The sequence below is a fragment of the Phoenix dactylifera genome, chromosome 4, assembly GCF_009389715.1.
Source record: "Phoenix dactylifera cultivar Barhee BC4 chromosome 4, palm_55x_up_171113_PBpolish2nd_filt_p, whole genome shotgun sequence".
NCBI lineage: Eukaryota > Viridiplantae > Streptophyta > Magnoliopsida > Arecales > Arecaceae > Phoenix > Phoenix dactylifera.
The window spans coordinates 26,028,501-26,099,218 of record NC_052395.1 but is presented as its reverse complement, the minus strand read 5'-3'; the positions used below and the strand labels follow the sequence as shown (position 1 = coordinate 26,099,218).

The 70,718-nt window shown below is 43.7% G+C and overlaps 5 protein-coding genes across 5 annotated transcripts; 3 read left to right on the top strand and 2 right to left on the bottom strand.

Moving 5' to 3' along the window:
• Positions 1–13,954: 13,954 nt before the first annotated feature.
• On the top strand, positions 13,955–15,299 carry LOC103717621 (46 kDa FK506-binding nuclear protein). The gene is made up of 2 exons (XM_039126012.1): positions 13,955–14,868; positions 15,082–15,299. Exons 1-2 carry the CDS (start codon positions 14,401–14,403, stop codon positions 15,094–15,096), a joined length of 483 nt encoding a protein of 160 aa, XP_038981940.1. The 5' UTR covers positions 13,955–14,400; the 3' UTR covers positions 15,097–15,299.
• A 2,681-nt stretch (positions 15,300–17,980) lies between these two features.
• On the bottom strand, positions 17,981–20,290 carry LOC103717634 (probable protein S-acyltransferase 7). Its single transcript, XM_026808650.2, has 4 exons — positions 20,279–20,290; positions 19,922–20,182; positions 19,598–19,831; positions 17,981–19,105 (listed from the first exon to the last, which is right to left on the bottom strand). The coding sequence occupies exons 1-4, from the start codon at positions 20,288–20,290 to the stop codon at positions 18,818–18,820; spliced, it is 795 nt and encodes a 264-aa protein (XP_026664451.2). The 3' UTR covers positions 17,981–18,817.
• A 4,593-nt stretch (positions 20,291–24,883) lies between these two features.
• Positions 24,884–30,926, top strand: LOC103717635 (subtilisin-like protease SBT3.5). The gene is made up of 9 exons (XM_039126268.1): positions 24,884–24,910; positions 26,587–26,678; positions 26,813–26,907; positions 28,006–28,628; positions 28,756–28,829; positions 28,908–29,159; positions 29,246–29,363; positions 29,568–29,739; positions 29,829–30,926. The coding sequence occupies exons 1-9, from the start codon at positions 24,884–24,886 to the stop codon at positions 30,368–30,370; spliced, it is 1,995 nt and encodes a 664-aa protein (XP_038982196.1). The 3' UTR covers positions 30,371–30,926.
• Positions 30,927–34,063: 3,137 nt separating this feature from the next.
• LOC103717636 (subtilisin-like protease SBT3.5) lies at positions 34,064–40,449 on the top strand. Its single transcript, XM_039126011.1, has 10 exons — positions 34,064–34,203; positions 34,273–34,364; positions 34,488–34,585; positions 34,678–34,833; positions 37,916–38,538; positions 38,729–38,799; positions 38,875–39,129; positions 39,225–39,342; positions 39,537–39,708; positions 39,793–40,449. The coding sequence occupies exons 1-10, from the start codon at positions 34,108–34,110 to the stop codon at positions 40,335–40,337; spliced, it is 2,226 nt and encodes a 741-aa protein (XP_038981939.1). The 5' UTR covers positions 34,064–34,107; the 3' UTR covers positions 40,338–40,449.
• Positions 40,450–50,190: 9,741 nt separating this feature from the next.
• LOC103717638 (subtilisin-like protease SBT3.9) lies at positions 50,191–54,254 on the bottom strand. The gene is made up of 10 exons (XM_017845306.3): positions 54,159–54,254; positions 53,987–54,078; positions 53,505–53,602; positions 53,262–53,417; positions 52,571–53,187; positions 51,997–52,061; positions 51,649–51,900; positions 51,452–51,569; positions 50,994–51,165; positions 50,191–50,894 (listed from the first exon to the last, which is right to left on the bottom strand). The coding sequence occupies exons 1-10, from the start codon at positions 54,252–54,254 to the stop codon at positions 50,350–50,352; spliced, it is 2,211 nt and encodes a 736-aa protein (XP_017700795.2). The 3' UTR covers positions 50,191–50,349.
• Positions 54,255–70,718: the final 16,464 nt, after the last annotated feature.

Below are 70,718 nucleotides of genomic sequence, written 5' to 3'. Positions count from 1 at the left end.
GCCTGGATGGATTCTCCTCCAGCGCCATATAGCTCGAAGTCACCTTTCTTCAGTCTTCTAATTTTCTGCAGTCCATGCAAAGATTTGCATATGTGAGAACCACAACCGGTATCCAATACCCATGAATTAGAATCAGAAGAACTTAATGTCATATTGGCATGTAATAAAAACATACCTTTTGATGCAACACTTGCATCAGGCTTCACACTTGCAAGAAAGCTCTTGCAGTTTCTTTTCCAATGCCCCGTCTTGCCACAGTGGAAACAGGTACCGGGTCCAGAGATTTTCTTTCCCTTCTTCTTTTTGATGCGACTCTTAGGGTTTAGTTTTTTCTTTGAACCCTTGTTGCCCGACTTCTTCTTTGAGCTCTCACCAACAAGAAGGATCGGACCCTTGTCCTTCTTGATGTGAGACTCTGCTGTTTTCAGCATATTTAGAAGCTCAGGCAGGGAGGAATTCAGTTTGTTCATGTGATAATTCACGACAAACTGCGAGAATGAGTCGGGTAGTGATTGCAGGATCAAATCCTGACTGAGCTCACTGTCCATAGCAAAACCAAGTTGACTTAATCGAGTGATTAAGTCTATAACCTTTAAACAGTGGTCTTGCACAGACGATCCCTCGATCATTCTAGCACGGAACAACTGTTTAGATATCTCATATCTAGCAGTTCTGCTCTGCTCACCATATAGCTCCTTTAAGTTAAGGAGTATGGAGTGAGTATCCATGCTATCATGCTGCCTCTGCAATTCATTATTCATAGAAGCAAGCATGATACATTTGACAGTCAAACTGTCATTTTTCCACATACGATATGTGGCCAATTCCTCCTCAGTTGCATCTTCCCCTGCTGACCCTAGGTCAGGGGTTTCAAGAATGTAGGAAAGTTTTTCTTGTGTGAGAACAATCTTTAAATTCCTCAACCAATCCACATAGTTGGGACCAGTCAATTTGTTTGTATCTAAGATACCTCTAAGTGAGAGTGAAGATGCCATTTTTGCAGAATTAATCTATAATTACAAAGAACACTAATATAAGCAGACCAATCATGATGACATGTATTCAATCAGACAAGGACTTTTATCTAATTGTTACTCCCACTATTTTTATCGAATATCATAACCCTCAAGTATGATGAACGAGAAAATACTAATTTTCTTAGTGGGGTTGAGATCCAAATTTCTTATAAAAGACCTTGTGGGAATCACAACAAGCCCTTATAAGTTCAAAGGTAGGAAACTCTTTCCAATTGCATCCCATGCAATTCCCAACTTTATTCTGTCCTCTAGCACACATATAGTCTTGTGGGAATCACAACAAACTATTGTGTCTAGTTAAGTCAAACCCTTCATTTTTATACAGTCATATTTGAATAATGCTGCCCTTGTGGGAATCACAACAAGGCAACATATTAAAATATGCCATATGCATCATATGCACCAAGATATTACAATATCAATCCCTAATACTAGCCTTGTGGGAATCACAACAAGCTAGCGTAGATATTGACATAATAATATCTAAGCATGAAGGAAGGACCTTTATAGTGTTATATCAGCAATTAGCTTTTCCATGGAGGTCAATCAAATAGTTGGCCAGGTAAGCAGATGGGAGGCTCTCCTTACTTAGTAAGGTCCTAATTAAATAACCACCTGTAGCCTCTTTCCTAGACACCAACTTAGTCAATTGATTCAGAATGGCTCAGCTTAAAGCAATTAACACTACGACTTAATTATGAATTTAGTGAGGGCTTTCAAATAGTAGTATCTTACTAACATTAAGCTCAACCATAAAAGACAATCAAATAATTGGCCAGGAAAGCAGGTGGGAGGCACCCCTCACTCAGAGTGAGGTCCTAATTAAGTAACCACCTGTGGCTTCCTTCCTAGACACCAACTGAGTCGATTGTTCCAGAATGGGTCAGCCCAAAATTTTCATACTACTATATTGGTCTCATTGCACATTCTATAATTTAGTACTAGCAATTATACTGTGCTACAACATGAATATAACACTATCTCATAGCATAAACTAATCATGCATACAAACAACCTAGCTATCTCATAGCATCAAGATAATAGTATGTATTATCATTTGGTTAAACTGATTAAGGGTGGCTCTGATACCACTGTTAGGGTTTTCCAGTGCCCTAGGGCGCAGCGGAAGATACGGGATTATAAAATTTTCTTATAAAACCCATTATATGAAACCCTAATAAGCCAAGATCGCCTTAATAGTATAACCAAATAATATAGAAAATATAATCTTGGTATAGAAGAATACCTATCACGCTATATCCAATATATCTGAAGATGTCCTAAGGTGCCCAAATGTTCACCCTCCGATGTTGATCCACACAGGAATGGGTTCAAGACTCTAGCTCCACCAAAACTTGATTCTAATTGTTCAATCCTTCCAAAGGATTTAATTGGCTGATTTTCCTTCACTTCCTTCTTCCTTTCTACCTCTAAAACATTCACTAGCCTTTTTGTCCTAAAGAAGACCCTCTTGTCTTGGGTTAGGACAAAAGAGAGAGGCTTGTAAGAAAGAAGGGATAAGGGAGAGAGAAGGAGAGGCTTTTTCTTGGATGATCTTTAGAACCCCAAGGCACCTCCTTATTTATAAGAGATGGAGGGATGCATCATAAAGGGATGCATCCCATCCACACACCTCATCATGATGAGGCATGTGCCAAGAGATGCATCCCATCATGATGGGGTGCTAAGGAGAAGGGTGTATCAACTTCTTTCTCACATCTCCCTCTTAAATCCTGATGATCCAAGGGCCCAAATGCAGTGAACCAAAGCCAATGGTCCAGATCTAGGCGCCATCTAATGGTCCAGATCAGGGCATCATCATCCAGGGTGCCATCCAGTGGTCCAGATTCAGGCGCTGAGCAACGGTCCAGATCTTTCATCCAGAGAGCCATCCAGTGGTCCAGATTCAGGCGCTGAGCAACGGTCCAGATCTTTCATCCAGAGAGCCATCCAGTGGTCCAGTTTCAGGCGCTAACCAGTGGACCAGATCCTTCATCCAGGAAGCCATCCAATGGTCCAGATGAAGGCGCCAACCAGTGGACCAGATCCTTCATCCAGGAAGCGATCCAATGGTCCAGAAGTGAAGGCCCTATCAAACCCAATCCAATTGGGTTTAACCAACTTAAAGAAAACATTAAACCTAATCAAATCAGGTCTAATTAAAGCCAAATGGGTTTCAACTCTTGGCTAACCCATATTAGGTCATGATCTAATCATATTAGATCAACCTAATCTAAGAATCATATTCGAATTTAATTCGAATCAGGAGCTAGGGTTTGCAACACGTGCTAGCATGTTCATCTTGCAAACATGATCTAATCCAATTAGACCCTTGATCAATTCCCTTGTGTGTGACCCATTGGGTTCCTTATCTTAGCCAGCAGTAGGTGCAGGTGCAAGTTGACCTAACCTGATTAGAATACCTCTAATCCAATTTAGGTTCAATTTAGTGCTAAACCTGACTTAGCAATCAGAACCTTTCTGATGCTTTGATCTAATCAAACTCTTTGATCCGATCAACCCACAAGACATGATTGACGTCTAGCAACGTATCATGTCTACCCGGAAGATGAGGAATGTATTGGACAAATCCAAACATACCCTTCAGTGGAAAGTTACTGTGCAATTCAATCCCTCAGTCATACTACATCCTGAATAAGTGCTCGAGTATGGATCAATATCAAACTCAATCACTTATTCATGTCTCTCTCAATCTTTTATATGATAATTCAAACAATGAAACATTAGAAACTCTTTCTAATATTCATTTTGCTTTGATCAAAGGCTTCTTGAATCATCATAAGATTAGAGTAAGTAGGATGTTACCTTCTCTTACTAGAAGTGACTGATTCCTTGTTGACCTACTCACAACCTTCGTACAAAATCCACCATATCCAGAATACCCCGTACACAACGCAATGTCGTGAATGAGGGTAAACCAAAACATAGCTTCAAGTGCACAAGGTACCATGGTGATCTCAGGTCTAAGGATCACTTGCACAACTCCCACTATGAGAACCATCTTTTGATAATTAAGTAAGAATCCATAAGATGTTCTCATGGCTGGTCATTTCAGTGAACTCATTCCTCTAATGAGCACCCACATCTTTGTATTAGTGTCTCACACAAGTGATTGTGAGATCAATCACCCTCTACATTGAGCATACATAAGATGTGCCAGTCTTTCCGGTAATATTGATCCCCGACTCAATATACCAATTTGACTGGGAATATTCTAAATTAGGATTTTAGGATTTTAGGTCTCACTGGTATGATCTCATCATAACCCTAAAACCAATGTCCTAATTTATGGGGTTCATCATCCAATAATAAAATAGATAAGCAGCAAATGATGAAACACAATGCCTTTATTGATATATATCGAGTGTCAAAGTACATGATTTGGAGGATTACAAAGAGAAACCCATCAAATGATTGGCTTATAGGGCATCTACTCTTTCAGCCTTGACCGCCGAGCCGGCTACTCCTGAAGTCGCCGAGCCCGAGCCTTAGCATAGTTTTTTTTTTTTTGTAAGACGGGATGGCCTCCGCACTTGTTAAGGCCGAGCCCGAACTTTGTACTTAGCCTACGGATTTTTTGAAATGAATATGCATATATTTTTCGTAACTTGCAAACGCCTTGTTTTTCTCTTTGGTAGACCTAGGTTTCTCTGCTTGGATCCACTTTAGGATCCAAGGACATGGGCTCTATGGTCCCAACTTCGTCCGCCATAGTTGGACTTGTGTTTAGGCTCGGGGGAGTTTTTCCGAGCTTAGCTCAGAATTCGACCGAGCCCTAGGACTTGGAATTTTTAGTAAGGTGAGTCCGGACCTCGAGTTGCCGGGGCGGATGATCGGACTTCTTCCGACGAACGGGTTGAGCGCCCGTCAGCTCATGATGGGGATTCATCGAGCTGACGGTATAAACCAAGCTTGCTATTTAAACGGTGCATATTGAAGGGGTGAGGCCGAGCGATGATTGGCCCGACCAGGTGCCTCGACGTCAGTCGGGGGTTCATTTAGGTAATTAATTAACCAAGAATGAAAGTAAATAAGAACGTAAAGACATGAATTAAATGGGTACCCGGTACCGTGAGCGTTCTTACGCCGAGGCTGTGAACTTCGCCTGGCGACTAAAGACGCTCCTCTGCTCAGAGTCCGTTCCTTGGGGGACGCCGGCCAGAGAAGAATCCAGTTTGTTGCCAATCACGGACTTCTCGCTGAGTCGAGCTCTGTGATCGATGGAGAACAAGCCGAGCTCATTGGTCGGTGAAGACCGCATCCCGACGTATCGGGGCATCCCGATCGTGGTCGGCGTAGGAGAACGAGCCGAGCTCGTTGGCCGATGAAGAACGAGCCGAGCTCGTTGGCCGATGGAGAACGAGCCGAGCTCGTTGGTCGGTGAAGATCGCATCCCGCTGTATCGGGGCATCCCGACCGTGGTCGGGGTAGGAGAACGAGCCGAGCTCGTTGGCCGATGGAGAACGAGCCGAGCTCGTTGGTCAGTGAAGATCGCATCCCGTTGTATCGGGGCATCCCGACCGTGGTCGGGGTAGGAGAACGAGCCGAGCTCGTTGGCCGATGGAGAACGAGCCGAGCTCGTTGGTCGGTGAAGATCGCATCCCGCTGTATCGGGGCATCCCGACCGTGGTCGGGGTAGGAGAACGAGCCGAGCTCGTTGGCCGATGGAGAACGAGCCGAGCTCGTTGGTCGGTGAAGATCGCATCCCGCTGTATCGGGGCATCCCGACCGTGGTCGGGGTAGGAGAACGAGCCGAGCTCGTTGGCCGATGGAGAACGAGCCGAGCTCGTTGGTCGGTGAAGATCGCATCCTGCTGTATCGGGGCATCCCGACCGTGGTCGGGGTAGGAGAACGAGCCGAGCTCGTTGGCCGATGGAGAACGAGCCGAGCTCATTGGTCGGTGAAGATCGCATCCCGCCGTATCGGGGCATCCCGACCGTGGTCGGGGTAGGAGAACGAGCCGAGCTCGTTGGCCGATGGAGAACGAGCCGAGCTCGTTGGTCGGTGAAGATCGCATCCCGCTATATCGGGGCATCCCGACCGTGGTCAGGGGAGGAGAGCGAGCCTGGTACCATGAGACAATTTAGGAGAATTGGTGAGTTTCGAACAAGTACACAAACCATCATAAGTCAATAAAATGAAATTTATGGTTGAATAGTGGGGGGCCCCTTGGGGTTCTACTGGTGGTACACGCGGAGATTTTCAGAACTCCAGCTTCGTGGAATGGGAGTCCCATCTAGAGACTCTAGCTTATAAGTTCCGGGCCGGCGGATGCGCGTGACTCGGTAAGGTCCTTCCCAATTTGGAGCCAGCTTCCCTTGCTCAGTTGGTCGGGAGGCCTCGGCTCTCCTAAGGACAAGGTCCCCTGCTTTGAAGGATTTGACTTTGACCCTGGCGTTGTAGTACTGAGCTGTCTTTTGTTGGTACCTCGCCATGCGGACTCGGACGGCCTCCCTTGTCTCCTCGATCAGGTCAAGGTTGTTCCTGAGCTGCGAGGAGTTGGAGCTGGCATCGTGATGTTCTATTCTTGGAGAAGGAAGTCCAATCTCCAACGGGATGACAGCTTCCATTCCATATGTTAGATTGAAGGGAGTCTCGCCGGTGGAGACACGGAATGTAGTCCGGTAAGCCCACAGGACATTGTATAGGTCCTCGACCCATCGTCCTTTAGATTTGTCGAGCCTGGCTTTGAGCTCCTACAAAATAGTACGGTTTGTTACCTCGGTTTCTCCGTTCGTCTGAGGGTGCGCGACCGAGGTGAAGCGGTGGTCGATGCCAAGCTCGGAGCAGAATTCTCTAAAATGGAGGTTGTCGAACTGGCGACCGTTGTCGGATATGAGGATGCGGGGGAGCCCGAATCTGCAAATTATTGATTTCCAGACAAAATCCCGCATCTTCTGCTCGGTGATCCGGGCAAGAGGCTCGGCTTCCACCCACTTTGTAAAATAGTCGATGGAGACGACCAGGAATTTTCTTTGCCCGGTAGCCAGAGGGAATGGCCCTAGAATGTCAATTCCCCACTGGGCAAAAGGCCAGGGGGAGCTGATAGAAGTTAAGGGAGCCGAGGGTCGGCGTTGGACATTGGCATTTCTCTGGCATCGGTCGCATCTTCGGACGAAGTCCATAGCATCCTTCTGGAGTGTCGGCCAATAGTATCCTTGGCGCAAAATTTTATGGGCCAATGCCCGTCCTCCCAGATGATTTTCACAAATTCCTTCGTGGACTTCGCGCATTGCATAATCAGCCTCTGTTGGGCGGAGACATCTGAGGAGGGGAGAGGTGAAAGATCTCCGATAAAGCTTTTCCTCATGCAATATGTACCAGGTGGCGGAGCGCTTTATTCGGCGAGCCTCTCGTTCATCATTGGGGAGGATTTCGTCTTGCAGATAGCTGATGAGCTCGTCCATCCAGCTTGGCTCGGACTCAATGCAAAGGGCTTGCTCGGGCTCCTCCGTACTGGGTTTTTGGAGATACTCCAGCGCTGCCGCTTTGGGGAGCTCGCTCATGCGAGAGGACGCCAGCTTTGACAGCTGGTCGGCCCTGAGATTCTCCGACCTGGCAACATGTTGGATGTGGAAAGAATCCAAGGTCGAGGCGAGATCCCGTACCTTCTGAAGATATTTCTGCATTGTGGAGTCTCTGGCTTCGAAGTCACCCATGATTTGGTTGACGACGAACTGAGAATCGCTGAAGGCCTTCAGGTCCTTCACTCCTAGCTCTCTGGCTAGCTTGAACCCGGCGACGAGTGCTTCGTACTCCGCCATGTTGTTGGAAGCAGGAAACTCGAGGCGTAGGGCTTGCTCAGTGACCACCCCCTCCGGGCTGGTGAGGATGAGACCTGCTCCGCTACCCCCCGAGTTTGAAGAGCCATCGACATGCAAAGTCCATGCCAAACTCGGGGTCTGCTCCGTTGGTGGCTCAGGTTCGGGCTCGACCTCGTCCGGTATGGTGCACTCGACTATGAAGTCGGCGAGTGCTTGCGCTTTGATAGCCGGCCTGGGTCGGTACTCAAGGTCAAATTCTCCGAGCTCGATGGCCCATTTAGTGATCCGGCCCGCGCGATCCGATCTTTGCAGGATCTGCTTTACTGGCTGGTCGGTCAGCACGACCATCGTATGGGCTTGGAAGTAAGGCCGGAGCCTCCGAGCTGAGACGACCAATGCATAAGCAGTCTTCTCCAGCTTGGAGTATCGGGTTTCAGCATCCCTCAAGACCCGGCTGGTGTAATATACTGATTTTTGGAGCTTGCCTTCCTCTCGGACCAGGACCGAGCTCACTGCTGCAGGGGAGACAGCTAAATACAGGTAAAGGAGTTCACCCTGTTGAGGCTTTGTGAGCAGGGGAAGGGAAGCCAGAAGGTGCTTGAGCTCTTCAAAAGACTGCTGGCACTCGTCCGACCATAGGAAGTTTTTCGGCTTCTTGAGAGCCGCAAAGAATGGAAGGCAGCGCTCGGCTGAGCGGGAGATGAATCTTCCGAGGGCTGCAACTCGGTCCGTAAGCCATTGTACCTCTTTAACTGTCCTTGGAGGCGTCATTTCCTGGAGGGCTCGGATCTTTTCAGGATTGGCCTCGATTGTAGCAGTAAGCATGTCTTTCCTCGTAGCAGGGTCGGGGGAAAGAATGGGAAAGGCGATTTCACTATATTTCTGACCGGGAACAGGACCTTCGGTGTTATACCTACGGGGCCCTCAGATTTGAAACCCTTCGGGTTTCTAATCTTCGGCTTCGGGAAAAGAAACCCTCCGAGGAATTTGCCGGAGGTGACTCCGAATGCGCATTTGGCTGGGTTGAGCTTCATTTGGTACCTTCGGAGTGTGGAGAATGCTTCATCGAGGTCGGTCACATGATCTTGCGCCGCCTTGCTTTTCACCAGCATATCATCAACATAGACCTCCATGTTTCGGCCTATTTGGTCTTTGAAGATCCGATTGACCAGCCTCTGATAAGTTGCCCCGGCATTTTTCAAGCCGAATGGCATTACTTTGTAGCAGTATATTCCCCCATCGGTGATGAAGGCCGTTTTTTCTTCATCTTCTGGCGCCATGCGGATCTGGTTGTATCCGGAAAAGGCATCCATGAATGCTAATAGCTCGTGACCCGAGGTGGAGTCCACGAGCTGGTTGATGCTGGGGAGTGAAAAGCTATCCTTTGGACAGGTTTTATTCAGGTCGGTGTAGTCCACGCACATGCGCCATTTTCCGCTGGCCTTTTTGACGAGAACCACATTGGCGAGCCACTCCGGGTAGGTATCTCCCGGATGAAGCCAGCTTCAAGGAGTTTGTCAACCTCCTCGGCTGCTGCTCGTTGTCGTTCAGGGGCGGCACCTCGCTTCTTTTGTCGCACGGGCTTGCAGGTTGGCTTCACTTGGAGCCGGTGGACCATGATTTTTGGATCTATCCCCGGCATATCCGCGGGCGACCATGCGAAGACGTCCATGCTGTCTCGCAAGAAGTTGACGAGGCGGTCCCTTTCGCGCTCATTGAGGCCAGAGCCGACCTGCACGGTTAGCTCGGGAAAGTTTTTGCGCAAAAGAACTTGGATTAGTAACTCACCAGGCTCTACCCGCTTTTTCTGAGGGTTGACCCGTGCCTCCAGAGTTCTAGTTGAAGACTGGTCGGTTGCCGGGACAGGCGCCTCGGCTGGTCGTTTCGTCTCGTGGGTCACCATGTAGCATCGCCTCGCTACCATTTGATCCCCACGAGCTTCGCCAACTCCTTGGCTGGTGGGGAATCGCATGAGCAGATGACGAGTCGAGACTACCGCTCGGAGGGCGTTGAGACCTGGTCTTTCCAGAATGGCATTATAGACCGAGGGCAGGCGTATCACGAGGAAGCTCATCCCCACGGTGCTTTCACGGTGGGCGAGCCCGATTGTGACCAGGAGGTCGACCTCGCCCTCTACTGGGACTGAATCCCCAGTAAATCCAACCAACGGAGCATTCATCCTCCGTAGTTGTTCTTCTGTCATCCCCATTTTACAGTAGGCATCAAAATACAAAACATTCGCCGAGCTTTCATTATCGATCAAGATACGTTTTACATCAAATTTATTTATAATCATGGAGATAACCACGGCATCATCGTGGGGAGTTTCGACTCCCTCCAAATCATCGTCTGAGAAAGAGATGGCTTTCGAGGCGCGCAGGCGCTTCGAGGAGGTTCCTTCCCCTGACGCTTCTCCAACCGAGGCCCCGCCTCGGATGGTGTTGATGGTGCCGGCGATGGGCCTGTTGGCATTTGAACCTCCAGGCTGTGTGGCTCCTTCGGCTGGCTTCTTTTCTTCGCGCCGGCCTCGCACAAATCAATCGAGCACCCCTCGGCGGATGAGCGCTTCGATCTCGTTCCGGAGCTGATAGCAGTCCTCGGTATCATGGCCGTGATCCCGATGGAAACGACAATACTTCCGGGGATCACGCCGAGCTCCGGAGTCTCGTCTCGGAGGTGGGAGCCGGATACAATCCTGCCCCTCAATCTCCATGAGGATTTCGGCCCGAGGAGCAGTGAGGGGAGTGTAGTTTTCATACCTCCCTTCAGGTGCACGGGCCCGTGGTGGGAACCTCGGGCGGAGTGGTGACCTCTGCTGAGGCGGTCCTCGTAGTCGGGGTGGACTCTTCAGGCGGGGCGGATTTTTAGCTCGGCGCGGGGACGGGCTTCTGGGCTGGCCACGGTCCTCGCGGCGTCTCTTTTGTTTCTTGGGGTTTTGCTCGACCCCGCTCCGCCTAACAGCCACGGCTTCCTCAGCCTTGGCGTACTTCCGCGCCCGAACAAGCATTTCGGTGAGGTCTGCAGGAAAGTTCTTCTCGATAGAGAAGAGGAACCTGTAAGACCGGGCTCCAGTCTTTAGTGCCGACATGGCGATTGACTGGTCGAGTTCCCGGACTTCCCATATTGCAGCGGTAAATCGGTCCAAATACACCCTGAGGTATTCTCCCTCCTTTTGTTTGATATCAAGGAGGGAGTCTGATGTCCGCCGCTGGGGCTGGCTGGCGGCAAAATTGCCGGCGAACTGTTCAAAAGAGGAGACAGTACTCGGCTTCAGCCCGGTAAACCAAAGCCGGGCCGGTCCTCGGAGTGTCGCTGGGAAAGCTTTGCACATCATGGCCTCCGAGGCTCCTTGTAGGGCCATTAAGACTCGATAACTTTTCAGGTGGTCAAGGGGGTCGGCCCTGCCGTTGTAAGGCTCCACCTGGGGCATCTTGAACCGCAACGGGATCGGCTCGTCTTCAATCTCCGGGGAGAAGGGGGACTTCGTAGTGAACTCGAAGTCACCATCACGTCCCGATTTCCTTCCGTGGAGTGCCTGGATCTGGCGCTCCAGCTTCTCGACCTTCTTGTCGAGTTCATCATTTTGGAGGATCGCTGCAGCGGCTCGTTCGGGTGCAAATTGCCCTGGAACCGACTCAGCCTCCGAAGGTTGTGGCCAGCCACTAGGGGCTCTAACTGGGAGTTCTCTCCAAAGGGAGGCCTGGACTTGAGAGTCCTGACCTCGAAGGGGAAGCCCGCTTGTAGGGGGCTTCGGTTAAGCTGGAGCCGGAGGAAGCGGTGCTATCGGGACGCCCCTGGGTTGCAGGCCTTGGACAGCGGTAGCCAAGGCTTGCACCTGTTGCACCAGGGCATCAAACTGCTCCGGCCGAACTTGAGGGGTTGACTCGGCCGGAGGCGGCGAGTTCTGGACAGAGTGTCTAGGACTAAGTGGAGGACGTCGAGAGGCGTTGGAAGCCCCCTTGCTTCTTAGTTTCATGGCAGCAACTCGGTCCCTTCCTTTAGCGCCAACTGTTGCTGGAAATTGGACCCGGGGGCTGCCGCGAACCGAGAGGGGAGGAGCTCTGCTGCCGGGGCGGTGGATGGCGGTACGTCGACTGGTGGCGTCCTCCTGGAGAGTCCTGCAAGAAAGCCGGTGGCCCGGCTTTCCGGCGCCGGCCCTCCGAAGCTTAAGTCAGAGGGGGCTAATATGTGGGGGGAGTGAAGGAGGAGAATGTTTGTTCTCCCTTTTTTTTCTCTATTTTTCGCGTGTCTGTGTTTTTGTGCTGTCCCCTTTGTCCCCTTTCTCAGGTTCCTTTTTATAGAAAGATATTATGTTACCTGGGAGGTGACAGGGGAATTTGTCCTCTTTTGTGATAATTGGGCACGATCTTGCTTATTAATGGCGTAGTGGAAAATAAGGCCGGATCAGGCCGGAGTCAGGGAGCTGTCACGGTTGATCGGACCCGTTGGGGTGGTTGAACCGCCGGCCGTGGTGGGCCTGGGGTTCGTAGACGGCAAGTGCATTAATTGCTGAGTGAACCGGTGGTCAGGGTGAGCCATACGCTTTGATGGTTCAGTGATCCGGAGATCGTCTTGAGCCGTGTTCATTTAATGACTGAGTGCATCGGAGGCCTGAGGGGGTCTTATGCATTAATGATAGGTCGTGCCGAGTACCAGCGGAGATCTCGTGCCTTGATGACTTAGGGATGGTGGCAGATTGTAGTGGAGTCATGTACTTAGTTGTCAGATCTTTTAGAGGGTTAGGCGGAGATTGGGTATTCGGCTAAGGCACGGGCCCGGCACAGGTGCCGAGCCGAGCTGGTCGCCTAGCGGAGTGTCCTGTGGCGGGGTTGCTTCTGGTCGGCGCTCTCTAGTCGAGCGCCTCTCTGGTCGGCGCTTTCTAGTCGAGCGCCTCTGAGGTGGCATGACTTGGGTATTCCCCCAACAAAACCCAAGGCTGCAAACCGGAGCCCAAAAACCACCACCGTCCTGCACCTTTTTTTTTTTTGTTTTTGTTTTGATGAAGAGGGAGGCAAAGCATCCGACTTTTATTAGAAAAATAAAGTTTATATAAACTATTTATAAAAAATTTATGAGCAAAAAATAATAAAAAAATAAAAAAAATTTATAAAAGATAGTGGCCAGTAAGTAGACCTATTAAAGTATTCAACTTACTGAAAAATCTTATAAGTGATTTGAAGAATCTCTGTACCTTCAATGTACAACTATATAATCTCTTCATCATGATGTGAGTTAGTATTTTTTTTAAAAAAATAGATCAGCGTTTCTCAATGTGCGGCACTAATACTGTAAGGTTATTTCAAAGTTTGAGATGATGGTCAAGCAGCTTCTCTGAACATAAATGCTTCCAGCTGAAGAAGATTGATAAGATTTTTTTATAAATTACAATAGATAGAACTTAATTTTTTCAAAAAAATTCAAGCATTTCATTTTTTCTATATTTTCCAACAGATAGCAATAATCAACTAATCCGGAGCATTTTTTTTTCATTAATGGTTGGAAATTTCTGTTTCACCACCGTCCTGTATAAAAAACCACCACCGTCCGCATCTAAGTAAGACGAACGGTCCAACCCCAAAGGCTCCACCGACTAATGCAACATTTCTTCCGAGACACTTCCACAGCAATTTCTATGCGACCCAGGTCTCCCAAGCTTTCCTTCTCCAACATATCCAATATTAAAACCCATGGCCATGGTATTCTCTCATCCATAAATAAGTCAACGGCGGATCTAACGTACGCAGAGAAACTCCTATGCACGCTTTCTCCAAGCTACCACCTTTCCTTCCGTCCAACGCAAAGACCATCATTCCATTGGAAGCAAATGTCTCACCTTTCAAGAGATTCATGCATGCTCACTCCTGTAACGCTTCATTCATACATTCTCCTTCACACAGAAGACCAGAATTAATTATGGAGGAAAAGGTGGTAATGAGCGTATCGCTTCGGTTCCTTCGGGTTTCAAACCAGATAAAATGAGAGAGAGGACAAAGCCGAAGGGGAAGAAGGGGGAAAAAGAAAAGCCTGGAATGGCCCCCACATCTCAACGCACCCCATGCTTCACTCCGTCTCTTTCCTCCCTTTCTTGGGATTCTGAAGAAGGTGACTGCAGCTCTGTCCCTCACGCTTACAATCCCCAGGCACAGTTCAGTACAAAATCCAGTCCCTGTGGATAAGGCTTGCAGGCCATCCGTACCCAGTTGGTCCAATCCTAGCTCTGGGGGTGTTTGGGTGGCAAGTCCCACCTAAGGGATCAAAATGCGTGCTTTGGTCGCTCCCCTTTCTGTGGGCTCGGTCCCTGTGCTGAAACCCATCTCAATTCACAATTTCACATCAGTGGGATGCCCTCCAGACGCTTCCGTCACCTTTCCCTGTCCATCGGTTCCCTCAGAGACACCTCTCCAGCCATCTACCAGTTTTCCCACAGTAGAACTTGGGCTGGTGGTATAAAAGAAAACAGGACAGACCCCTTTGGATCTTGGATCCATCAAAAGAGAGCGCGGCTTATGCTGTGCCAGTTTGGATGTGAAAGACCAATAGGCTATTCCATCTAGCTTAGGCTTTTGTTAGATTTAGCTATGGGAGATGAGGATTTTGAGGAAGAGGAGGTGTGGGCTGCTGTGAGGGAGAGGAAGGATGAGAGTCCAAAGACTAGAAGAACTAAGGATTTGACTGGTTGTTCTACTGGGAGGCGCCTTCCAACTCCCTCCAAAATGATCCCGAGGTCCAATGCCAATCCAGAGAGCAGCGGCGGAGCATTTAGACGGTCTGCCCCTGTTGCCATCCCCGACTGGTCCAAGATCTGCAACCACAAGGGCTCTTCTGAGAGCCATGGTTCCAGATTCGATGGCGACGAAGCTGGCCGTAATCGCGGCAAAAATACAGTTGCCGACGACGACGACGACGACGACGACGACGAAGATGATGATGATGATAAAGTTCCTCCACATGAATGGCTGGCGAAGAAGATGGCCAGGAGCCAGATCCCATCCTTCTCTATGTGCGAAGGGGCTGGGAGGACCCTCAAAGGAAGAGACCTTAGCAAGGTGAGGAATGCTGTGCTCACAAGGACTGGGTTCTTGGAGTGAGGTGAAACAGGAGGTGGACTTCTTAAGTAGTCTTTTTGTGAGTCTCTGGTAATTAGTGTGGAATTCTGGATGATGCTCTTTGATGGCTATGGGAAGAGTCAGTCACTGCTGCTTTGAGCTCTGTTTGGTTCCTTTTATTTTATTTTTACCCTTTTTTTTCCTCCTTTCTAGGCCTGGCAGCACTGAGATTTTGTCTGCTGAGTTGTGTCGCTGGTTTTAAGAGATGATGGGTAGTGTCTTTTGTACTGTGGCTTTTGGATGTAACCATCTGCTCCTCCCTTGTTGGTGGCTGCTGCTGCTGCAGCCGCTGCCAAGGGGGAGTGCAAGGTATGTGTTCTTTTTTGCCATGAATCAATGGATTGCTTTCTGTTCTTTGTTTTACTTTGTTTTATGTTGCCTTGTGCATCCTAATTAGGTTATTTTGATCTCTAATTATACTCTCTAATAATATATAGTTGCATTCTTATCCAATATCCATCTCTCTCTCTCTCACTGTTGTGGGGTCAAATGTTGCAGTCGTAGTTGCATGAGTGTTTTCAGTAGTTAAACCAATCATAGGAGCAATGCTACAGATGACCAGAAAAGTGGCACAAGAAGGGGCCACCCACCAACTTAAAAACGAGAAAATTGAGCTGCCCCTTTGTGTGCTAGTGTCCTCAAGTAGGTTATTTAACTCTTTAATTATACCAGGTAGGTTCCATGAGGCCATCATTTTATTACTGCAACCACCACTGCCGGGCGACCCACCAATTAAGGCTCTGTCCAAAAGGGCTGGTACTGTCACTACCGTGGGATGAGCCTCATTGCCCTTTAAATCACATAATAAAGCAATCCTTCTCAAGCTCCTTTCTTACGGTTGGCCACCCAAAGTTTGGCAGGTTCTGCAGTATTCTACAGTGAGAAGGATGTGGGCTTGGTGCTCTCACAGACCTAACTCTCTCTCCTATCTCGTTGACATTTCCACATGATCTGCAGCCTTTAAATTCCCTCCAACTAGCCTATGACAACCTAATTTGGTGGTTTGGAGATATATGGATAAGAGAGGAGCAGCGTTTGTCACACACTCTAGAAATCTGTAATAAGATATGATGTCACTATGCAATGATGACTCATGTACATAAGAAAGTGAAAGCTCTTTCATTACAAAAATCTTGGCAAAAAAGAAAGGAGAGAAAACCAACTATAATATTCCTATAAACCATCCAATAACTAATTATTATAGTGCAAAAGGCCAAGAGATAAAATCATGGTGGGAAGAAAATTGTCATTAATTAGAGATCATTGCAGCTACTATTATTTCAGTAAACGATAATCACAACAGGAAATGCGAGCCATGATAACAAGAAAATGATTTGGCAGGATGCAGGTAGGACAAAAAAAAAAAAAACCACATTGAATCAAATTCGATTAAACTAATAAATCAGCACCTACGTTCCAGATCTGGGTCCCTGAGCTAGACTGATACCAACCAGAAGTTTTGAAATTATACCTCCACTCTCCATCTGAATCCCTCCAACTACGTCAGGTTAAATTGGGAGACTAAGATATCTACTAGTTGGTGCTCATCATTAGACTGCCACTGCCATGATTTCAGCTCAATTTTAAACTGCTCGTGTTTGGTTTTGTTACAGACAGAAAACAGTCTTCAATTGATTATGTCTATTTCACAAAATCAACTATATATTGAGTAACACACATTAGAGATTAAGATAAATCTATTTGTAACCATGAAACTGATAACATTAAATCTGAAATTATGCCAATTAGATTTATCGGTTGGTAGGCTATGAAAACACAAGTATAATTAACATAATTAACATGGCAGACTGGCAGTATATATATGCTGTAAACTATTTATCATTCGACGACACTTAGATCGTTAACCTTATCATTACTCTTCGTCAGCTCCACTAAGCGAATCTTCCATCTTGGGAGGTTACAGACTATGGACGGCAAGCGCTGAAACAGCTCAACGGCTTCAAAAGGTTGCTAGCTAGGAAGTTCTTGTTAACTATGATAGCCAGAAGTTTATAGGTATCCACTCCAACTGCAAATAGTACCATGATTATTTAGTCAAGCTCTCTAAAAATTAAATAACCTAGCAATGAAGCTTTGGTCCTCAATCAAGGTTTTGGTGAATGCTTTGGTGGAGGACATTCAAGTAGCTGGTACGATCTAGAAAATGTTGTATGCTTGCACAACACAAAATCACCAAATAGTAAAGTAGATCATTTGGAGTAGAGAATATGATTGTGTCCCATGCAACCTTGTTTGTTTAAACATCTTTTCAATTTCCTATGAGTCCCTTGGTTGTCTGACCATCCTTTCGTTTTGCTGATGAGTTCCTTGGTTGTTAAAGACATCCTTTCAGTTGATTTCATTGGTTGTTTAATCATCTTTTTATTTCCCTACGAGTCTTGAATGCATGTACTAGAAGTCTCAATAGAATCTATAAATACCTCTTCATCCCTTGTAATACAACACACACAAGTTGAGTATAACCTACAAGCTGTGTTCTCCATCTTGTATCAAGGTAGTGCAAAGTTGTTTCCTTCCATTCATTTTGGAGGTCTATGTTTTATTTTGTGGCTTGTTTCTCTTCACAACATGGGTTTGGTGGTGTTGGGCTAGTGTGACTTCGCTTGCCCTATTGCAACTGTTCAACCACATTCTATCTATAGTTCCTTTGAAGACATCCTAATTAAATACTAGAACAGTCACAAATAAAAAGCTATATATATATATATATATATATATATATATATATATATATATATATATATATATATATATATATATATTCCTTTTTTGATTGTAAGGGAGGCAAGAGCCACCCAGAATAAAAAGCAATAATAGATCTTTTAATTTTTTATCTAGTTAAAATGAGTGTGAAACTTGGCTAACTTATCCAAAATTCTCAATCCGACTCATCTAAAGTGCAATATGATAGCATTGGATTATTACGCATCTGATCCTCCACTGCAACCTATGACCTTGCATGGTAATATAACTGCAGAGGCACATATCAAAGACCAGAAGATATAAACAACAAAATATCAGCATTCCACAGTCCCAAATAAGATTCTGCTATATTGTATTTAGCACCTTCTATTATTCCTATTTACAAATCGACACAGATAAATTTATGTTTATTTGCAAGACAGACCTTAGATTCGATTGATTCTCACAGATCAGGGAACGACCGTTGGAATCATTGTTTTATGGATCCATCTTCATGCATGGTTGCACGAGCTTGGCGAGACTCATGGAGAAGAGGGCCGGCAAGTCTATACTTTAGGAAGTCCTCCTCTACCCTTCCTTTTTGGTCCCTATCCCAAATTTCTCCCTCCTTGCCTCTTTCTTCCCTGAAATTAAAGAGTATGAGATGTAGAATTCAAGACATGCCACAAAAACGGCTCATAAGCATGATCAAGTAATTGCACTTCTAAAACACCTATTATACAGAATCAGATCTAAGAGGTAAAATCACAACAAATACATATCCACCATCTGCCTCCCTGATGCTTAAACAAGCTTATTTGCTAGAGATCTTAATTGAAAAATATCCATTCCACTTGATCATCTCTAGCTCTAAAGATCTATTTACATAGTCCAGTGTAATTGTATGCAATACTGATTAACTTCCCTCCCTAATTATCAGAACCTCATATAGGATTAGTAGTTGAACTTGATTACATTAAGCATATGCAAATCTGACTCTTAATGTCATACAGCAGCAAAAGTCAGGCACTCATCCTCTGCGCAAGGCATTAGCATTGTCATTGTAGCTCAAAACACACACACACACACACACACACACTACTACAGTGAGTTTGTAAAGGCATCGCATGGACCATACTTGCACTACAAAGAAAGGATGATATACAGATATAAGTGTACAGTTCATTCACTTTAACTCTATTTCTTCAAAGTGTTCGCTCTCACTGCTCTCTTGTGGTGATTCCTCCTTTCTGCTGAAAGCATGCTGCATCATGATTGACGCCTCATCATCTCCGTCAGTAGAATTCGTAAGTATTCTTGTTATAGAACCCCAGTTGGGTTCAACAACTGCTCGGAAATTGACTTTGGAAGGTGGCAATCTGGTGAAAAGAGCTTCTTTTAGATTTCCTAAAATTCCTTTATCATAAGGATTAGGAGACTTCGCATATCGTTGTTTAAAATTCTCACGAGCAGTCTGTGAAATGAAATAAAAGCAGAGGGAAAATATATGTAAGAAAAATAGTAGAACTTGGTGTACCCAGGAATTGCAGAGCAAGATCATCATAAAGAGAAGTGACATGGAGCACATATATATATATATATATATATATATATATATATATATATATATATATATATATATATATATATATATATATATATATATATATATATATAATATGTCCATAGATATAAACTTCAATTTTACTTTCTTTTCTCCTTTTTGATTCATCAAAGAGACTTCTTTAAACTGTGCTTCTTCCTGTAGTCCAATGAATTGCAACAGATATTAAGTTCTGACTACCATTTCAATCATCTAAAGGTAGCCCCCATTTACTTAAATGCTTAACTTCCGCTTGGCAATGCCCACTCATTGTTGTCCTTCCAGGCAAGAAGAGTATAGAATTGCACCGATTTGAGTCCCCAGTATTAAACACTAACAGAGGTGAGAAACTAAGAAGTGCACCTGGTTTAAAGTGATAAGATAGGCATGAAAGACAAGAAGCCCTCCAAGAAACCAGATCGAAACGAAGCTAAACACTGCTAATGCAAAAATTTCAGGTGCACTCTGAATCACTCCAAACACCCCTGAGCCAGTGTTGACCATTTTTCTCCTGATCCTCCATGAGGAGAAGGCGAATATATAGATAAAGAACACCAAATCTGAGAATATGAACATCAAGTAATAGCGATAATTCCGCTGCATGAGCAAACAAAATATATCATAGCGATTAGTAGGCATTAAAATACATCATTTGTGCCTAAAGAGAAATGCTGTTCGCATTCTTACCAATCCTATACACTGGCTGATCCATGGGCAGTGATGGTCAAATTTCTCAACACAGTTGTCACAAACAGTGCAGTGGCAACTCCTTGGGGGTCGGAATATCTTGCAAATCCTACAATACTTGACCTTCACCTCAACACCACTAACACTAATCCTCCTGCTTCTTGACCCAATACTGGTGCCAACTTCTTCCAATTGTGACTTGTCATTCCTTGGAACAACTCCTGGATCTCTGGTGCTAGCCAAGACCAAGTTAATAATAACCTGCTAGACTGGCCAAGTTAGATGGTATTGTCACAAAATGAAGATAATGTGCTTGTTCATCAAGTAATTACATGTCAAAATAATACTAACAATTACTGTCAGTGTCATGGATAATGTAGCTATACGGGCAGAATCTTGTGGCTGAGTGTCACAGATGTATACACAGAAAATCCAATCTGAAAGAATAATGGAAACTGCTGTCAAGATGAAGCCTCGTGGATCGGGGCCACAGACCATATGCCCCCTGAAAAAGAAGACCTGCATTTTGTAAAACAAATTACTGTAATACTTAATGGATGAAAAAGATATCAAAATTTTCAGTAAGGAAATCAGATATTCTAATGTTCTCAAATATAGAATTCTCTATAATATAATATAATATAATATAATTTCCAAATAATAAAGCAGGTCCATTTAACCACTATTGTTGCAGCCTGCTGTCCGTGCTCAAACATCATCAGCAATTAAAAGTCATCATTAATTCTGAAAAGAGTTAATTAAGCAACAAAAGTTCCATAAATAGTCTGTAAGGCAATAACTGTGATGATAAGTTGGCTATGCTTTTTCCTAGTTGTAAACCAACACAGACTAAAAAAATAAAATAAAATAAAAAAGCAACATCATATGAATAATCTCTCCTAGAAGCTTAAGTTCAGTTTTTTTTTTAAAAAAAAAAAATATTTTAACTTTTATAATTATGATTCTCAGGAAATTACCATTAAATTTAGTATAATGATATAATTTAGCATGCACAAATTCCATCTTTTCGACCAATTCTTATTAAATAAATATAAAAAGCTTACTTACTATCAAGTAGGAGCACAGAAGGCTTACATTTTTTCCTGGCCAAACTTGGTATACTCTTGTATGATGACCGTATGTGGGCAAATCAGAGAAAAGACCCCAACAATGGGGGATTCGAATTCTATTCCTCCACACTTTACTACAATCAACATCGTTGGCCTCTGCAACAGTCTCATTTACCTGAAGGGATGAACTCCCACTATCGGTACAAATTCCAGGCTCGGTTATACACACTGCATGGATTCCACTTGTTTCATCATTTCTGGAACATCGCCCTGGCAGCGGAGACTGTTCATGGCCTTCACTGAAACCCTTTCGATCGGATTGCCGGTGATCGGGGGAGGAGCCCAACTCTCCAGTTTCTAAATCTATCATGTGTTGCTAGTTGTGATTGCGGGATAGAAGTCATCCATGCCTCTCACCGGGTTCCATATCTCGCTCTTAAACGGGGAACTTAAATTCGACCGTTGGGACCCAAATGCCATACCGAACTTTTTTAAAAAACCGAATGGAAACTGCCATCTTTGTAACCGTTGGAACCAACCCATCGTCGCCGGCGGCTTTCGGTTCCTATTCAGCATACCATAACCATGGCCGGCTTCGGCTTCGATTACCCTTTCGGAACCCTTTGGATCCGAGAAGAAGGCCCCTCGCTTTCTCTTCAGTAATGGCTCTCCTCTTTCCTCACTCGTCCTTGCGCGCTTAAAGGGGTGGGCTTTTGGGAATGACCGTTACAGTTTAGAAGGGGACAAAGAAGGACGGAGGGTGCGGCTCTGTCGTGGACTCAAATGTAAAATTAGAAGTCTAAAGGAATTACACTAAATAATCACTAATTCCCATTGGTATTTGGAATCCAGAAATAGTTCAGACATGATAAATCATTAAAGAAACCTGTATATTATGTTGATAAACGTAAATATATATTCAAATATTGTTACATAATTATGCAAATGTTTTTCAATATTATATAAGTACAAACTGATGCACTTAATATTATATAAATATTATTAAATGTGCTATTCCCAAAACCATAGTTGGGATAAAATTATGTAGATAAATCTTTTTATTTTTAGTCAAATACATAATTAAATTACATAATGAGAGTTCAGTCAAGAACTCTTGGATCACCTGCAGCCTTTGATCTTCTTATCGAGGGTGTCGACCACATATAAAACATGTTGGAGACCATTTTCCACTCCATGGTCTTGAAGATGATCAAAGGAATATAAATAAAAAAAAAGGTTGGAAATAAAACTAGAGAATCAAATTATTGATTAAGGGAGAATGTTTCCATACCCTAATGATTTAGTTAATAAATCAAATTGGATATGTAACAACTCAGAACTTCATCCAAAATGGCTAGCCTAAAGTTTTCTTGGATTCTTTAGTCCTGTATAAATATCCAAAATCTCCTTGGCGAATAACCGATGTCGGACTAAACACACGCTCGTATGGGTCTCACATACTTTCTCCGTTTAAACCCTGATATCCTTATTAGGCTGAGGGTCTAAATCTATTTAAATCTAATCACAACCATCACGATTGGTCCGCGGTTAGCCTCAATGAGTCTATGCTACAATGTCCCTTAGTCCACATGGGCTATGGACTAGATCCGCTCTGATACCATTTATAACAACCCAGGATCTCACCCAAAATAGCTAGCTGAAAGATATTTTTTGGATTTTTTAGTTTTATATAAGTACCCAAAATCTCTCCGGCGAATAACTGATGTGAGACTAAATACACTCTCGCATGGGTTCTCACACACTTTCTCCGTAAAAGCTCTGACATCCTCGTTAGGTAAAAGGTCTAAATCTATTAAAATGTAATCACAAATACCATGATCGGCCTATGGTGAGCCTCAATGAGCCCATGTTACAGTGTCCTCTAGTCCATATAGGCCATGGGTTGGATTCACTTTGATATCATTTATAACAACCCAGGACCTCATCCAAAATAACTAACCAGAAGGTGCTTTTTGGGTTTCTTAGTCCTGTATAAGTACCTAAGATCTCTCTGATGAATAACTGATGTGAGACTAAACATACATTTAAAAAATACCAGTTAGCCATTTTGGATGAGGTTTTAGGTTATTACAAATGGTATCAGAGCAGATCCAACCATTGGCCCATGTTGATTAGAGGACATTACGGCATGGGCTCATTGAGGCTGATTATGGATCGATCGTAGTGTTTGTGATTAGATTTGAATGGATTTAGACTCTTAGCTCGACGAGGATGTCGGAACTTAAACGGAAAAAGTATGTGAGGACCTATGCGAGCATGTATTTAGTCCCATATTCAGGGATATCTTGGGTACTTATACAAGACTAAGGAATCCAAAAAATACCTTATGATTAGCTATTTTGGGTGAGGTCCTGTGTTCAGACTTGCCTTTTCATCTAAAAAGCATGCTAATGTTCGGTTTAATATTGGTCATCTATAACATGGAATCCAACATTGTAAAACAGACTCATAAAAGCTACCCTTGTTATATACTGCTGTTTGCATCTCTCTATATGAAATTTCTAAATTAAAAAGAGAATCGTTATCTATACAAAATATAGTCTTTTAAGTAATTGCATACCATGGAGACAAATAGTTTTAGTCTTTATAATTAAAGTAACTAAAGTTTAATTAGTACTTATAACTAGTTTTTCTTTTCAAGAAACTACCAATTATGTTATCCTTGAATAATTTTATTGGATCCTTAGGGTTGGAAACATGATTTTTAGTATTATAGGATATGAGGTCTAGCTCAATTCATGCCAACTGGACCTCTTCCAATTTGTTGCTAAAGGATGGAAAAAAGATTTGGTGAGCTCACTGAGTCTTTTTCTTGTTTATATAAAATTTAGACCGATCTGCTCTGAAAAAATTTCTGTTAAATCTATAAATATAGACTTGGTCTGACTGTGTTTCTGTAAGTCATGTTGGATTGCATAGGATTATCCAAACAGACCTTTATTTGAAAAAAATATTCCGTATAGAGACCAATAAAGATTGTATCTTCCATGTGATGTATGCCATGCTGAGGAGTTGGTGGCTCTTGTCCTCTTCCAATGCTATTGGGCAGTGCAGGTTTTGGGGCTCCTTGATGGCTCCCATATTTTCCTTCAGTCGACAGCACCGTCGAGGCCTTTACTTGAGGAACTGCTCTAGGAGAGCCTCTACTAGAGGTTCAGGCATCAGGGCTGCTTATTTGGTGTATCACATCTGGCTGGCTAGGAATGAGCCTATTTTCGAGGGGAGCAGTTAGTTGCCTAGATTCACAGTGCAGAGGGCCCTTGTTCAGACAGCAGAAGTCGTTTTCTCACCCTCCCTCGGAGAGCCCTTGATAGCTTGGGACACTTTTCAGCTCCCTCGGATCTATGATACCTCGTTCCCTAGAACGGAGCAGGCTTGGGTAGGGATCAATTATACGAGATCTTGTCTGCAGGCGACCCTCATCTTCCTGGAAGGTGACTTGACCACCGTCATTAGTTGATCCGCAGACAGACCTCGGAGGCGCACAGACACTCTCTTCTTTTGAATATCTAGCAGCACGCTAGGACGTGTGCACTTGTAAGACGAGTCATGTGTACCATGAGGCGAACAAAACTGCGGACTGGGTTGCTTTTTTTGTAGCCGACGTCCACTTTGGTGAGTTGCGATGGATGGTCGGTGCGGTCTTGCCTCTCTCTATTTTGAGACAGTTTGTATTCTAACTTTTTTGATTGTACTTATACTCTATATATATATATATATATATATATATATGATTCGTTTGTCCTAGCCAAAAAAATTAAAAGGAGTTCCATCTTTTATACGAAAGAAAGACTCATCTTCTTTCATGCCATGCAATCGTTGGATCACCTAATGCCCAGATCTCAAAGCCATCAGTGGATTCTCGCGAAGGATGGTGAATCCTCCTTTGGTGCGAAAGGTACAATAGCTGCAAACAGTCTGCAGACCACATTATCAAATATAAAAAAAAGTACAATCTTCTTTTTTTTTAGTATGCAAGAAGACGCGCTTGCGCGCGTGGGTACACCCATTTCATTGAGTTGAAACATAGAGATTTGATTTGTTAATGGAACTTATATGCTTTGTCGTATCATATATATGAAGAGGTATGTATGACATTGTTTAGAAGTTCTTTAAAGGGGTAGGAGTTATCCCATAGTGTTTTTTATATTAATTGCATGACCTGGATAGAACACTACAGAACTTTGTATAACGAAGGTTATTTGAAGATATTCTTATTCCTAGTGCCCAAGGAAATTGTCAAATCTGACTTATTCCATTTTTAATCTGGAGAAGCCTAGCTTATTGAGCTAGAAATTGACTAACTGCAGCACATCTTAATAGGAGATGATCGGTCTATGGACCATATATTTACTTCCCCCCACCCCCCTAAATGACAGTATGTTGTGATCTACTTTTCCAAAAATCCAGCTTTCGTTATCTTCTATTTGTAAATATATCCTATCAATGAAGAGACAAACCTGTCTTCTTCGATACCAGCTACAAATTTGTCAGCCCCATATAAAATAGCCAGCCCATATAACATAAGATTGCTTTATACTCATAATTTATCTGCACAATTGCCAAGCAGTTAGCCTGAGTATATGTGAAAGATCTATGTAGGTTGAAGGAATTCTTCCACTATGTTTATTTACAACACTATACAGGAGAAAATATGGAACCTATCATTAGTTAATGTCTTTTTTCATTTTTCTTGTGCTTTTCGTTTAAATCCCACCTGATTGCTAGACTCTGCATTTATATGGGGCAAGATATTTAGCTAGTTTTCCCTGTGTATTCATTTGTCGTTGCATTCAGCACATATCTGTTTGCCTTGGCTATTCAGAAATCTGTAATTCAGCTCATACCATTAAAAGAGTAGTTTACTTATAAATTTAACATCATTATTGCAAGAGATGTTCCACCACTTATCTGACTTAACCATTCATGCATCAAACCAGAATATTATGTGCATTCACACATATGCAATGCTTGCATATTTTGTAGGGGCCATGGAAAAAAATACAAAAAAACATCTTGTGCCTTAACTCACTTATCCTTTCATGTGCATGTTTCTAGACCAGATGTGAGTTTGGATTTCATTAATCTTGTGGTACATTATTGACCCATTCCTTGACAGCTCCAGTTTTGGGGTCAAATTGTTATCTAGCCCCATTGTAAGATAGACTTCTACCAATCCATTTTATTGTTTTCTTTTTAACTAGCGAAGATGTGGACTTTACCTACTCTTGATGGAAGCTTAATGTAATTAATTTGTAGCAGGTTTTATCCATAGAACCATCCGATCTGGTCTTCTCTTACCTAACCAGCATTCAAGCGGCAGCATCCCCAGATAAACTATGTGGAAGAGGGATTATAAAGAGCTCTATTGCTGTGAACATGAGCACTCCAATCCAACACCAAAGATGAGTTCCCGACCTCTCCCCTCTCTACTGCTGCTTACTTTCCTAACTCTACAGTGCTTTCAACTTCTGCCACTTGTAGCTGAAGCCTCTACCAAAGTTAGTATTCACCTTCGACATGCGAAATATCACATTTTAATACTTGCATCGAAGTTAATTTCTTTTTCTCCAGCTTTACATTGTGTACTTGGGAGAGAGGAAGCATGAAGATCCAAATCATGCCACAGCTTCGCATCATGACTTGCTAACGTCTATTCTTGGGAGGTATCTGATCTACTGCTATATTTGACTTTCACTAGTGATGCGTTTCTATTAAAAGTTTAATTCATATAGCTGGTGATTAAAGCACAGTACAGCAGTTGTCATTTCTTCTGATCTCTGTCATCGATCGTATACAGTTACAAGCATGGCTTCTCGGGCCTTGCAGCTATGCTCACAGAATCTCAAGCAGCGTTACTAGCAGGTTCAAAAATTTTGCAGAGTAATATGGGAAGTACTTGATAGTTTGTGAACTTCTAGTGAATGCAAATAACATGAGAGTTCATGCAGACTCACCTGAAGTTATCAGCGTAAAGCCAAGTCGGAAATATGAGCTGCACACGACTCGAAGCTGGGATTTTCTCGGACTTAACTATATGCATCCCACTAGAGTTCTTAAGAAGAGCAACTTCGGAGATGGTATCATCATTGGGATTGTCGATACAGGTTGGTTTTTTTCCATCCTTCTAAATCTTTCCCAAAGCAACACAGCTTTAGCGCCAAAAAAACCCAAATAATGCATTATGGCTAGCTCTTTTAAGGTAAGATGTTAGGTTATGACAAATGATATTAAAGCCGATTCGATTCATGGCCTATGTGGACTAGGGAGCATTGCAACATGGTCTTATTTTGATTGACAATAGTTGTTATAACTAGATTTGGACCCTTAATCCGGCTAGGATGCTGAACTTAAATAGAGGGAGTATGTGTGAACTCGTGCAGACATGTGTTTAGTCTTACCTTAGCTATACAACGGGTAGCTCTTGGGTACTTATACCAGGTCAAAAAATTTAAATAATTTATTTTGGTCAGCCTTTTTAAATAAGGTTATGGTTGTGACAAAGGTGCTATCTTTCTTATTGGTTAAAAAAAAAAATGGTGCCCCTTTCCTGGTTTACAAATGATTTTAATCGCTTACCTAGAGTTAAAGTTGTTCATGGGTTGGGCTTGAGCATTGCCCAAAAGTCAACCTAATTTGCTGAGACCCGGCTTAGTCAAGCCTAGCCTTTGCACCTTCCTGGCCCAAGCCCAACCTTACTTGGTTTCAAGCTTCGGGCTAGATCTCAGCTTCATAATTTTTTTTAATTTCTTCAAATACTAAAAATTACTAAAAATATTTTAAAATACTAAATAGGCTTTCAATAGCATTCCACTACTAGTATTACAAAGAAAGCCATGGTACGATGTTTTTATTTTTCCATTAATTTTTTTTTTTTTGCTAGCGATTTAATTTTATGTTCGAAAGGAACAAAATGGAATGAAAACTTAATAAGGCTAGTTAGATGTTGAAGCCCGACGTAGGAAATAATCTGATGATGCAACACTCTCTTAGGGATATGGCCTGAATCGAAGAGCTTTAATGATGATGGATATGGCCCCATACCCTCACGGTGGAAAGGAATATGCGAGGTTGGAGCGGCATTCGACACAAATAATTGCAGCCGGAAGATCATCGGAGCTCGATACTACACTGCTGGGATCAGCGAGAGGAACCTCAAGAACGATTTCTTGTCCCCCCGGGATGCCAACGGCCATGGCACCTTCACGGCCTCCACGGCTGCCGGCTCCATCGTGGAGAACGTAAGCTTCCACGGGCTCGGCGCCGGTGTGGCAAGAGGCGGTGCGCCCCGTGCCCGGCTGGCCATCTACAAGGCAGTGTGGGGAACCGGGAGGGGCCGCGGAGCCGGTAACAGCGCAACGGTGCTCAAGGCCATAGATGACGCTATTCATGATGGGGTGGATATCCTATCCCTATCGCTTACGGTGGACGAGGAGTCATTTGGTTCGTTGCATGCCGTGGCCAAAGGGATAACAGTGGTGTATTCGGCCGGGAACCAAGGCCCCATGCCTCAGACCCTGTCAAACACCGCCCCTTGGGTCATAACAGTGGCCGCCAGCACAATCGACCGGTCTTTTCCTACTGTTATTACCCTTGGAGACCATCAGAGTTTTGTGGTATGAAAACCAACTCGTTAATCGTTGCATACATCTATTATTCTGAGAAACTTTAAGCATTACATTTCGGAAATTTGCGATCTGCAAGTCAATGCTAAGCCATTAAGCCATGTCTCCTTGCTTACAGGGCCAATCCATCTTCTACAGCTCCACCAAAGACCACCCCAAGAGCAAATTCAAGCCACTAGCTTATGGCGATAGGTACAATAAATCTCAACCGGATTGTGAAGTTCAACGTAAACATCCATGCACTCTTGACCCTGCCTAACATTTCTGCAGCTGCACTGAGAATTCGTTGAATGGAACGAACCTAGCTGGAACAATTGTCCTGTGCGTGGCCGCTTTGGTCTCACCAACATCTCTATTCTCTGTAGCACTCTCCAATGTTCTGAAAGCTGGGGGTGAGGGACTGATTTTTGCACAATACACCACCAATTTCCTCGTAACGACCCAAGGTTGTGAAGGCATACCTTGTGTTCTAGTCGACTTTGAGACAGCAAATCAGATCTTCAATTATATAGACAGTGCAAGGCAAGCTTTTATCTTCGATTTCATGAACATTGTCTAAGATTCATTAACAGTCGTCTTCTGCTCTAACATTTGATGGGGTCGAGCAGTGATCCAATGGTGAGTGTAGAGCTGACGCGCAATGTTGTAGGGAAAGAGGTTTTGTCTCCAAAGGTGGCAGCATTTTCTTCGAGAGGTCCAGCGATTCTGTTTCCCGGTTTGCTCAAGGTATAAAAATGAAATCAATTTATTGCTCAGCTAAAATAACATGTAAGTTGTAAACACAATGATGTTGTTTCAACACAACATAGGCATTGTAGCCTTTCAAGGTCTTGCTTTTTTTTAAAATTAATATTATCACAAATAGAAAGCCTTTATTTCAGCAGCTTCCCATAGTCAATCAAACAGAGTAACGGTTAAATATTTTTGCAGCCTGATATTGCTGCACCTGGAGTCAGCATCTTGGCAGCGAGAAGGAACTCATATATGTTTGGTTCAGGAACCTCAGCAGCTTGTCCGCATGTATCAGGAGTGGTAGCTCTGCTAAAATCCCTGCATCCTGAGTGGTCTCACGCTGCCATAAGATCAGCACTCGTGACCACAGGTGCGTATTTCAAACCTGTTTTTACTTTGAACTGTTTAATTTCAACTTTCAGACCATTATTCACTGGGCCATGCTCGACAATGTTGAAGCATCCATTACCAATGGATTTGGCATGCCAATACAAGCAGAGGGACTCCCAAGGAAGATTGCCGATCCTTTCGACTATGGGGGAGGCCATATCGATCCAAACAAAGCTGCTGACCCTGGCCTTATTTATGATATCAATCCAAAAGACTACTACAAGTTCTTCAATTGCACTTTAGCACCATTTCAGATTTGTGGCTCAGAGCTAGAACCTCTGTATTACCTAAACCTCCCCTCCATCGCCATTCCAAATCTCAAAGATACCGTGACAATTTGGAGGACTGTTACTAATGTGGGTAAGGTTGATGCTATATATGAAGCTGTTCTCCAACCTCCACCAGGTGTTCATATGCTTGCAGAGCCTTCGACCCTTGAGTTCAATGCCGAAAACAAGATGCGGACCTTTAAAGTAACCTTCACGTCCATTCACAAAGTGCAAGGCGACTACATGTTTGGGAGCTTAACTTGGTGGGATGGATTTCATTCGGTAAGGATTCCAATTGCTATTCGTGTGGTGATCGAGGACTTCTATGCGGATACTGCATAGAATTGACGTGAGGGGAGAGTAATAAATGAGTATCTCTGCTCTGTATCAAGATTAATGAGATATATATATTCTGTTGCTACTGTTACCTGTGCGCATAGAAGTGAGCTAATGCTACTTGCCATCAGCCCTTTGTAGAAGATTCATGATCTTCTAAGACGCCAGTAATCTTGATAGATATGTATGAGAGCTTATAGTACATTAAAGATCCTATTAGAATCCAATGCACGTGTAGAGTTGATGTTATGATAATGCACAAATAGTTAATTGGATATGAATATTAATGTTTTATTAAGGATCTCTAACAATGCCATTAAGATCCAGCTTAACATTCAGACCTCTTGGAGATGCCAAAAATTCCAAGCCTCAAGAAGAGCTGGGGATCAGATAGTTGCAGCCTTGTGCTGGGAAGCTCATCAGTTTATAGGATCTTCCTGAGGAAAAGCTCATCTGCTTATGCAGTCTTGCAAAAGATCTTCCAGATTGTATCAGATGCAGGAGAATCTCTGTTCCAAGAAAATGCAAGAGGGACACTCCATATTGTGGAACAAGTCGAAGTTTCTTTAAACAAGACCCCGCTGAAATTAGCTGACTTCATCGCTGTGTGCCTGTGTGTATGGACATAACGGAAAGAGGTATTCTTCTTCTACCTCCATCTCTTCCGGCTATTTTCCTTCTAAATATTTTGGTGTACATTATCTATTCTCCTGAATAAAAGGGGTGGCACCTAGGGCTGCAAATGGGTCGGGTCGACCCGTGATCCGATCCGCATAAGACCCGACCTGATCTGAATTTTAGAACCCGCAGGGCCCGGTCGGGTCCTAAATTTGGATCCATTCTATTTTTCGAGTCAGGTCGGGTTTACCTAATCTCGACCCGGATCCGGATCCGACCCGATCCATTTTTTTTACTTGATATTATTTACTATTATATAGTGGAATTTTAAATATAAAAATACGCAGACTCAGACCCGGACTCGGATCTGACCCGACCCGAATGACCCGTCGGATCAAAATTTGTAGGCATGGATCTGACTCGACCCGACCCGATTTTCAACCGAATCGAGTTTGAGTTCAAAATTAGGACCCAAATAAGAAACCGGGTCGGACCGGAGTCACTTAAAACCAGATCCGACTCATTTGCCGCCTTAGTGGCACCTTGCCTCCCTTTTAATTCAAAAAAAAAAAAAAAAAACTCTAACGTAGAAAGCCTAGTCCTGAAGATATATGCAATTTAACACGTGCTCCAAACTAACAATCACAAAATCAGGAGCGGTTTTCAAAGGTTCGAAAACATGGTGGCTAACTCTATCTTGGTCATTCTCTGCCTACTGAGGTAAGCAACTACAATTCATTTGACTAATACTGTAGCTGGTTTTACATATTGAATAATGTGTAGAATGCAAAACCAACAAGCTGTTTTTGAACTTTGAACATCATGATTAGCTAAACAACTGTCTCAATGAAGGAGGATGCCAATGGGTTGAGTTGGTAAAGACAAGAGATGTTGAATATTAGAGGCCTAAATTCAATTTTGCTTTAGCTTTTACATTAGGCAAGCTTTCATCTACTTTAATTCAAAAAGAAAGAATGCAAGAATTAAAAAAAGGATTTGTTTTTCTTTTTAATTAGGAAAGGCGTGAAGCTTAAACATTACTTAGATCTTTGTTTCTCGAACATGTCAAGCTTGAACACCTTGGGTTTTTAAAAATAAATAAAAATTTGGCCTGTCCCAATAACGAGGACATTGAAACCTGAAAATAGCTTCCATTAATCCATAAACTGCAGCCATGGGATTCAGTCCATGCCTCATCCAATGCCACTAGAGACATAAAAACGTCTCCGAGTACGGCTGCCAATCCCAAGTCAATATTTTTTTGATGACCCGAAATTGAAGAGGAAAGGAAGAGTAAACAAGCGAAGGCCAGCTGACAGCCCAGTCAATATTATCCAATACAGGGGGCGTGGGTCAACGCCGCGTAAAAGTTTGGGCATCCAATTGGCGGAGCACCATGTAAGAGCATGGAATGGAGCCGACTACATCATGGTGTTCCGTGGAATCGTCCTTTTAATTGCATTAGTTAAAAGGAACGCATGCTGATGTTCATGGCGGCATGTGATTGGCACTGCATGAGACCATTTATCCTCACCATGTTAGATTATAAAATCTTCTCATATGCAAGTGCCAAAATCTGACTAAATCTTCTGCATCTCTCTTTGCAGGAATCTTACACTTAGAATACATGGCATATTTAATTAGCTTCAGACTTTGAGTGCTGTACGGTTCACGATGGGAGGTTTGTAACTTTATAATGGCGGTCCACCCAAATAAATCTAATATAGATTTTATTAACATATAACAATAGCTTATTGGTTTCCAGAAGACCTGTTGTCGGCTGAGAGCTGATTCAGATCCAGAAAATATGGATGCATATTGCTCATGGGCCTGTTGACGAGCCGAGTCGAACCCGAGCCTGGGAGGGTTGGGCTCGGCTCATTTCACAAATCCTTAGGCTCGGACTCGGTAGTGAGCTCTGTATTGGGCTCGAACTCGGACTTGCTTGGCAAAGCAAAGGTTCGGGCTCGGGCTTGGTTTGACTCGTTAACAGGCCGGCCGCCGATACCACCTCCTCCCCACTCCGACGGAGAGCCAACGTCCCCACCGGGATCTAGGAACCGTCGGATCCCGAAGGTGCCCTTGAAATCTTGTTTGGAGTTCCACACCAAAGAAGACAAAATGGCAAATAGGAACAGATCCGAGAATAGAAGAGAACAAGAACCGCATCGGAAGTCTAGGATTTGGGAGGAGGTACCTCTCTTGGCCGGCGGTGTCCCAGATTTGGGCCTTGACGCTCTTGTGCTGGATGTGGGACGTGGCTCATGTGTTGCTCGGGCTTGGCTCGGGCTCTTGTGCTAGAAGAAGCATACGTTGGTCCCCTAGTTAACGGCGCCTCTTCCTCTCCTTTTTCTCCGTCCCTTCCTCCTCACCCTTCTCCGCCGCATCTCTCTTCTTTCGCTTCCGCTTCTCCTCCTTAACCTTCTTCCCCCCCCCCCCCCCCCCCCCCCCCCCCCTCCTCCTCCTCCTCCTCCTTCTCCTCCCCTTTCTCCACCTCCTCCACCCCCGGATCTCTCGCCGCCTCCCCCTCCACCAGAGGAGATCCGTCCTCCGAGCTCTTCTTCTCCTCCTCGAGCGTTGCAGAAACTATCGGATCGAAGACGACGAAGAGAGCGTGTAAACCCTAGAGCCTAGAGGAAAGCGAGGACTGTGTGAGAGCCGAGGGTTTTAGTCTTGGACTAAGGTGGCAGAGGTCGGGGTCCTCGGGGAATAAAAATGGCCAAATGATTAAGGGGGTGATGGAAAATTTAATTTGGGCTCATGAGCCCAAACAGGCTCGTGAGCTGCTCGGGCTCGGATTTAAACGAGCCTTATTTTAGGCTCGGGCTCGGGCTCGTTTGACTAACGAGCCGAGCTCGAGCCGAGCTTTTACCGGGCCGAGCCCGAGCCGGGCCCGAGCAGCTCGGCTCGTTAACCGGTCTAATTCCTCATTTTTTAATAACTGTTACCCACAGTTTGTCTAAGACGAAAATGAAACAAAGGATTTTCTCCCAAGTGCTATACCGGAATAACCCTACACATGGTTGCACACTTGCACTTCTGCTCTTTTTAAGGACAAAGCCAAGTGATTCTAAAGGACACAAAATTAAGCTTCTTCTGCAAACACGACCGCAATAACACCAAAGATGGCTTCCCGACTTCCTTCCTTTCTGATTATTATTACTTTCCTGGCCTTCTCCTGCTTTCAGGTGATGCCATATGGAGCTGAAGCCACTAAAAAAGTAAGTGTTCATCTTCAGCCATAAATCAAAATTTAGCTCTTAATCCCATTGAGAATTATCTATCTCCAGCTGTACATTGTGTACTTGGGAGAGAGGAAGCACGAGGACCCACACCATGTCACAGCTTCACACCATGACATGCTAACTTCTCTTCTTGGGAGGTATTCTGCTAATTCTTTGTGCATTCATTGCTTGTCATCTCTTTCTGTGTTTATTTTTAATCCAAATAGACAGTGAACATAACGCTTATTCTGATTATTTCTTCTGATTTTGTGGTCTTTCAGCAAGGAGGAAGCTTCAGCATCTATTGTGTACAGCTACAGGCATGGATTTTCGGGCTTCGCAGCTATGCTCACAGAGTCTCAAGCAAAGCTGCTTGCAGGTTCCACTGCTTCTGGATCATAATAGACTGGTGGAATATCTTATAGTTCTATTAATCTTTAGTGCAGCCAATTAACATTACATTCCATTCAGAGTCACCTGAAGTCATCAGTGTAAGGCCAAGTCGGAATTATCAGCTGCTTACAACTCGTAGCTGGAACTACCTGGGAATGAATTATGTTCATCCTACTAAGCTTCTTCGAAAGAGCAATTTTGGAGATGGCATCATCATTGGGATCATTGACACAGGTTAGTTATATTCAGGTTTTCTTGTTTATGAAAATTAACAAATCAAGATGTAGATAGCCACTGTCACGCCCCAGATCCGGACATAATTTTTTTTTTTTCCTCGCGTCCCAGATCCGATTCATGACATGGCCGTGCTATTGTAGGTTGCTGCCCACTATAACACGAAGCCTATGATAACAATTTTAGTTCATGAAATTAAACCAAATCTGATCAAATTTATTGACAAATCATAAAAAAGCGAATACAAAGCATCTAAATCAAATACTTGAGTTTGCAATATTACAACCCAAACTTATTAACATAGATAGTTAAGAGTCCCTATAACTATGCTTCAACTCCAATTTTCATTTACTCTTCCCCGCTCCTAATCGCCTTAATTATCTGAAATAAATAAAAGGAAACAACAGGAGGGGTATGAGCTTGTGGCTCAGTAAGTAACCATGTACTATCTTATTAGATCAAGCATAATTTTTCTCATGCCAATGCATCATTTGAAGAATTTAACAGCAAAATAAAGCATTTCATAGACAATTTATTCAAAACAAGTTATAAAGCAAAATATGCTCCAACCATGCAAGTTCATAAACATGATAATGCAAGTCATATAAAAAAAAATGTTGCCATTCATCCATACTTTATAAATCTTACTCTCAGACGGATGTGCTGCTATGGTCACTATAATCCCGTGACAGGGCTCATATTCGTAGTCGACGATGTTATAACTTATTCATATTCGTTACCAACTTTAACCCGTTGGCAGAGGGCCATATTCGTTGGATGCTAGCTCTAGGGGGGTCGACTGACCTCTATTTCTAGAGGTGGGCATAGCTATCTGAGAGTTCATATTTCATTCTTCTTTTTCATAAATCATACCTTCATATATTGATTGAAAAATGACGAATGGCATCATAATGTATTAAATTCATGATTATGCCACAAATCTCATTTTTCATGCAATTTATCATAACCATAATTCATCGTAATGTATAAAATTCATGATCATGCCACAAATCTCATTTTTTATGCAATTTATCATAACCATAATTCATCTTAATGTATAAAATTCATGATCATGCCACAAATCTCATTTTCATGCACTTTATCATAACCATAATTTATACTCAAATATTCTTGAAGGATGCATTTTAGTCAAACTCATGAATCTCATGCAATCATATGCTTGATCATACTTTCAAGAAAATACATCATACCAAATATATTTTCATTATTTTATTCTTACAATTAAACAATGATTTTAAATTAATAAGATCAGTGCCAGGGTTACTTACCTTGATTCGCTCACGAATCTCTAGAACTAGATGACAACTTCATTGTACCTATCATCATCATAGAGGACAGATTATCATTTTCTATATTAATTTATTTATTTATTGTTATTTCATTTCATTTAAATACATCTATTACCTTAATTCTCTATTTATTTCATTATATATTTATTATTATTATTATTTATTATTTTTCCTTTTTTTTCATTCTTTCTTCTTTTCTTCTTTTTCCTCTCTTCTCCCGAAACTTCCCCTCTTCTTCATTCCCGAAGCTTCCCCTCCTCTTCTCCTCCTCCTTCTTCTTCTTCTTCTTTTCTCCTTCCCTCTTTCTTCTCCCGTAAGGGGAGATCGGGCTCGAGAGGGCCGAGCAGCAGCCGGCGACGCCCCCTCGGCCGGCTGGCGGCACCCACGGTTGCGGCCGTGGCCGCACCCACGGTCAGTGGCTGCGGCCGTGGCCGAACTCGCGGCCCGTGGCCGGCGTTCCCCGGCCTCTGGCGCCACAGTCGCAGGCCGCGCCTGAGGCCGGCATTCCCCGGCCTCCGGTGCCGCAGTCGCAGGCTGCGCCTGCGGCCGACGCCCACGGTGAGTCCCCTCCCCTTTTTTTTCTTTCTTTCTTCTTTCTTTCTTTATTTCTTCTTCTGTTCACCCAGGGAAAGAGGCGAGAGTCGCCCCCTTTGTCCCACCAGAAGGGAGAAAGGGAAGGACTCCGACCCAACTGCATCCCCCTCCGACGACTGGCGGTGGTTGCAGCCGAAGCCAGACGATACCTATGACCGAGAGCCGGCAAGCTGACGATCACAGATACGCCTTTTTCTCCTCTTCTTCTCTTCTTTTATTTCATTATCATAAGGTAGGAAGGATATAGGGTTGAGGCTTACCTTGCTACGAAGAGAAGCTGCGGCTACTCTCTCCGGCGGCACTGATGCGAGCTCCAAACCCTAGCAGTGGAGGAGGGAAAGGGGTTAGAGGCAGAGTAGGGTGGAGAAGGAGAAGTGCTTGGTGGATCTCAGATGCAGGTCAACGGAGGATTTTACAGAAAAATTTCAAACGGCTCTACTCGTTCACCGCCGTGATTTTAGCGGCGGTTGCGCGGGTTCATCGGCCATTCAAATGGCCGCCACGGATCTCGCCCCCGTTATGCTCGAGAAGGTGCAGCTGGGGATTCCGGCCTCTCCTTCGGCTTGGGCCTCACAGCCACTTAGTGCATGATGGAAATAAATCCCTTCTCATTTGTGGCTTGTACAACTGATTGCATAGGAAAGATCTTGCTGAGTATTGACCCATTGATTTACTATAATAGTTAGAAAGGATCACTGTCATAGCTCAGAACCTCATCCAAGAAGGCAATCTACCCAATGCATAGCGGATGTGGGATTAAACACACGGCCGCATGAATCCTCACATACTCTCTCCGTTTAAGCCCTAGCATCCTCGCCAGGTCAAGGGTTCAAATCTATTCAAATCTAATTACAACCATCACAATCAACTCATGATCAGCTCCGATGGACATATGTCTTCTAGTTATATGGGCTATGAACTAAGTTGCTTTGATACTATTTTTCACAACATAACCTCATCCAAAAAAAGTTAACTAGAAAGTATAATTTGATTTTCTTGGTTCTGTATAAACATTCAAAATCTATTCAGTGCATAACTAATGTGAGATTAAATACATGCCCACACGAATTCTCATAGCCACTCAAGACAATAGGGTTTACTGGAATAATTTCTCAAATCATATATAGGTAACAAATATCTGCAATCATTTCTAACAAGCAAATGCCACCTTCTACCAGGGATCTGGCCGGAATCGAAAAGCTTCAATGATGACGGATATGGCCCCATACCATCACGGTGGAAAGGAAAATGCGAGGTCGGAGAGGCATTTGACAGCAATAATTGCGGCAGGAAGATCATCGGAGCCCGATACTACACCGCCGGGATCGACAAGAAGAACCTCAAGTCCGAGTACCTTTCTCCCCGGGACTTCATTGGTCACGGCACCCACACGGCCTCCATCGCCGCCGGCTCCGTCGTGGAAAACGTGAGCTTCCATGGTCTCGCAGCGGGAGTGGCGAGGGGAGGTGCTCCCAAGGCCCGGCTGGCCATCTACAAGGCACTGTGGAAGACCGACCAAGGCGGCGGTGCCGGCAGCAGCGCAACAGTTCTCAAGGCCATAGATGACGCTATTCATGATGGAGTGGATATCCTATCCCTGTCGATTAGTGTGGAAGAGGACTCGTTTGGCACGTTGCATGCGGTGGCCCGAGGTATCACCGTCGTATATGCTGCCGGGAACGCAGGACCTATTCCTCAGACCCTGTCAAACACCGCGCCTTGGGTCATAACAGTGGCTGCAAGCACAATCGACCGGTCTTTTCCTACTGTGATCACCCTTGGAGATCATCGGAGCTTTGTGGTATGAAATTAACTCCTTCCTTGATTCTGTTACTCCTAACAAGCTTGGTTGTCCCTTTTGGAATAGAATTATATTGCTAGTTAATTAAGGCTTTATGCCAGGAATAACTCACTCAAACTATTCCAAGCCAACCTAACAAGTAAGATATACCGGTGCTGAACTCTAAGCCAGTAATCATATCCTTTTGCAGGGCCAATCCATCTTCTACAACTCCACCGAAGGCACAGAGAGCAATTTCAAAGCGCTAGCTTTTGGTGGCAGGTGAGTAACTATCGACTGGGTTTGTAAGCTAAGCTTGAGCATCCACTCATTCAGACCTGCCAAATGTTTCTGCAGCTGCGACAAGGAGTCTTTGAATGGTACTAACTTGGCCGGAACTATTGTTCTGTGTGCGGTTACTTCTCTCTCATCCGATTTGTCTTTGTACCAAGATGCGCTGACTGGTGTTCTGAAAGCTGGGGGAGAGGGAATTATTATGGCTACATACACAAATAACAACCTTGAAATGACCGAAGAATGCAAAGGCATCACTTGTGTTTTTGTAGATTTCGTCATAGGATATCAAATTGGGATGTATATATACACTGAAAGGCAAGTTTCTATCTCTGACTTCATGAACATTAATTAAGATCCATTACTGTGGGTTTTGGCTCTAACGATATTGGTTGTGTTTTGGATTTGCGCAGCACACCTGTAGTTAGGGTGAAACGGACGCGCAATGTCATAGGGAAAGAAGTCTTGTCTCCAAAAGTAGCAATATTCTCCTCAAGAGGACCTTCTATACTTCCTCCTGGAGTGCTCAAGGTATCAAATTAAATGCATCATTATCTTTCTTGCTTTGCAATTCTGTGGATGTCTACTGCCAAACATATATATCATTAAATACATCTGAAACGGCATGGCAAGATGGATGCTTCAAACGATCCTATTCTTCTATAAATGCATAGCACAACCTTTATATTCTCCCAACCTCTTATATATGGCTGACATTTCAACAGCCCGATATCGCCGCACCAGGAGTCAGCATCTTGGCAGCAAAAGAGAACTCCTATATTTTTGGCTCAGGAACCTCAATGGCTTGCCCGCATGTCGCAGGAGTTGCAGCCTTGCTCAAATCCATGCATCCTAATTGGTCTCATGCTGCCATAAAATCAGCACTCGTCACCACTGGTGCGTAGATCGAACTTGTTCGTTTCTTTTCATTTAGTTTATTTCTTGCAGGTCATTCGCTGATGGCTTGCTGCCATTTTGAAGCATCCATTGCTGATGAATATGGCATGCCCATACAAGCCGAGGGATTCCCAAGAAAAATTGCTGACCCGTTCGACTATGGAGGGGGTCACATCGATCCAAACAAAGCTGCCGACCCTGGCCTTATATATGACATCGATCCAAAGGATTACCACAAGTTCTTCAACTGTACTCTAAAAACAATTGAGATATGTGATACAAAATTACGGCATGCGTCTTACCTGAACCTCCCCTCCATCTCCATTCCTAATCTCAAGAGTTCCATGACGGTTTGGAGAACGGTCACTAATGTGGGTAAAGTTGATGCGGTCTATAAAGCGATTCCTGAACCTCCACCGGGAGTTCAGATGGTTGTGGAACCTCCAATCCTAGTGTTCGATGCTGTTAACAAGACACAGACCTTCAAGATTACCTTCGAGACGACTCGAAAGGTACAAGGCGATTATACATTTGGCAGCATGACTTGGTGGGATGGAGGTGTTCATTCAGTTAAGATTCCGATTGCAATCCGCATTGTAATTCAGGACTTCTATGCCAATATTGCATAGGGTTGACAGAAGTTTTTGGTTTTGAGGGGAGGATTGTAGTGATCATGAGGTGAAATAAATGTGTACCTCTGCTCTCGTTATTCTATGAATGAAAGTCTATTTTATTTGCTCCTATTACTTCCATAAAAACATTCTTTTTTTGTTGGGACCAATTTGGATTGCAGTTCTGCAGCATTAGCTGATCTATTCTTTAATAGTGACTAAACACAGGGAGAGAATGTACAGAAGTGGAATAGATGTAGGGACAATAATGCTGCGAAATCAGCTATTTCAACCACTTCACATGAGGGATAGAATGCATCAGCAGCATGGACAAGGAGCGCCAAATTTTTCTATGGCTCTCGATTATCTTCGCTGGGCATAACTAGTCTCATAGATGGAAGATATGTAGTCTTTTTCTTTTCTTTTTTTTGGGTATAACAGCGTCTCACTACATACGGCCGTGAAGATGCCCTGAATGGTCACAGTGCAAAATACGCTCTAGTGCCAATGGCACATGCTCCGATGCCCCCATATGAAGGCGCTCGTATGGTGTGCTGCGAAGGAGGCGACCCAGTCCGCCACACTGTTCGCCTCCCGAAAGACATGCATGGCACTAAAAGAATTACACTCCTCCAGCAGATGGCAAATGTCATAGATTAGAGGATGCAAATCTGTCCTGACACGCCCGCTTTGAATCCAATCGATCATTATAGCCGAATCATCCTTAAGGAAGATCCGCCTCGCACCTAGATGCACTCTAGCATGCATGAACAAGGCCCTCCTATGCTGCATACAGCTCCACCACTGGGACTGACTCATCAAAAATGCACCGACCACCGACATCAATCATCCTGGAGTCCTGGTCTCTAATCACAAAACCCACCCACATCTGCTACTGCCCTTTGAGACACTACAATCGAAATTCATCTTGAGAAAACCAAGGGGTGGGGGCTCCCAGAATACCATCGGTATCATCATGTGCCTGGGCACTTTGGAAGCTAAAGGGGAACCCCTGATGTCCCTATCTCCTCTAGGTGAACGCTGAGCTACAGAGTTAACTAGTTCAACTGCATGAGCGAGTGCTCTGGTAGCCACTGATCTCGGATAGAAACCTTTGCCATCAAAAATTCGCGCGTTCCTGTCCAACCATTTATGATATGCCACATTTGCCCATACCACTCCCCTCTCTGCCCCACCAGGATGTCGAGCTGCATCTTTCACTTGGCTCAGAAACAACTCCGAAGAAGTGAAGCTATGTCGGTGGCCCAAGGCGAAGCCCCAGACCTGAGTCGCTCGCGGACAAGTAAACAACCCATGGTTGATAGTCTCCTCCTCCCTCGGGCATCCCTCTCAATCGACCGGTATGCTAATTCCCTCCGAGCCAAGACTCCTCTAGTGGGTAAGATACCCTATGTTACCCTCCACAGGAAAAGGGCAACCCGTGGATGGACTCACAACCACTAGATCCAACGGTCCTCCAATTGACGAGTGGGCCCCGGGTCCAACACAGCCTGGAGATCACCAACTATAGCTCCCGCCCTTCATGTCCGGCTCCATATCCTCCTATCCACTGTCCCCTGCAAGGGTAGGGAGGTCGCCAATATCCTCTCTGCTAGGGCATCACCGAACCGATGGTGGATCTGATAAGCATCCCATCTGCTCTCTCTTAGAGCTAGGAGGTCACACACTCTGCTACCGGCTGTCGCATCTGGGTCAAACAAAGTCGGCCATCGGGATAGTGGCAGTTCAGCCATTCATCTGTCCTCAACAACGTCAATACTGCGGCCATCCTCCACCGCCCACGAGATGTAGGGAAGCATACACATCTCACGCCAAATGTATGAGCACTGACATCCTGGTCTGAATAAGTCACTGATGCTCCGCTCTCCATACTTGGCTCTCATCAACCTGCTCCATAGCCCCTCTAGCTCCAAAAAGAATCTAACCACACGCCGGGCTGCCAGCACCTCCCTCCTAGTGAGAAGGGAGTGGATGCTGAGATCCCCTCTCCTCGTCAGCTGGCAAAGGACCCCCTAAGCAAGCAAGTGGGTGCCACCTCCGCATGCCCGTCCTCCCCAAATAAATCTCCGCAACATTTGATCCAATGACCTCAATAATGTAGCTGGAACGATGATGTTTAAGAGCAAGTATAAAGGTATAGAGCTCAACACTGACTTGACCAGGATCACCCTGCCCATCGTGGATAGGGTACTCGCCTGCCACCCCCCCAGCTGCTGCCGAAATGTCATCTCCACCTCGAAACAGTCAATCCTACGCAACCGGCGCCTGTTAATGGGGATCCCCAAATACCGCATGAGACCTTCCTGCTCGCTAATCCCAAAATCTCCGAGATGGCACCTTTCACCTGAGCTTCAACCTTCGGGCTGTAGCATATGGCCGATTTGGTCAGATTAACCCATTGTCCGGATGCACTGCAATACTCGCCAATTATCCTTCGGATAGCTCGTGCTGACTTCCTATTCGCCCTAGTCATCAAAAGGCAATCATCAACAAATAGCAAATGGGAGATTTGAAGTGTACCAGCCCTCAGCCTATAAGGCTCCAGCTCCTGGGTCTCAGTAGCACTATGGAGGGCTCTGGATAAGGCATCGAGTATAGAATGAACAGCAGAGGAGACAATGGACATTCCTAACGTAGGCCTACTGAAGACTCAAAGAATCGCGTAGACGAGCCATTCACCAGAATAGCATAGGATGGTGATCTGATACAGCTCATTACCCATCTGATCCACTGCTGATGAAAACCAAAAATCTCTAGAGAGTGCCCCAAATATTGCCAATCCATCCTGTCATATGCTCTCTCCATATCCAACTTGATGCCCATCATTCCTCTGCTGCGTGGAGCATGCCCGAGGTCACACATAAACTCCTGAGAGATTAATACATTATCAGAAATACTGCATCTTCTGATGAAAGCTCCCTGCTCAAGGCTAATCAAATTAGCTAATACTCCTCTAACTCTCCTCACTAATATCTTGGCTTTGATCTTGTAGAGGGCCGTGCAAAGATTGATGGGACGGTAGTGGCTCGGCTCTATGGCATCCTGCCTCTTTGGGATCAATGTAATAAATGCTTGTTTCCACTCACTAGAAATGGTGGTTGATCTGAAGCACTAAGAGATGGCCTCAATCACATCCTGTCTCACTATGTGCCAGTATCTTCGAAAGAAAAGGGGGGAAAGCCATCCGGCCCAGGTGCCTTGTCCTCAGCTAGGGACCATAGGCTCTCCTAAATCTCTACTGCTGTCACCGGTCTGATCAACTCAGTATTCTCCAAATCTGTGACCCTTCTAGGTAGAATAGCTTGAGAAAACTGCCCTCCATCTCTGGTCTTCTCTGTCAATCTGGATTTGAAAAGACCCTCCAAGGTCTGCCTGATCGAGTCTGGATCTTCAGTCATCTGACCACTGCTCTCCCTGATGCTGTAAATTTTATTCTCTGCCGGCGTATGATGGTGGCCTGATGGAAAAAAACTTGGTGTTGTGATCTCCTTCCAAAATCTACTGAACCTTGACTTTTGTTTCCAAAAAGTCTCCTGCTGCCGGAGAAGGGAGTGGTGCCTTGCAAGCTGTACCCGAAGCTCCCCCTATTCACCCTTAGTCAAGCCACCATTCTGCTCTTCTTTGCCCTGGATAGTAGCAATAGACGCTTCAGCCTCTTCAATCTTCCTGAAGATGTTGCCCACCTCAATCCTATTCCACCTCCTCAATCGTCATTTGGTCATCTCCAACCTACGTGATATCCTATAAATGGCATGCCCTCGTACCAGCAACTGCCCTCACCACCTTCCAGGATCGTGGATAAGAGATGTGTTAACCAAAATAGGGCAATGATCTGATGCAATCCGTGGTGGATGGCATACCCTAAAATCTGGCTAGCACTAAATCCACCCGGATGTGGCGAATACCCGATCAATCCACTCCCATATCCTAGCACAACCCAGCATGTTGTTGCACCATGTGTATCTTGGTCCAGTGAAGCCCAAATCTACTAATCCGTTACCACTGATGAACTCCTGAAATTCCTTAACCTCCAATTTGTTAATAAATGGCTTGCCCCTCTCTTTTCCAGAGGACTATCAATGCAGTTAAAATCGCCGGCCACCAGTGTTGGGTCCCCCTGATGAATCAAACAACTCACCTTCTCCCACAGTATTCTTCTCTCACGGAAATCCGTATTGACATACACTGCCGAGAACACCCAGGGCTGCCTATTCTCCTCATATATAACCAACACAATGTTCTGGTTGCAAACATTGAAAACATCAATCTTGCAGCTATTCATTTGCCATGTTACAATAATGCCACCTGATAATCCCCGAGATTCAACAGCATGAAAACCCCACGATCTGGGTAGCCTTTTTCTAGCTTGCTGCAAGCCTCTACCGGAAAGTCGGGTCTCAAGAAGTACACAAATAGTTGGCTCATGCATATGCACTAGCCTCCTAAAAGCCGAGGAAAAAGACGGTTTACCCGCACCCCGGCAATTCCATAAAAGTATCTTCATAACACATGATTTGGGGGGGAAATTCTACCTTTCCCTGACTTGGACACTGCCTTTTTGAAGAGCCTTTCCAACTGAGGATAGCCTTTTTCAATTTGGCCACAATATGCCTTTGTTCATCCCCTTTGGATGGTTCACCGTTGCCTTCCTCCCTCTACTCCTTCACATTGAGAGAAACATTCATGCTTGTCACCTTCTTCTCCTCTGCCAACCTTTGTGTCTACCGCCTACCTTTCCTCGTTTGGTCACCAGGTTGCCGTTTCACGGTTCTAGCCCCTTTATCACTCCGGCCCTTTCCACGCCTTTCTTCAGTTGTCGTCTCAGTCCCCTGCTGACCACTGGGAACCAAAGCACCAGACATGGATGCAGCCTGAGAGAGAGAGTCTTCTCGTGGGTTTTCCTAGAGACTACCCCCGGTATAGCTCTCTAGGCGAGACATGGTAGCAGGCTCCGAGCCCTACTTCCTCCTGTCAGTTCATCCATCGGACGTTCCTCCGTCGTCGGCCGTTCCTTCGTCGCCGGCCGTTCCTCCGTCGTCGACATTGGGGTGGCCGTCGGGACGGGGGGGGGGGGGGGGGGGGGAGCTCGGTGGAGTCTGATGAAGTCTGTGTCCTGTTGCCCACTTGGGCTCTATCGTTCTCAGCTCATCGGGTTCTGGGTGCGGATCCAGCTCCTCGCCCACCCGCTATACTCTGGTCCGCTAACCCGGTTCTCTTCAGTGGGCTTTGGGCCTTTTTTTGGCGGGCTGGGTTCACAGTGGATTAATGGGTGGGCCGGGTTCACTAGGCTTTGGGCCCGTTTGGACGGGCCGAGGTCGGTGGATACCTGTTGTTGGTCCATGCTCCCCTGGGCTCCCAGCATGCAGCCTGATTGAGCCCGCATAGGCCCCAGGCCCTTCTGATCGAGATGACTCAGCTCCAACCCAGAGTTAAATAGTGAGTCAAATAAGCTAACCTCAACAGAAGGGGCCGAGTCGTCACCGAGCTCATCCATCGCCGGCACTTTCCCCCAGTCCGGCATTGGCTCGATCCTCTGCCCATCAGCCCCCATCGGCCGCTCGATCACCCTCGCCCTAGATCGTGAAGCTTGGGGACCTTGGTTGATGGTGAGTGGGCCACAGGTTGACTCCTGTCCCAACCCGGTGGCCGTCTTCTTCCCCATCTTCGATCTGGCCTACTTCGGTTTGCGATTCTGACTGACGACCAACCATGGTCCATAGGCCGGTCGGTTGCTCTGGTCTAAGCAATGCTCATCCGGATTTGTTGGGGTCGCTTTCATCTTTCCATCTTGCATCTAGTCCCCCCCCCCCGGCCACTGGAGGCAAGGGACTGCATATGTTCCTGCCGTGGCCGAGACAACCGCACTGGTAGCAGACCCCCGGAAGGTTTTCATAGGTGAATCACTGCCAAATTCTCCCCGATTCACCTTGAAGGTAGATTCCCGGCCTCAAGGGCTTTAGGGCATCGATTTCTATTTTCACCCTCGCAAACCCTAGACGCCACCTGCAGTCCGTCATTGCATCCAATGCCAGCGGGCGTCCAGCTGCACCAGCGATGTCGAGAATAGACTCCCTATAACAGAATTCGAGTGGCAGTGCCAACATTCGTACCCATGCTGCAACCTTAGTGATCTCTTGAACGTCGGCCACAAAATTGGGGCGCCACCTCTCCATGGCCAGTAGTTGTCCCGCTACCAGCCATGGACCGCTCCGAAGCACCGCATCCCTATCCTCCACCTTCTTGAAGCAAATGGCCAAATGCCTGGCCGCCATTGGGAGTCCTTTGACCTCGTAGCCGATTCGAGCCCTAATCCGGATCTCCTTCATAATCTGATCGATTGGGACATAGCGACCAAGGCTTCGGGCTAGCAGAGTCGTTGCTGACCAGGTTCTCTGTGCCTTGTTGATCCTCTCCAGTGGTATCTCCAAAACCTTCGTGAAGACGCTCTAATTTTGCCGGAGTTCCGCTTGGGGGATCTCAGACGAGGTCCATTGGGGTCGCCGTGGGGGCGCCTGGGCCATCAACGACCACAATGACTTCTCGGCCGTTATCTAGTTTTGCTGAATGCCATTCCTTCCATCCGCCTCCGTCTATGTCGTACGGTTCTCCCACTGCTCCTCCATCTCCGTCGCTCCGTCTCTCTTCTGCTCCTTGTTCGCCATTTGAGTCTTCCTGCGAAGCTATTTCTCTGTGCGGTTATTATGTAGTCTTTTGAAGGACAATGTTGGTTGAGCCCTTCTCTCTAAGAAAAATTCGCATGTTCCTTTCATGCCAAATTTGCCAAAAAAAAAGTGCCATGAGGTGTTGGTCCCATTGTCGATCGGATCATTCGGCATCTCCACCAAGTCCAAAGATATGTAAGTTTGAAGCTCAACCTTTCAAGGTGAGACAAGTCATTATTGATGACCATATATTTCTTATAAAGGGGCATTTAATGAATATATGATTTGTTGTTTCTACTCTTTCCTCCAACCTTCTTTGCAAGTACCTCTCGTATATGCAAACTATTTTCCAAGCAAAGGAATACCTTAATTTTTTCCCACACAACAGCCTTCCAAGTAGGGGGTGCAAATGAGTTGGGTCGAATCGGATCATAGAGTGACCCCGACCTAATCTGGTTCCTTGTTCCAGTCCCAATGTTAGACTCAGACTCAACTCAATAGAAGACTGGGTCAGGTCGGGTCAATGGCTAAAATTTATAACCCAATGGGTCATTCGAGTCTTGTCGGGTCCATGTATAATCCAGTCCCAACCCAAAAAAATGAGTCTTAATCAGGTCTGGGCCAGGTCTGGATCGGGTCCAGGATAGATCCCTATACTTGTCATTTCCTATACTTGGTTTCTTTTGCAATGAATGAAAACTACAGAAAATAGGCTATACAAGACTATACAAGTGAAAGTGCTTGAGTATGAAGGATTGATGCCATTACAAACTAACCTAATAATGATAAGCTCAACCTTGCTAGCTACAAGCAAAAAATTTTGTTCATATATGCAATACTTTTTTTTGAGTAGAAAAGAATTGCATATATGCTAATCCTTTTACTCGACAATGATATCCCATGAATTTGTTAGAATGCATCTACTACTATTTTTTCTAAACATACTACTCGAAAAGCATATATGGGCCAAGATGAGGAATATAGTTTTGATAATGACATATAGTAAAGTTCAACAGCTATAAAAGACTCATCATGTACCCATCTTCTTTTATATAGCAAAGTTATACTCTATTTTGCCTCATTAGTTTGAACTTCCTTCTTAGGAAAATAATATTCCCATTTAATATAACCAACCTATGACTTAATGTAAAATTTATGTCATTTTTCTTCCATTTCTCTCATCCTCAAATAAAAGAAAAGATTAGAGGAATATAGAGTTAAAGACCCTTATGCACCCGTACGGGCCCTAACGGTGTATCAGGTTCGAGTTGGGTCATAGGGTAGAAAATCTAAAATTGTCTTAAAAATCAAATGTGTTGGGATGGGCAGATCAAAATTTAATAAACCCATATTCGACTTGGAAGATCGAATGGGTCCAATTTTAGAATCCGGCCCGGCCCCACAGGTTCTTTAAATCGGATTGGATCGGGTCTAAACGGATCAGGCTGGGTCGGATCACGGGTCAACCCGACCCATTTGCAGCCTTACTTCCAAGTAACTCTGTAGTAAGGATAGAGAATACTGTCATAATTGATGAATCTGTAACAAGAGCCCCCCATGTAGATACCACTTTAGTAAACTTCTAAGCTAGCATATCTACAATTCTAGAAGGGCTAACAACCCAGAGGAGATCCTACAAAGTTTCAAGCTATTTGGTCTCATGGAGGGAAAGGGGGCGTAGCAGTCTGATTTTCCATCTCAGGGTTTTCCAACTCCATTACTTTTGTTTTGACAGCTTCGTGGCATAGTTCCTCTGAGAGAATAGACAGCGGGACGGAGCCTATGCAGGAATCCTCCCAAACCTGATGATGTCCCCATTACTAAACTTGAAAGAGGTACAATTCGAAAAGGCTTCAAGCTCCTTACCAATATCTTGAAAGGGGAACGAAATCTTGCCTTGATCTTCTCACATATATTCTAAATTTTCTTCTAGAGCAGTAGGTACTGTTGATCTAGCCCATCTATATATGGTGCCCTTGGCCCCTTGATCAAGTTCCAAACCTATTTTGCAAAAAGAGCGAGGTTCGTTTGTCTGATATTCTTTAAGACAAGAAATTTTCCCTTAATCTTCTCACATGTATCCTAAATTTCTTTTGGTGTGGCAAGTACTATTGATCTGGCCCATCCATGGTGCCCTTGGCCCTTTGATCAAGTTCCAAGCCTATTTTGCAAGAAGAGCAAGGTTCATGTTTCTGATATTCTTTAAGCCAAGAATTTTCCCATGATCTCCACACATGTATTCTAAATTTTCTTCTAGTGTAGCATGTACTATTGAACTGGCCCATCCATGGTTCCCTTGGCCCCTCGATCAAGTTCCAAGCCTATTTTGCAAGAAGAGCGAGGTTCTTGTTTCTGATATTCTTTAGGCCAAGATCCCCTTCTTCTTTAGTGCAGCAAGTACTCTTCCACTTCACTAGGCAGTGAAATCCATTGATACATTCCGTCTCCTTTCAAGAAAAGCATATCTTATTTGATCAATTCTGTTACTGACCTATTTTGGCAATTTGAAGATAGAACATGAAGTAGGAAGGTATAGCAGATAACACTGTATTAATCAAGGTAATTCTCCCCCCTATAGGGAGGAGCTTCTCTTTCCAATAGGCCAGTCTTGAGCTAATTTTCTCTAGCAAAGGCATCCAGTACTATTTGGGGATTTCCTTATTACTTAAAAGGCAAACCATGATAGGTGAAACGAAGTTTACCTTTTTTGGAATTCATTATAATATAGAGACAATGTTGGATGCTTCTCTTTCATTTAAGTTTATGTACAAGGTTGATCTTTATGAAAATTAATCTTCAATCCAGCTGCACTTTCAAAAGCAAGATAATAATAATAACAAAGTGCAACTTGCGCTTAGATGTTACAAGTTCGAAACATAACAATAGCCTCTCTACACACACAGAGGTAAGGGTGTATATAATTGACCTTCCCTAGACCCCACGATAGTGAAAGGATCATGCATTGAAAATTCATCCATTTCTTTCAAAAATAAAATGAAGAAGATTCATCTGCAGTGAACCATAAATTTTTGGAGTTGGTTTTAAGCTTAAATTAATGCAAAAATTACCAAACAGACTAAGATCATAAAGAAGATGATGATGAAGAAGAAGAAATCATCAAATCCAGCCACCTAAATCAAATAAACATAGTTCTCATTGCACATACATTACATACAACTGATGTCATATACATGTGCGGAATTAACAATCATTACATGTCACCTCTTTGATCTTGGCATACAACTCAACATCATATATCTTGCATACATGACCACATCGCATCCATATTTATTTCTACTTACAGCATTAATTTCCTAGGCCAACAATCAATACTATTAAGGAAACTTTCATTCAGTATCTCCATAGAAGTCCAGAATCACCACGCGAACTGCAATTGGAATTCTCACCAAGTGAACTCCACCATCATTCCATGTCAAGCTTCCGAACGAAAAGACCCCCTGTACCTCGTGAATTGGCAAGAAGGTCACTTCGAAGGTATGTATCCTTTTGGTAGCATTAAATATAAGAACAGAAGGCTCGACTTCCATCTTAACATTTGTCGGAGCTTGGACTTCTGCCTTATAGACTGCATCAATCTCACCCACATTGGTTACTGTTCTCCAAACTGTCACAGAACTTTTGAGATCATGAATGGAAATGGAGGGGAGATTTAGGTAATATACAGGTTGCAATCCTTTGTCGCAAATCTCAAACAATTGATAAGTGCAATTGAAGAACTTATAATATTCCTTTGGATTGATGTCATAAATAAGGCCAGGATTTGCTGCTCGATTCGGGTTAATTTGGCCTCCGCCATAGTCAAATGGATCTGCAATCTTCCTTGGCGCTCCTTCTGCTAGTACGGGCAATCCATATCCATCCATAGTAGATGCTTCACAGAAGACCGAACGTAGGCAAGTGATGAGAGTTGGAAGACAAAAGAAAAGAAAACTGATTGGTGAAAGATATGAATGTAAAATAAATGACGCACCAGTGGTGACAAGTGCTGATTTTATGGCAGCAGAAGACCAATTAGGATGTAGAGATTTAAGCAAAGCTGCTGCTCCTGACACATGTGGACACGCCATTGATGTTCCAGAACCAAATATGTAGGAGTCTCGAACTGCTGCCAAGATGCTAGCACCCGGAGCTGCAATATCAGGCTGTTCAATAGTAAACCATGAGTTCTTGTCCTTTGACAATGAGAAGGAACTCATAGTTTTTCAGCAAAAAAAGAAGATTAGTAAATGCTTTTAAGAATCACAAGAGAGGAGAGTTTAAAATTTTGAGATCCAGTTGATTATCCAGATCCCAAGTTACAATGGTGTCTCAATCAAATATTTTTATAAATTACAAGAATTGGATCAATTACTAGGATGAGGTGTCTCTTAAAAAACAAAGATAATGTTTTGTTTACGACCTTTCTGTTGATTAAAATATACGTATTACCTTGAGCACTCCAGGAAATAGTATGCTTGGCCCCCTTGAAGAGAACGCAGCAACCTTTGGCGATAACACTTTTTTACCCACAACATTTTGCGTGTTGCTCACCTGCACCACAGGTGAGCTGTGCAAACTAGATGTTATAACAAAAAGGCTAATCATGCATATGAGATGTATATGAAGAACAAAAGGAGAAAAATCACCTTGTTCTAAGAATATAGCCGGCGATTTCATTTGCAATGTTCAAGTCCACAAGAATGCAAGGGATGCCTCTGCATCCTTCAACTACTACAAGACCATTGGTCGTATGTTGAGAAAAAATAAGGCCCTTTCCTCCTGCTTGCAACACATTAGACAATACGATAGGAAATAGAGTCAAGGGTGAGGGAGAGACTGCGACACATAGGACAACCTTCCCGACTATGTTGGTACCATTCAATGTTTCCTTCGTGCAGCTGCAAGGGATTACACAATGCTTAGTTTTTTGAGAGAATCTCACAATGCTCACTTTCTAAACTATTTATGTACAAACAAAAAGAAATTCTTGGTACCTGTAACCATATTCTAGTTCTCTGAAGCCATTGTCCTTCTTAGTTGTGTAAAACATGGACTGACCCTGTAAGGAAGCATGTATTACCCTTTGCACAATAGTTTCCATGCTCACATGGTCTTTTTCCTTTTAGAATATTAGAGTGAAATGAAAAGAAATGCCCTTAATTCTTAGATCACATAAAACGATAATGCTCGTATTTTCTCCCTTGAACACGTTTTAGTTCTAAGGAGACCCTTGCATATTAATTCTAAATCCATATATCTTCATGCGATGTCATAGCGGAGCTTCTGAGTTCTGAATTCTTTGAACAGACCAATTAATCCTTCCTCTATATCTATATAGCACACTTGCATAAATTTTGATTATAGTATTAGGGTTGGCTAATTCTATGAAATTCTTACATCCAACTACGTCCCATTATATATATATAATGCAAGTATATCTTAGAAATTAATAGATTATTGACTTAGATATTGTGCAGTGATTGTCAGGCAGGTATTGCACTTAAAACAATGATGATGGCGGTTTGAAATAGTCTTAATATTCTTTCAGGTTGGTTTTTGCTTTCTTACCACCAGAGTTTGATTGTTTCCAAGGGTGATGTCAGTAGGAAACGAGCGGTCAATTGTGCTCGCGGCCACTGTAATGACCCAAGGCGCCTCATTTAACAGGGTCTGGGGAATAGGGCCCAGGTTCCCGGCGGCATAGACCACGGTGATCCCATTTGCCACTGCATGCAAGGAACCAAACGAGTCATCCTCCACCTTAAGCGATAGCGAGAGAATGTCAACTCCGTCATGAATCGCGTCATCCATCGCCGCCAGCACCGTGGCGTAGCTACCAGCGCCGCTGCCTTTCCCCCACACTGCCTTGTATACGGCCAGCCGTGCCCGAGGGGCACCGCCTCTGGCCACCCCAAAGCCGAGCTCGTGGTAGCTCACGTTCTCCACCGGCGAGCCAGCCGCCGTGGAGGCAGTGTGCGTTCCATGCCCGTTGTAGTCACGGGGCGAGACATATTCTTCTTTAAGGTACCTGTCGGGGACACCGCGACAGTAGTACCGAGCTCCGATGATCTTCCGGTTGCAGTGATTGACATCAAATGCCTCTCCTGCTTCGCACTTCCCCTTCCATCGTGAAGGGATCGGCCCATAGCCATTGTCATCGAAACTGTTCGATTCCGGCCATATCCCTTAACAAAATTCAATATCAACAATCGAATTGTAACAGCAATGCTTGCTCGAGACGAGATGAAATAGGACTGACCTGTATCAATGATTCCTATTATTATACCATCTCCCAGTTTGCTTTTGTGGAGGAGTTCGGTAGGTTGCTTGTAGTTCAGTCCCAGATAGTCCCAGCTACGAGTTGTTTGGAGTCTGCACTCGCCACTAAGCTTCACGCTGATGACATCCGGTGACTCTGCATGGACAGGATGCAGTTAGTGATCTTAGTAACGAAGATCGTAAGGAAAAAAAAGATTTACGATGATTTTAAGAACAGCTGAACCTCTGAGTTGCTTTGCCTGATGCACTGTGAGCATCGCAGCGAAACCCGAGAAGCCATGCTTGTAGCTGTAGACGATAGAAGCCAGAGCTTCCTCCTTGCTGCAATACCAAGACAACCGTAGTGCGTAATGGCAAAATAATAAGTGAAAAATTAATTCCCGCTCTTGCGTCGACTGCCATGTGATGGTTAGGATCGGGCTGCATCTTGTTTAATTTTTAGTCACTGATGCGTAAAAATTTTTGTATAGCCTTGTGCTTTTATTACACAGTTGTTCCTGTTGCATGCGCATTGCCTATTTCGCACACACGAGAACATTGCTTTTCAGACAGGCTAGGTGAAAATTAAATACAATTTTAGTTAACAGGTCTTGGATATAAAATGGAAACCAAAACCAGGGACGGAAGCTAGATTTCCTTAATAAAGGTATGGATCCTTGTATCAAATTAAGCAGTTAACCAAGGAAGGAGAGAAGACTAGGATACCTCCCAAGAAGAGAGATGAGTAGGTCATGATGAGAAGCTGTGACTTGGTCTGGGTCTTCATGTTCCTTTTCTCCCATGTACACGATGTACAGCTGCAGACATCCAAAGAACACAGCAGTGAAGCTAGATCACAAATTCCAATATTCGACGCTGCTGCGAAAGAATTACTTACTTTGGTCGGGGGTTCAGCTTCGGATGACCACAATCGAAAGCAGAGTACAGTCAGGAAAGTGAGGAGAAACACGGAGGAAGGAAACTCGGAAGCCATTCTTGATTTTGTGGTAGTAGTGATTAGATTGGCTTGTAAGGGTCCTTGGATTTATACGTGCTTGGCCTGGTTACTGGCTTAGCTAATCAAGACTTTTTGATGAGGAGGGAGGCTGGAAAGAGCAGCCACCCGGGCTTAGCTAATCAAGACATGGTCAATAACATGCCAGAATGACATGGCCCTTCGATAAACTAACGGCTAGGAGTCGACGAAGTCCCATTCTACTCTTTTTTCTGGGGTTTTGTGTCCCCTTCTTATCTTTCTTTGCAATCTAACGTCAAATAACAGTGATGGTAGATCCTTGGGCTCCAAGCTGCAAAAGTTACCTACTGCTTGCTTAAGCCACTGGCTTCCATTGGCTATTATGGCAAGAGATTCTCCCTATAGCAAATACAATTCGAATAGACGTCAACCTTCAGCTACCTAATGAAGGTTCCAAGCAATATAGTTGGTAAAATCATCAGAAATTGTTACTAACGATGGACTGATTTTTGGCTGGGTTTCTACCTATCCTCGTTCTTAAAACTTTCACCTTTTTTTATTGTTCCAGTTAAGATGAGCAACTCCCGGTTAGAGGAAGAACTAATCATGACAAGATGTACCATTAAAACAGGAAATCTAACATGTAGTTCAGAGCCAACTTGTACTGGGATCCATGAGAATAATTGTTTTTCTGGGATTATCAGAAGGGCCTACCTTTTGGCACAATAATATGGTAAATCTCCTGGGATAGTTCAAAACAAATCTCATCCTATGCAGATATCTTGGGCACTCCCTCTGCCATAGCGGATTAAGATTAATACTGATGGATCTTATGATCAACAGGACATGGCTGCTGGGGCTGGTATTCATTCGGGTCGGATGGACGTTTTTTATTGTATGAAGGTACTCAGTGTCTTCCAGCCATTAGTCCTCTGTATTTAGAAGCCTGGGCTTGAGGGGAAGCTCTATTGGTTGCTGTAAATGTGCATATGAAAGTGATTCTCTCACCCATTAGTGTCTATTTTGAGACGGTGAGGGATTCCCTTGGAGGATTAGGCCTCTAATATTGGATATTTTTGCTTTGCTACAACATTTTTAGGAGTACAAATTAGTCATGTAAACAGAGAAAAGCTAACATGGCTGAAGATTTGTTAGCAAATCTTGGGCAAAGGTTTCTTTCTCTTCAGATGGCATTTGGTGACCAAATAGCCCGATGAGTTAAGATCACTGCATTTGGTATCTTATGTTCCAGTGAATAAAGATCTTTGGCTATCCACAAGTACCATATTTAGTATTCTATAAGAATCGTCATTAACCATATAATACAAAAACTATCCTCGATATATTCTATAAAAATATATTTATTAATCGTATAAATTATTAATTAGATAAAGATATATTGATTATTATTATAGAATTAATATTTTTCATATTTCTTTTTTATCAAAATAGAAATATGAAATCCGATGCTGAAAATATGTTTGGTTTTCCTACTTCACTTCTATTTCTGTTTTTTTATAAACAACTTCATTTATTTTTGAAAAAGTAAAAATAATTTTTTTTTTTACTTTGAATATTTTTATAAGGTATGTCTTCATCCTTCTCCTCCTAATCTCTCTTCTTCTACCCAATCTCGCCAACAGCCCCATCTCCTACCAAACCACATCGGTTTCCAAGGCCTCATCAGCCATCTCTCTGCCCAATGCTAAGCTATCTCTTGTCTCCGACCACATCACCGGCCCCATCATCGCTTTCTTTTTCTTTCGTCAAGCTCTTCCTTGTTCTCAACCATATCATGGGCCATAGGCCTCATCCCACCTCCCCTTCTTTCGTCGCTAGCCCTTGTCATAAAAGAAAAAAAAAGAACCAAATATATTTTTTATTTCCTAAAATTTGAAAAAAATAGAAATGGAATTCATGTTTCTAGAATTTTTTTTAAAAAAGTGACCATGATGCGAAACATAGCCTTAGATTTAATTTTCTGACCTAATTCAAAAATTTGGATTAGACTTGAGATGCTCAGTCCTCCATCTAACTTGATCTTCTTGTAGTTACTAAAATTTACATGGAACTTGTTTGGAGATTCCTACTTTCTATAACAAAAAATTATTTCAGCACACTAAGATTGTCTTCAAATAGTTAATCTAGGCCAAATAAATAAACCAAGTAACCACTCCCTAATCACAAAATCATGGGTTAGAACAGGTCACTATTTGGTTAACATTCTAGGCTTGACATTCCATTATTTGGTTAGCATCCTTGGGTTGACATTCCAGGGGTTAATGGGATAAGTTGTTAAAAAAGTGAAACAAATAAATAGAGATGGGAGATCCCATTATTAACTTTATTTCACCATCATTTACAAAATAATGCTAAACAAATAATCATGAAAATTAGGAATCATTTTTTGCTTGTAAAACTTCTAATCACTCCCTAACCTTCACATAAGCAGCCTTAATACCGATTCTACACTAAACCTGCCCTATATAATCTCCCATACAGCCACTCTACACTCAAAAAAGTCCTATGCATATGAGCATATCCCACTACAAGCAGAGTGAGTGAGCGAATAAGGGAGAGAGTGCACTCTTTTTCATGCCATAAGCAAGAGGAATTTTTAGGAATAGCAACGGATAAGCTACTCACAAAATTTGCTCTATTCATACCTGAACCCATTTAAAATCCTACTATCTAAATCCATCCCAAATTCGATTAAAATTCTAAAAATCCTTAAACCTATCCCATCAAAAGAGGTAAATATATCTGGTACCAAACCCGTTTAATTAATATTTATTTGGACCAGGTTATTCAAATTTGGTCAGGTACCTAACTCAGAATTACCAAAATATAAAAAGAGAGGAGGGGGAGGAGGGATAAAGGAAAGCTTTTGTATGATGATTTGAATATAATATTAAGCAAAAATTAATGATACAACTAATAATACATCAAACAAAAATTAATAATACAGGGCAGGGGTTAGATGTCCTTCGGATTTGCGTTTCAAGACCCCTCACCCTGCTTTTGTATATGTGTGTGTGTATATATATATAATTTTATAAAAAAATATATGAATAAATTACAAAACTCCCTTGATGTTTATGATAATGCACTTACACCGATAGGTTATATAATTTATAGTTATACTCAGTTAAAATTAACGATATTAGTGAAACTATTTACCTCATATGAAAAGTAAAAATTATCTTTAGGTGGGAAGGAGGATGTACATGTTTTCTTATATCTTTGGGTGAGTACCATGTAACTTAAGGTTATTTTGGTCATTTTTAAATTTTTTTTGACGTGGTATTTAGATCCCATTTAAGGTTAACAGTTTGACTTCTATTATTATGGGTTAAAATGTTAGATAAAAATAAACTTCAAAGAGATAAGCATAGGTTTTTCAAACTATTAGGCGTAAGTGTAATTTATTCCTAATCTCAAGAAGATTTTTATAATTTACTCAATATATATACATATATATATATATTATATTATATTATATTCGGGTTTGGGTAACAAGTATCTGAAAGTCAAATTCTAAACCCATCTCCAAACTATAATAGATTTTATTTTTAAATTCTAAACTTGTTTCAAACTCTATAGGTTCTAGTAAACAGGTGATCTTAGGATTTGCCAATTTGGTATGGTTTGAAGACACGAAAAATTCTGCGCTGCTACAAGAAAGTGTTGTTGGACTGATCTTGAAATATATTGTCCGCGTTGGACGCCCATAGACGAGCCTAGTTTGCATCTCCTCCTCTACATTTCCAACAGGAGCGGCTCAATGTATTTGGGAGCCTAAGGCGAACTCAAAGGCCCAACATAAATGCATTTGGGGTCCTCAATACATAAATAAGGAAAGAGATAATAAATTTCTTTAGGTAAGAGATACGTCTCAACATAAATACATTTGGGGGCCTCAATGCATTTGGACGCTCCCTTTGAAACTCGCATAATAAATGCATTTGGGGGCCAGAGCAGGTCACCTAAGGGTTAAGCCGACCTTGCGAACAGTTTGGACAGTTGATCATGAAATTGAGGCATCAGGAACACTTACACTGTTAATCGATGTTATCATTTCCTCATGCATGGGGAATTGTTTCCCACTTTGGACAAGTTGTTTGGAGGCTCCCCATACCGGAGAAGGCTAAGCTATTCGCATGGCTTTGTTGCAATAGCAAAATTCTGACAGCCGAGAATCCAGGAAAGAAAAGAATAAGAGGCCCAGCTTCCTGCCCACTCTGCTCTGATAGTGTTGAAACAACAGATCACCTGCTGATGCAATGTAGATACTCGCGAGAGTGTTGGCACATACTACTGTCAAGCCTTACGATACCGGAGATACCATCAGCTTATCCGGATCTTTGGCGAAAATAGAGAGCAGAGGAGGGAGTTAAGAAATTGGTCGCCGGCTTTAGAATGTTTGGTTGCAACATGCTGTTGGTGCATATGAAAAGAAAGAAATCAGCGGATTTTTCAGTTCGAAGCTTTGGCGGTAAAAGAAACAGAGAAGAGGGTAGTATTTTTAGTTCAAAGTTGGATGTCTACAGTCGCCAACGCCGAGCTTCGAGCAGCGGTCTATCTCCAGCGAGGTTTAGACTAAAAGACAGAGCTTGGATAGTTCACAAGGTTATGCAGACGTCGGATATCGGCATCATTGTCAGATCAGTGACCTTCAAGAATACAGTGCCAACGTAGCAGTAGAAGTATGAGGTTATGGTATTGCATATCAAGTTGAGTCTTATCTATCTTTTGAGACTATACTGTGGTTCTCGCATCAAGAAGCAGAGGATGCCTGTTCTTATTTACCCATATCTAATTAATGATATCCTAGAGCGCGGGGGGTACCTTATTCCTTCCACTTTTCAAAAAAAAAAAAAAAAAAAGCATGATATGGGTGAAAGTCATTACTGGTTTTTACATCTAAGTAGCATGGTAAAATATGTAGCCTTGTCAAAAGGGAGATCCCATGCAACCATTTTCCAGGCCCGATAGGTGGTGGCCCAAAGTCGCCCTTCCGCTATTAGCAATGGTTATATTAATTTGAACATAAACGCTCGCCCCCTCCTCCCCACTCCCCATTCCTTCTTTCTCTTTTTTTTTCTCTCCTTCTCTTGGCCGACTTCCAACAGGTTAGAAACAAGCAAGCACGGTTCTTGCGAAGCCGAGGGGAAGAGTCGGTCCCCTTGGAGAGATACGGCAATGGCTGGCTAAGAAAAGATCGACGCGATCATTGCCGTCGTGTGCGTCGCGGCGGCCTCCAGTGTCGTGGCGGCGCTCTCCCGGCACCGGTGGAAGTGTAGGGCAGCCGGCCGGTGGTGCTGCTCCGAGCTTGAGAATAAACTATAGAACCGATTCAAGCGCGTTCTTGCCGATAACTCCTCAGCGCCTTTCAAGCATATGTAGTGAGAGGAAAAGGAGAGAGGTACCTCCACTTCTTGCCATATGACTTCCCTTCTTGAAGATTCTTTAGGTCTCATGAAAACTGTTGCCTTGAAATTTGATTTTTTTTCTATTCAAAGAAGGACTTAATCAAGGATTTAATCTTTTTTCCTGATTTATAATGGTCCGATCTTTACCTTCTTATGTGTGTTAAAGATTTGATTATTTTTCGATCCAATAAAGATCTAATCTTTTTCCCCCTCTCTTCTTGAAGATTCTTTGGGTCCCTAATGAAAACACTTACGTTAAAGATTTGATTGTTTTCTATTCAAATAAAGATTCAATCTTTTTTCATCTATTATGAAGGCCGATCTTTACCTTCTCTTGTGCGTTAAAGATTGATTATTTTCTATCAAATAAAGGTTTAGTCGTTTTTGCTCTTATCAAGAAGGCTTGATCTTTGCCCTCTCTTCACCGAGCCCTTAATTGGACATTTCATGTCAAGATCCTGTAGCTTTGATATAAAATTTCTCAAAATAACAACAAGCGAGCTTCAAAATTTTCTAAACCGTTCAAGATATTTCGTTTCCCCTTATAAAGGTTAGATTTTTTGCATCAATGCCTATAGATACAATGAAAAGATGACAGAAATTATTGCTGAGAGAACCTTGAGACTTTATGTATGCTAACTACTCAACTTCATATTTCCTTCAGTATTTGATAAATTTTCTACGATATCTCATGCCTTAACCTTAGATAACCTTTGAAAATTCTGGTTTTGCATGTTAAGAGTACGAATCTGCTTTTAGCATGTCTTTCAAAAATTATCGGAAAGTGATTGTAAAGATTTAGTTGATCTCTGGAACCTCTATAATCTGCATTACCTGCTCATAGTGTAATTATCTTGGTTACCTGAATTTGGAACAGTGTTAATGTGGATTAGGCAGCATGAACAAGGAAGTTAGTCTCAATAAAAGCTTACAGTACAAAAGCGTCTTAATAGAATTTAGGTTGCTCATTTTCTACTAGTTATTTTGGAAAAGTAGATATTCAATAAGCGATGGGGGTGGAGCAGGAGCAAGACTATAGCAGGTCCGATGCTGACTAAAAGAACTTGGCTATTAAGAAAACTATATATATGGCTTAGGATGCGTATGTCTAGTACCATGCTGATGATGGCCTGTTCTCTTAGCATTCCAATAGGGAATGCTAGATCTACAAGCAAGTAGATGAAAATGGAAGTTATCTGCATAGCAGAACTTTTACTTTGTTTGTCGCCCATCTGAACTCTTAGGTGGGCCTATGATATATTCCAAGTTCAAACTTCTGTGTTTTGATATACTATGCATGTGCCAATTTTGTGTTCCTCTTTCTAACATTTTGATCAGCATGTCCCTTATATATTTGAATTATGTAATTTGAAGAACAACCATCCAAATATGTGTGCAATATTATCTTCTAAACTTGAGTAATGTCAATTATCTATTTCTACAGAGCTTGACTCCATGTTGCTAAAGAAATTGGTGGCGTATGCACAAGAAGAGTGTTAATAACTACAAAAGAGACTTTTCTTTTTAAGTGGGGTTATTAGTGTGGTTGTAGTATGTAGAACAAATTGCTAAGTGAAATTCGCCGAAACTTTCAACTAGATGGGATAAAGCATAATATATGTCTAAATCAATGGCATAATGTTAATTTTCTGTTCACTTAGATTTAGCAGAACTTCTACTTATATTTAAACAATTTTCTACGCTTGGCTTCTTAGTGATGGTGCCAGAAATGTCTTTGAAGATCCATCCATTTAAGAAGAGATCACTTCATTAATAAATTACCATCCTGCTCTATTAGATTTCATTACTGTTCATGAGAGTTCAGATATGAGTGCTTCTTATTTCATTACGAAGGACAAGCCTTTGCTGTTGATACAGAACAACCTACTCTTTGATCGTTCCTTGGGTCTACTGCTCCAGTGCAGGTAATTTTGAGCTAGATTTGAACTGTACGAGTATATCTTTCTTCTTTCATAAGTATTGCTGATCCATGTTATTGGTCATATTAGATGTTGACAGAAAAAAAAAAGATTTCCTAATAGTTACAGTTGTGCTGCATGATGTGATGGGCATCCTACACCCTGTTTTTCCTACTCATTCAATTTGCAAGGTAGTTTTCATGACTGTCTTCTGTCCTAAATCAATGTAAGGTACAGGCAGGCATTGAATACAAGCATGAGATTTATAGTAGACTATCCCGTGCATGAGTTTATAGAATTTTCCCAAATATAAGAAAAAGAATAAACAATTATCCAGATTTCTATCTAATATTTACTAGGATAGAAATACAAGGATGTAATTAGATAATAGGTGGCCAGTTTGAGATACATATTGACTTTTAATCATAGGCACTAGTTTTCAGAATGTTTGGCTAGGAGGAACCATGAAGAGTAGAGAAAAGTACTCATGTACTTCTTCCTGACTGTAATTACGTAATAGGTGGACAATGGGGGATATATATTAATGGATTTCAGAGTTTTAATTAGAAAGATACTTATTGATGGATTTCAAAGTTTTGACTGGAGAGTATGCCTCATATTAATGGATTCAAATCATATTAATGTAATTGGATAATATAAGCCTCATATGGTGACAAGATAATATAAACCATAGGCAAGTAATAAGCAGGAGAAGTGAAGAAATGATGTGAGCTAACAACACAGTAAAAATTTCCACACACCCACATGAATATAATAATATAAATTTTAAAATAGCAAATAATCAATACCGGAACAAATACGAATTATCAAACATTGCTCAAATGAAAAACAATAATTATTTATCAACAAATAACCATTCTATCAACAGGTGATATATCATATATTATAAAATAATATCTTTCTATCCAAAAATAGTTTCAAGTAGCTTATTTTTCTTATTTGTCAATAAGATCCAAATCTGACCAATAGTTAACTTACTAGTTTTGGACTATACACAATCATGCTTCGGCCTATTACTGATAAATCATACTTCCACATTTTGGTCCATGGTGGCAAACCATAATATCTCATGCTTCAGCTTGCTTTGTTCTGTGGTGGCAAACCATAATACCTTGCTTCAACTCATTGCGGCAAATCATAATTTCATGCTTCAACTCATGGGGGAAAATCATAATATCCACTCTTCGGCTTGTTTCAGCAAACCGAAGTATCACGATTAGGCTTGTGACTGGCAATCCATAATACCCATGCTTCAGTTCGTGATGGCAATCCATAATAACCATGGTTCAACCCGTGATGGCAAATCAAAATGCCACGATAAGGCCCATGACTGCTAATCCATAACATGGCTAATCCAAACTCTTTTGCTCAACTATCAAATTATTCAATTTTATCTTTGCAAAATAAAATATAATTTCATGCTATATTTTATGTCAAATTTCAAAGCATGTGATATCATATTTCAAGCAACCAAAATCATCAATATTTGGTACATGTGTGTAATAATGGTGTACATATTCAAATAGTCAGATTGCCAATCTATCAGCAATCACACAACAAATGTGCTTAACTAAAATCATCAATATATGTTATAAAATTGCATATATCTAGATAGGTGATTGTGTAGAGGAATTCTTACCTTTTTTTCTTTTTTTTTTTTTTTGCTAAAAGAGGAATTCTTACCTTCCCCAGTGACAGATTCAACCATAATTGGTACCAAGCCACAATCTATAAATTAGGGTGTAGAGTACCTTGCTCAATGTCTTCTTGTCCAAACGATTGTTCTCCTATAGAATCAATACTAATCTTCATAAGAAAACCAAAAGTAACCACAATCGATGGTTAAAAATTATGGAGATTACATAAAAAGACATAGATAGTTAGATAACGATGTCTGGCAGTCCGGATGGATTGGATTTGGATGACTAAATCGAAGTATCACAAAGGAAGAGCCCGATCAGTTCAAAGGTAGTACAGTAGAGATTGTTAATAATAGGATCCAAGGAATTTCGATAAAAATCTAGAGTGGAAATCAGCAAGTAGTTATAACAATGCCATGTCCAGGAGCCCCATTGGGGTCAACCTAGGGTCTACAAAAAAAGCATTCATGACCCTCCTGCTAGGGTCCACTAAGAAAAATATAAAAAGTAAAGAGAGAAGTAGATATGATCGGTGCCCACTTGCTCGAGTTTCAGCAAAGATAGTGGTGACCAACGGTAGGATGAAAAACAAAGAAAACGAGAGTTAATTTTGTTGCTGGAAATTGGATCCGGGGGCGGCCGTCGGCTGAGGAGGAGGAGCTCCAACGCGAGAATGGCGGGTGGCGGTCCGTCGGCGGGCGGCGTCCTCCGGAGGACCTGCAAAATGCCGGTAGCCGGGGTCTCCGGCGCCGGCCCTCCGATGCTTAAGTCAGAGGGGGGCTTAATTTTGGAGAAGGAGATGGACTGTATGTAAAAGTCTGAAGCCCTCCCTTGGAAGGAAGAAGCCCATTTTTAGAGGGAGAAGCTCCCCTTTTATAGGGGGAGTGCCAGGGTTACCTGTGATGTGACTGGGCGAATTAATGGGTTACCGTCACGATTCAACGTGGGCGTGGAAGTAATGAGTTGCCGTGGATGGCCCGTTTCCATCATGGGAGGAGATGGCGTGCAGCTAGAGCTTACTTGTGGCACGCAGTGCAGTCCATTCTTGGGAATGGTGAGACGTTGACAGTCGTAGCAGGGTATGGTCCCTGGTTGATATGTCGTGGCGTGGACGGCAAGTAAAGCATGGTGCGGTGAGGCAGCTGCAGGGCATGGCCGCAGCATGTGGACGACGAGGTCGGCCTTCTGAGGTCAGCTCGGCCTTCTGAGCTCGGCAGCTTGCATGAGCTCGGCCTTCGGAGCTCGGCAGCCTGCATGAGCTCGGCCTTCTGAGCTCGGCAGCCTTCTGAGCTCGGCGGCCTTCTGAGCTCAGCCTTCTGAGCTCGGCAGCCTGCATGAGCTCGGCCTTGCTGTCGAATTTGGGTACTTTAATTGTATTTGTGGGGTGGTCCATTTTTCCCCCCAACACTACCCTCTGACTTCCGAGTTCGAGCCGCTTTTTGGCTCGGGCGAAGGAAGTAGTCCAGTCGTCGATCATCCTGTAATATAGCCAAATATATATAGAGATGTGCGTACCAAGTAGGGTATACCTCTCATGCAGTTGGAGTTAAGTGCTTTAGGTCGACTCAGCAGTCTTTTTTGGCTTGTGGTCGACTCAGCAGGGTGCCCCCACTCAGATCGGGGCGTGTTGTCGTAGGAGGCGTCAAATGGCGTTGAATATCGTCGAAATGTCGTCGAATATCGTTGAATGCCTCGGGGGTCCGCGTAGGTACTACTCTGTTGTCGTTGTCGGGCGCCACGGAGGGCCGCGAAGGTACTACCCCGTCTTTCTGAGGTCGAGGGAGCTTGGGCTCGCTGTCGACTTATCGGGGCATCTCGACCTTAGTCGAGGAGGCGCTACGAGGGGCCGCGAAGGTACTATCCCGTTGTCGATGTCGAGCGCCACAGAGGGCCGCGAAGGTACTACCCCGTCTTTCCGAGGTCGAGAGAGCTTGGGCTCGCTATCGACTTATCGGGGCATCTCGACCTTAGTCGAGGAATCGTGCGCAAGGTCGAGGGGTCTGGGAACGCACTATCGACCTGCGATGCTTCCCGAGGTCGAGGGGTCTGGGAACGCACTATCGACCTGCGACGCTTCCCGACCTTAGTCGAGGAGACGCTACGGGGGGGCCACGAAGGTACTACCCCGTTGTCGATGTCGAGCGCCACGGAGGGCCGCGAAGGTACTATCCCATCTTTTCGAGATCGAGGGAGCTTGGGCTCGCTGTCGACTTATCGGAGCATCTCGGCCTTAGTCGAGGAATCGTGCGCAAGGTCGAGGGGCCTGGGAACGCACTGTCGACTTGCGACACTTTCCGAGGTCGAGGGGTCTGGGAGCGCACTGTCGACACACGGGGCATCCCGAGCTTGGTCGGGGTCTTTGATGAAGATGGAGATGGAGACTGGAGATGGCCTTGTCTGTTGGCGATCGTGCGTTCCCACCTGGAGTGGGGCGACGTTGGAGATAGAGATACCCGTAGGTCGTCTTTTGCATTCTCCGACCTGAAGATAGGTAAAATATTAAAATTATTTAAAGCCAAAGTGGCATCCTGTATCTTTTGGAGATATTTTGATGGCTTCCGAACTTCGAAGTCCCTCAGGACTTGACTTAGCACCAGCTTTCTTTGGCTCGATTTTCTGGGAGAGGTGTTCTGCGCTCGGACTTCTGAGCTCGGGCTTATGAGCTCGGCAGCCTGCTGAGCTCGGCCTTCTGTGCTCGGCGGCCTTCTTAGCTCGGCAGCCTTTTGAGCTCGGCATTCTGACCGCGGCAGCCTTCTGAGCTCGACAGCCTGCATGAGCTCGGCCTGCATGAGCTCAATCTTCTGAGCTCGGTCTGCATGAGCTCGGCTCGGCCTGGATGAGACTGCTGCAGGTCATGGCTGCAGCATGTGGATGACGAGCTCGGCCTTCTGAGCTCGGCTCGGCCTTCTGAGCTCGGCTCGGCCTGCATGAGCTCGGCCTGGATGAGACTGCAATATGTAGATGACGAGCTCGGCCTTCTGAACTCGGCTCGGCCTGCATGAGCTCGACCTGGATGAGACTGCTGTAGGTCGTGGCTGCAGCATGTGGACGACGAGCTCGGCCTTCTGAGCTCGGCTCGGCCTGCATGAGCTCAGCCTGGATGAGACTGCTGCAGGTCGTGGCTGCAGCATGTGGATGACGAGCTCGGCCTTCTGAACTCGGCTCGGCCTGCATGAGCTCGGCCTGGATGAGACTGCTGCAGATCGTGGCTGCAACATGTGGATGACGAGCTCGGCCTTTTGAGCTCGGCTCGGCCTGCATGAGCTCGGCGGGGGCTTCGGTGATGGCGACGCTCTGAAGGAGAGCAACGTCGCGGGCGCCGTCCTGAGGACTTACACCCGTGAGGAGGGAGTACATGCTGGTTTCTTACTTGCTGCCGGAAGACAGAAGAATTTGAAAGGCAATGGGATTTAATGGGGCTGTACCCTTTACCACAAAGGCTTACAATCCCATTTTAAAGCTCCATAGCTCTCCTCCTCCAGACCTCAGTTTTTATTTTTCTTTCCCGCCAACTCGTTGGTGTGAGACTCGGGCTACTACTTCTTACTGGTTCCTCCCCACGTTCCACGTCGTTGCAGCGGGAGCCGTGCCTGATTTGAGATTGCTCGGGTGAAAGTTTCTTCCTCCGCTTGACGTGAACCCGTGGAGGTGGCACAGAAGGGGCCTCCACTTGTTGCAGGCTTTGGACTGCAATGGCTAGCGCTTGGACTTACTGCATCAGCGCGTCGAACTGCTCGGGTTGGACTTGTGGAACTTAATCTACCGAATATCTTGGTGGTGAATTCTGGACTGAGCGTTCGAAACTTGGAGCATGATGCCGAGAGGCATTAAAGACTCCTCTGCTCCTTAGTTTCATGGCTGCAACTCGGGCCCTTCCTCTAGCGCCAACTGTTGCTGGAAATTGGACCCGGGGGCGGCCGTTGGCTGAGGAGGAGGAGCTTCGGCGTGGGAATGGCGGGTTGCGGTCCGTCGGCGGGCGGCGTCCTCCGGGGGACCTGCAAAATGCCGGTGGCCGGGATTTCCAGCGCCGGCCCTCCGATGCTTAAGTCAGAGGGGGCTTAATTTTGGAGAAGGAGATGGACTGTATGTAAAAGTCCGAAGCCCTCCCTTGGGAGGAAGAAGCCTCTTTTTAGAGGAAGAAGCTCCCCTTTTATAGGGGGAGTGCCAGGGTTACCTGTGATGTGACTGGATGAATTAATGGGTTACCGTCACGATTCAACGTGAGCGTAGAAGTAATGAGTTGCCGTGAATGGCCCATTCCCATCATGGGAGGAGATGGCGTGCAGCCAGAGCTTACTTGTGGCGCGCAGTGCAGTCCATTCTTAGGAATGGTGAGACGTTGACAGTCGTAGCAGGGTATGGTCCCTGGTTGATATGTTGTGGCGTGGACGGCAAGTAAAGCATGGTGCGGTGAGGCTGCTGCAGGGCATGGCCGCAGCATGTGGACGACGAGGTCGGCCTTCTGAGGTCAGCTCGGCTTTCTGTGCTCGGTCTTCGGAGCTCGGCAGCCTGCATGAGCTCGGCCTTCGGAGCTCGGCAGCCTTCTGAGCTCGGCAGCCTGCATGAGCTCGGCCTGAATGAGCTCGGCGGTCTTCTGAGCTCGGCAGCTTTCTGAGCTCGACATTCTTCTGTGCTCGGCCTTCTAGTCTCGACCTTCTGTGCTCGGCCTGAATGAGCTCGACAACCTTCTGAGCTCAGCAGCCTTCTATGCTCGGCCTTCTGAGCTCGGCGGCCTTCTGAGCTCGGCAGTCTTCTGTGCTTGGCCTTCTGAGCTTGGCAGCTTTCTGGTCTCGGCCTTCTATGTTCGGCCTTCTGTGCTCGGCCTTCTGAGCTCGGCAGCCTGCATGAGCTCGGCCTGGATGAGCTCGGCCTTGCTGTCGGATTTGGGTGCTTTAATTATATTTGTGGGATGGTCCATTTTTCCTCCCAACAAATTTAAACAAGGTCGGCCTCGAATAGAAAATCGGAGCATCTCAGCTCACTCACTGGCAGCCAATGCCCTACCATACGGTCGCGAGAAGGCATGGAGAGTTCAACTAAATCTTGGGTAGGGATCTCGACATCCAATCAAAGCTTAGGAAGTGAAATAGGGAAGAAAATCAAATAGAGGGAGCTTGTTTCATGCACAAGGAAGCTTTTATATGATGTAGCATAAGAAGATTTGTGTAATTAAAGGAAATTGCTATCAATTATATGATTTTGTTGAGTATTAAATTCCCAAATTAACATAAATTGGCCTAAGAAACTTTTTTAAGTGCAATTAACGGGGTCCTACTTTTAATGTAGAATCAATTCTTCTTGAATATGGATTGAATTTCATGATTAAGATAGTTGCTAATTTGTATTGACAGTTCCATTTATATATGGTTATCATTCAAATATTAGGCATTTATATTTAGACTATTTTTAATCCAGTCCAATTTGAAAAAAATCATATAAATTGACGAAATAAATATTAAACTTGGTATCATCCAATCTGGATAGAAATAAACGGAATTTAGATTATTTTTTTTTTTGATCCAACTCAAAACTTTGGATTAGATTTGAGGTGTTCAATCCTCCATCTAACTTGATCTACTTGTAGTTACTAAAATTTACATGAAAATTATCTTGAGATGCCTGTTTTGTACAACAAAACGATATTTCAGCATGCTAAGACCATCTTTGGATCCAAATAGTTAATCTAGGCTAAATAAATAGACCAAGCAACCACTCCCCAATCAGAAAATCATGGGTTAGAATAATTCACTATTTGGTTAACATTCTAGGGTCGACAATCCAAGGGTTAATAGGATAAGTTGTAAAAAAAAGTGAAACAAATAAAGAGAGAAGAGAGATCCTATTAACTTTATTTCACCATCATTTATAAAATAATGTTAAACAAATAATCAAGAGATTTGGGAATCTTGTTTGGCTGGTTAAACTTCCAATGACTCCCTAATCGTCACATAAGAAGCCCTAAGACCAATATAACCATTCTACACTCAACCAGCCCTATATAATATCACATATAACCACTCTACACTCAATACAGATCTATGCATATCTCATTAAATCCAGAGAGAGAGAGAGTGATGAGGAGGAGGAATTTTTCGTTTGCATGAGGGGGAGGAGAATTACGCAAATTTTTCGGGCCGCCAGAAAGTGTTGTTGGACCGACCTTGAAATATCCTAACCATGCGACGGACGTCTACAGATGAGCCAACTCCGCGTCCCTCGTCTACGTTGCCGGACATCAACTAAATCTATACAGTATGACTTCGCTTCTTGAAGATTCTTTAGGTCTCTCATGAAAACAGTTGCCTTAAAATTTGATTTTTTTTTTTTTTCTATGCAATGAAGGATTTAATATTTTTTCCTCATTTTATAATGGTTCAATCTTTACCCTCTTTTGTGCGTTAAAGATTTGATTATTTTTTTATTCAAATAAAGATTTAATCTTTTTTTCCCTCTCTTGTTGAGGATTCTTTAGGTTCCTAACGAAAACACTTGCGTTAAACATTTGAAGGAACTTCTACTTATATTTAAACAACTTACTATGCTTGAATTCTTAGTGTTTGTGCCAAAAATCTCTTTCATCCATTTGAAGAAGAGATAACTTCATTATTGAAGCACTCTCCTGCCCTATTTAATTTTGTTACTGTTCATGAATGTTCCGATGCTTATTTTTTGGTTACTAAGTAAGGACAAGCTTTGCTGCTGATACAGAACAACATGCTCTTTGATCATTCAATGGGTTTACTGCACCAGCGTAGATAATTTTGGGCTAGATATGAACAGTTAGTATATCTTTCTTCTTTTATAAGTATTGCTAATACGCGTTATTGATCATATCAGATTTTGACAGAGAAAAAAGATTTCCTGATAGTTACAATTGTGCTGCATAATGTGATGGACATCCTATCCCCTGTTTTTGCTAATCCTTCAATTTGCAAGGCAGTTTTTATGACCATATTCTATCCCAAATCAATGCAAGGAACAGAGAGACATTCACTGATACAGCCATGAGATTTATAGCAGACTGTCCTATGCATGAGTTTATAGAATTTTGGCTTATTGTTCCATCTAAGAAATATGTCTTAAAATAAATTGCAATGCCTTTCAGAGATTAACTTTTTTAGATAACTTCTATCTGTATATGTATCCATTCATTATAAGTTTCTAAAACTTTGGGCTTTCAGGTCTGACTTTGACACAGTTGCTTTTAGATTGAGCCAGTGTACTTGAGATTTTCACCTTAAGGTTTAGCTTCATTCCTATCATGTTCGAGGTAGGTGACTGTGATGTATATTTCTGCAGCATGAAGTTTAACATGGTCTGCTTATCTTTATTAATGATAGTACAGGGAACGATCCTCTATAATAAATTGAGATGGTCCTATATCTTGATTTTGTTATGAAGGGGAGCAAGACCTTTAGGGCACCTAAAACTTTGGGTAGTTGGCTAGTGCTTTGTGGTGACTTGTTTGAT

Excerpts from the sequence above, each read along its gene's own strand:
- LOC103717621 (XM_039126012.1), top strand. The coding sequence starts at position 14,401 with ATGGGAGATGAGGATTTTGAGGAAGAGGAGGTGTGGGCTGCTGTGAGG.
- LOC103717634 (XM_026808650.2), bottom strand. Across the intron at positions 19,832-19,921 it reads TCAGCCAGTGTATAGGATTG|CGGAATTATCGCTATTACTT; the intron begins GTAAGAATGCGA and ends TTGCTCATGCAG. Across the intron at positions 19,106-19,597 it reads ATCTTATCACTTTAAACCAG|ACTGCTCGTGAGAATTTTAA; the intron begins GTGCACTTCTTA and ends TTCATTTCACAG.
- LOC103717635 (XM_039126268.1), top strand. The coding sequence starts at position 24,884 with ATGGTGAATCCTCCTTTGGTGCGAAAG. Across the intron at positions 26,908-28,005 it reads TTTGCAGAGTAATATGGGAA|GGATATGGCCTGAATCGAAG; the intron begins GTACTTGATAGT and ends ACACTCTCTTAG. Across the intron at positions 28,830-28,907 it reads CCACTAGCTTATGGCGATAG|CTGCACTGAGAATTCGTTGA; the intron begins GTACAATAAATC and ends ACATTTCTGCAG.
- LOC103717636 (XM_039126011.1), top strand. The coding sequence starts at position 34,108 with ATGGCTTCCCGACTTCCTTCCTTTCTGATTATTATTACTTTCCTGGCC. Across the intron at positions 38,539-38,728 it reads GAGATCATCGGAGCTTTGTG|GGCCAATCCATCTTCTACAA; the intron begins GTATGAAATTAA and ends ATCCTTTTGCAG. Across the intron at positions 38,800-38,874 it reads GCGCTAGCTTTTGGTGGCAG|CTGCGACAAGGAGTCTTTGA; the intron begins GTGAGTAACTAT and ends ATGTTTCTGCAG.
- LOC103717638 (XM_017845306.3), bottom strand. The coding sequence starts at position 54,254 with ATGGCTTCCGAGTTTCCTTCCTCCGTGTTTCTCCTCACTTTCCTGACT. Across the intron at positions 52,062-52,570 it reads GAAACAATCAAACTCTGGTG|GGTCAGTCCATGTTTTACAC; the intron begins GTAAGAAAGCAA and ends GCTTCCTTACAG. Across the intron at positions 51,166-51,451 it reads TATTTCCTGGAGTGCTCAAG|CCTGATATTGCAGCTCCGGG; the intron begins GTAATACGTATA and ends ACTATTGAACAG.